The 72,089-nt window shown below is 42.4% G+C and overlaps 1 long non-coding RNA gene across 1 annotated transcript; it reads right to left on the reverse strand.

Moving 5' to 3' along the window:
- Nucleotides 1–8,673: 8,673 nt before the first annotated feature.
- On the reverse strand, nt 8,674–32,805 carry LOC122464236. The gene is made up of 3 exons (XR_006288178.1): nt 32,795–32,805; nt 21,759–21,865; nt 8,674–8,689 (listed from the first exon to the last, which is right to left on the reverse strand). It is a non-coding gene; the product is annotated as an uncharacterized LOC122464236 (long non-coding RNA).
- Between the last annotated feature and the right edge of the window lie 39,284 nt (nt 32,806–72,089).

Genomic DNA, 72,089 nt, shown 5'->3' on the forward strand with positions numbered 1-72,089 from the left:
AATGGCAGCTTAAGTACAAGTGATCATGACTTCATCACATGTATAATGTGCAAGCAGAATAAAGTCCATACCAGTAATATATATACGGTATGCTTCCATTTATCCAAAACCCTATTGTCTAAACCTCCACATTATCCAAATCCTCTCCCTGTCCCCCATGTATCTCATCCTGAGGGACAAGGAAGGGATTAGAATAATGAGGAGGTTCGGCTAACACAGCAGAGACCCCCTGCAAGGGGGAGGAGCCTCCATCCATGGGGAGGGCCATGTTGCTACTGAATGGCTACTGCAGCAGCTCAGGGAGCCCTCTGCTGCCCTGCTGTCACAGGAGGGAGGGAGCAGGACAGTGACAGCGGAGCAGCAGAGGGCTTCCTGCACTGCCGCAGGGCCAGTGACACCCACTCCCTGCGGGACAGAGCAGAATCCTGGCTGAGGGTCTCTGCTCTCTCCCACCAGGACCGCAGCCTGCCCCCAGTGCCTTTGGGACTGGGCATCACTGGCCCTGTAGCAAGGCAGGAAGCCCTCTACAGCCCCACCGTCGTGGAAGTGAGTGAGCAAGGGCGAGGGCAGAGCAGAGACCCCTGGCCAGGACTATGAGGAGGAGGGGGACGAGGAGGAGGAGGAGCCCTCAGCCACAAGGGAGGCCACCCTGCTGCTGAATGTCTGAATGGGTCCTGCCCTCTCAATTATCCAAACTCTCGATTAACTGAATAAAATCCATGTTTCCCATGCTATTGGGATAATCGGGAATATACTGTACTTGGTGGTTTAATAGGGCCAATTGCAGTAAGCTGAAGACAGTTATGAGTCAAATCAGTTGGGGCTGGGTGGGTGAGAGAATTTAATCAGAAAAATGTGAATGATAATTGGGAATCGTTTAAGGACATCTTATTAGATGAGCAAAAAGCTACAATTTAACAACTGAGAAAGAAGGCTGGACAAATTTTAAAAAAATGACCTAGTTTAGAGGGGAAGTGAAGCTATAAAAAATAAAAAAGATATATATCAAACGGAAGAAAGGAGAAGCTGGTAATAATGAATATAAATCATTCATAGGAATTGTAGAAAATTGATATAGGAAGCAAAGGGACACAAGGAAAAATCTATGGGCAGCAGAGTTAAGGACAATAAGAAGTTTCAGAGTAACAGCCGTGTTAGTCTGTATTCGCAAAAAGAAAAGGAGTACTTGTGGCACCTTAGAGACTAACCAATTTATTTGAGCATAAGCTTAGTAATTTCTTAAAATATATTAGGAACAAAAAAATCCTGACAGTGGTTTTAGTCCATGACTATCTGAAAGTGGTAGAATTATCAATAATAATGCAAAAAAGCAGATGTGTTCAATAAACATTTCTGTTCTGTATTTGGGGAACAAAGAGATTATGTCCTCTCAACATCTGATAATAACTCTAATGCCATTCCACTAGTATCTCTGGAAGATGTTAAACAGAAGCTACTACATTTTTAGTAGTATCTGGACATTTTTAAACCAGCATGTCCAGATAATTTTCATTCAAAGAGTTTTAAAAGCACTAGCGGAGGAGCTTGCTGGACCATTAATGTTGATTTGCAATAAGTCTTAGAGTACTGTGGAAGTTCCAGAAGACTGGAAGAAAGGTAATGTTGCGCCAATTTTTAAAAAAGGTACACAGGATGACGCAGGTAATTATAGGCCTGTAAGCTGGACATTGATCCCAGACAAGATATTAGTGTGGTTCATAGAATTAAAGGAGGGCAATGCAATTAATGTAAATCAACATGGGTTTATATAAAATAAATCCTTTCAAACTAAGTTGATATCTTTTTTTTGATAAGTTTACATGTTTGACTGATAAAGGCATAATATACAATAAAAGCTGTGTTATCCGGCACTTTATCAACTGGAAGGCTCTAGGAACCCGCATTTCTGATACCTCCCAATACAAATCTTCAATCTAGTAATGGGGACCGATGCCAAAGCTAACAGGAATCTATGCTGAAGCTATTCAGGACCCAAGTATTTCTGAGAGCAGTTGGACTATGCTCGAGTTAGCCGAATGCGGTTCTTTCTGTTTGTATCTGCCATTGTGATCAGTCAGTTTAGTGCTCGGTGTATTGTCCTGTGTTTATCATAAAATATCAATGCAACGCTAACATTATGGCGTCCAAAATACCAGCAAAAAGCAAAGGAGAGACGCGTAAGAGAGTTGTGTTGACATTAAAACAGAAAATAGATATTTGTACACATCTTGAAAAGCGCAAGAATAGAAATGTTTATTCATTTAATTATATGCTAATATTTGAAAATTGGTAATCCAGTCGTAAGTATAACTCTTTGTTAACTGGAATTTTTGACTAACTGGCACATCCTTTGCTCCCAACATGCTGGATAAGAAAGCTTTTACTGTACTTAGATTTCTCTAAGGCATTTCACTAGGTACCACACCAAAAAACTAGAACAATATAAAATTATCATGGCATACATTAAAACTGGCTAACTTATAGGTCTCAAAACATAATTGTAAATGGGGAATCATTATCAAGCAGGTTTGTTTCCAGTGAGGTCCTGCCGGGATCAGTTCTTGGACCTACATAATTTAACATTTTTATTACTGACCTAGAAGAAAATATAAAATCATCACTGATAAAGCTTGCAGATGACACAAAAATTGGGGGAGTGGTAAATGATGGAGAGGACTGGTCATTGATTGAGAGTGATCCGGATCACTTGGTAAACTGGGTGCAAGCAAACAATATGCATATTAATATGGCTACATGCAGTGGTGAGCTGGAGCCGGTTCCCACCAGTTCACTAGAACCGGTTGTTAAATTTAGAAGCCCTTTTAGAACCAGTTGCTCCGCGAGGGCTTCTAAATTTAACCAACCAAAAGTGGCGCCTTAGGCGCCGACTCCATGGGTGCTCCAGCCCTGGAGCACCCAAGGGGAAAATCTGGTGGGTGCAGACCACCCACCGGCAGCTCCCCGCGCCACCCCCGGCCCCAGCTCACTTCCGCTCCGCCTCCTCCCCTGAACGCACCACCCCCTCTGCTTCTCTGCCCCCCCCCCGCCCCTGCCTTCCCGCGAATCAGCTGTTCGCGCGGGAAGCTGGGGCAGGCTGAGAAGCAGGCCGCGGCTTCCCGCTCAGGCCCAGAGAGGAGGAGGTGAGCTGGGATGGGGGGGGGCGCGAGGAAGGCCATCCACGCCGCAGCAGGTAACCCGGGGGGGGGGGGCGCAGGGGAACCGCTCCCCGCCCCAGCTCACCTCTGCCTCCCTGGGCCTGAGCGGGAAGCCGCCGCCTGCTTCTCTGCCCTCCCCGGCTTCCTGCCGAACAGCTGATTCGCGGGAAGCCGGGGGGCGGAGAAGCAGAGCGGGGTGGCGCATTCAGGGGCGGAGGCGGAGCGGAGGTGAGGTGAGCTGGGGCCGGGCGTGGGGCGGGGAGCTGCCGGTGGATGCTCTGCACCCACCAAATTTTCCCCGTGGGTGCTCCAGCCCCAGAGCACCCAGGGAGTCGGCGCCTGAGGCACCACTTTTGATGTGATCAGTGGGGGAGCGGCCGCTCCCCCTGCTCCCCCCCAGCTACGCTCCCCTGCCCCTAGGAGCCAGAGGGACCTGCCGGATGCTTCCTGGGAGCTGCCCCAGGAAAGTACCTCCAGAACTCCCCACCTTGCCCCCCGGCAGGTGCCTCTGGCTCTTAGGGGTGGGCACCCACTACGGTGGCACACGAGACCCTCCTGCCCGGTTCTGGGGGCAGTCAGGGTACAGGGGAGGGGGGTGGATGGGGCTGAGGGGGGCATCAAGGAATGCAGGGGGGTTGGATGGGGCAGGAGTCCTTGGGGGGGCAGGGGTGGTCAACAACCCCCTCGTGGGGTGAGGAGGGAACCCGTTGTTAAGATTTCAGCAGCTCATCACTGGCTACATGTAAATGTATACATTTAGGAACAAGAGTGTAGGCCATATTTACAGGATGGAGGGCACTCTATCCTGGCAGACAGGGATTCTGAACAAGATTTGGGGGTTCTGCTGGATAATCAGCTGAACATGAGCTCCTGATGTGACTACATGGCCAAAAGAACTAATGCGATTCTGGGATGCATAAACAGGAGAATCTTGACTAGAAGTAGAGAGGTGATTTACCTGTGCACTTGGCACTGGCGTGACTGCTGCTGTAATCCTGTGTCTAGTTCCATTCAAGTTCACAGTTCAAGAAGGATGTTGATAATTTGGTGAGAGTTCAGAGAAGAGCCACAAGAATGATTAAAGAATTAGACTGAAAGAGCTCAGTCTATCTAGCTTAATAATCAGAAGGTTAAAGGGTGATTGGATTACATTCTGTGTATTTACATGGGGAACAAATATTTAATAATGTGTAAGCAGGATCTGAATGAATGCTTCCCTGACAGCTACCTGGGAGGGGAGAAGAGACCCTGGGTGTGTTTATGTAAATACAATTTGCTCCTGCTTTGCTTAGATTTGCTAGTTATTCAGCTGATGGAGCGGTGTTTTGCTCATTGTCATCAATTTAACTGGTGTTGGGTCACAAATTATGTTAGTACTGAATGCAGGGATAGTGAAATATGGTTACTAATGTTTGCAATTATTGTGAGAATGCAGAAAACTAGGATTGTGCTTAACCTGTCCAAAAGGAGAGAATTACTTTCAGTTTAAAAAACCTTGGTAAAACAAGGGCTTGAATGTCCGAGCCCTGTGAAAGTTGGGGTGGGGGCGGAACAGATCTACCCAGTCAAGAGGCTGCACACTCTCAAACAGGGTTCTCTGTAAGACTGGTTCAACCTGTTCCTCCCCACTGTTCAAATAATAGAGCTAAATAGGTTTCATTAGGAGCTGCTTTTGTTGTGTTAAATGGCTCACTGAGAGCTGAAACCAGTTGTGGTGAGAATGTGTTTCTGCCCAGAGCTGAAATCACTTGTGGCAGGACTGTGTTTCTCCCCAGCCCGCACAGAGACTAAACACTAAAATCACTAAGAGACTGCCTGGCGGAAGCAGCAAGCAGGTGGCCGGTGAGAGTGGCTGGCAACGAGTGGCCAGCAGGGCAGCAGCAGAGAGGTGTGATGAGTGGCCAGGAGAGAGGTCGCAGAGAGGCTTGATGAGAGAATAAGATGCCTCTTACCTCCTGCTTTACCCCCCACCCACAGACCAAGAGCAGCAGCTGTGAGTGGGGTGGAGAGAACGGTTGGGCATGTGAAGGGGACTTTTGGGTTGCTGGACTTAAGAACCTGAGAGGAAAAGAACACCGCCCAACCTACTTGGGGTGGTCCTTTTACTCATGCTTTATGATTATGAACCCTGTTTGTGGTGTTTTCCCAAATTAATGCCAAGCTACTTCCGTCCTTTTATTAAAAGTTTATTTTCTACACTCAGACTCTGTGCTTGTGGGTGGGGAAGCATTGCCTCTCAGAGTCACCCAGGGGAGATGTGTAAATTTCCCAGATCACTGGATGGGGGCTCAAGCTGGTTCTGTGTTGGATAGATGGAAAGGAACCCCTAGATATTAAGCCCGGCCCTGGCTACTGCTAGCTCCACCTGGTAGAAAGGTTACAAATGGACTCTTTAATCTAGCAGAGTAAGGTATAATGGGAAGGTGAAGCTAGATAAATTCAGACTGGAAATACACAGAATTTTTCGTCAGTGAGGGTAATTAACCATTGGAATGATTTAGCGAGGATCATGGTGGATTCTCCATCACTGAATTTTTAAATCAAGATTGGCTGTTTTTCTAAAAGCTACGTTCTAGGAATTATTTTGGAGAAGTTCTATGGCCTGTTTATACAGGAGGTCACATTAGATGATCACAATAGTTCCTTCAGGCCTTAAAATCTATGTTTGAATACACGCTTTTGCCCCAGTGCATGATATCTTCCATAGCCCAATTCAACTGTATCCATAGAAATAAGGCTTCTTTGTGGGGGTAGAAGGACCTTAATTTGTCTTGAGAGAAATGAAAATTTTCCCTTTCCTATCATCATTACCTATGATGTGCATCAGTTGTCTGCATGATTGACACATCCAAACTGGTAGCATAATTGGGGGACACAGTTAAGATCCTATTTACACTATAAAAGGAAACATGTTGAAACTAGACAGGGGACAACAATAATATATCCTGGTCCACTGACACAATTATGTTACAATTATACAGCATATGGGTCTACAGTTCTCCTGATGCTCTTGACAAATTTCCTATTTCTAATGATGAAAACAAAAAGAAGTCTGTGTTGCTTTTCTTCTTACAGAAGAAATATTATGAAATCCTCACCCCACTGAAATCAATGGCAAAACTCCCATTGACTTCAGTGGGGTCAGGATTTCACCCATTATAGCCAAAGTGAAAAGCAGGCCAGATCCTCAGCTTGAGTAAATTGCCATGGCTCCATCAAAGACCATTGGCTTTGTTGGAGTCATTCCAGTTTACATCAGCTGGGGATCTGGCCTACAGTGTTTGTAAGAAAATTGGAAACTGTGTCAGGTGTGACACATCTGAAAGCGACTCAAGCACCATGTACAAGTAATACCTTCACTGCAGTATGCCTTTACAATTAGAAGAAAGAGATTCAGACAGTGGACAACTCTAACTGCATCAAAATGAAGAAAATGGCATGCCAGGCTTAGATCTGCTCTGGCCCCATGTAAGATATGGCCAGGATGACTCGTTCCTGTCTAGCTAACAAAGCAAGTCTATGTTGGTCTAAAAAAAATCAGCCTATTTTTCTCTGCTATAAGCTTAACATCCATACTAGCCAAACCAAGCAAACATTTCACTTTGAAAGAAACCATACAGCAGACAGCACAGTAGCACCACATTCACACAGTCTATGAAGAGGTTTTCACAAGTGCAGCTGAAACTAAGGCCCATGATTACCTGTCATACCCTTTGGTACACAATGAAGGGTTTCTATGGCTCCTGGCCACCTTAAACATATTTTACAAACTGCATAATGCACCAGTTGTGCAACTCTGCCTGCCTGCAATTTAATGAAAGAAGCCTTGAAATAAAGTAAGAGAAAACATATTGCCAGACTAAGTGATAGGTGGACGAGTGGTTAGGTAGGAGTGTGGCTAATCACCACAGACTCGATTCTATACCCTGGTCCATAACTTTGGTTCTTCAACATATTTCTTTCATGACATTGATTGTGATACCTTGTAGCAGTTACCCATGCAGTTTTGTAGCAGTTACTCATGCAAGCAGTCCTGCTGAAATGAGACTGCTACACATGAGGAAGGGTTGCAGTGATCTTAGTATGACTATCAAAATTTTGTCAATGGATGTCAAAAAAGTGTCTAGTCTCTATCTACACATATCTCTACATACATCTCTATTACATCTCCAAAAACTATATAGTTTTGATGGAGAAAATAACTTTACACTGATGACAAAATGCAGAAAATTATGGTAGGATTTGATGTCACATGTATGCACTAATCTGGTTGTGATATAATGTCAATGAATATACATGGATCTTCTGATTCTGTGCTGGTCTGTTCTTGGATCAAATTAAGACAGAAAACAAAAGATTAGAAGAGATATAAATATGCATACTTTTCAGGCATACGCCAGCCTGTAACTATTGGGGTAAAGATGAAACTTTCCCTGGGACCAGATTATACCATAACTGACTATATCAGGGTTTCTTGCACCTTCCATTGAAACAGCTGGCATTGGCCTCTGTCAGAGAGACAGGATACTGAACAGGATGGACTATGGGTCTGATCCAGTATGACAGTATGAACTGCACATGATGGACCACAGCTCTGACCCCGTATGGCATTCCCTAGGAAGCTAAAGGCATAAAAGGAATAAATGTTTGTTTGCATTCCTTTGTCCTCTTGTCAATAAAATTGGTTGTTGTGTTAATTTAAATATGTTGCTCAATATATTGTTTCATTTACTTGTTTTTGTATTTTTCTTGAAAAATTAATACTTTTCTAAAAAATGCTCATCAGCCACAGGACTGTCAGTGGAACTACTTATGTAACTAAGTTAAACAAGAACTTCCCTTTTAGATCCACTCTGGATTCCCCCTGGATACATTCACTGGTGGTGTTTGGCCCCTAGCAAGGAAATGTCCCATAAGATCCTGGTTAAAGAACTCTACTGCCTATGGAAAAACGGAGTCACCACCGACACAAATATAAGTGCTTTGTCTAATGTATGCTCTATTAGAAATTAGGATTGGATACATACTAGTCATGTTAAAAGTACTTGGACGTGAGTTATCATGCTCTACTCTTAACATCTTCAAAATTCTTTGTAAGTATTAAGTCATACTCACCACACCCTCCTACCACCACCCCTAGCACTGCAGCAATGTGCTGCTAACAGGTTACCACGGGACAGAATTTTTCCTTTCCCTATTAACACTTCCCAAGCCGACAAGGGAGGTGATTAGATATTATACTACCATGCAGTGTGTCAATATCCTGCAAAGTGTATGTGCATTCAAGAAGGGTTGAGGGATTATGAAATCTATTTGTTCTCCCCCTCAAACAAACCACTTTCTCACAACCACAAGGAACAGCCTTACATTACATGCACATGCTGAAAATGTCTATACGTTGTTTCCAAAGGCAATACGTGTTATAGATAGAGTTGGTTGGACATTTTCCGATGGAACACCAATTCATCGAAACTGAAACGTTCCATGCGATGATAAAAATCAGCGAAGATTCTAAAGGAAGCATGTCTAGTTCTCTGCCATCTCACCTGCCTTCCTGATTCCTCGGCAGCCTGCCTGGTGGGCCCACCTTCCAGAGTTCGCAGGCACCTGGCTCTTCAACAGCCAGCTAAGTGGACTGCTAAGGAGCCAAGAGCCTGGAAGCTCCCAATCGCAGGCTCTCCAGCTGCTTGCCAGGAGGCCTGTTGTGAAGAAGGGAAGCATGGGGAGGTAAGCCTCGAATTTTATTTTTTAAATCCACTTAGGTTTTTCCAAAGTTTTTGAAAAATTTGTGTTCTCTGAGAAGTTTTCCACTTTTGATATTTTGTTCCCATTTGGAATGAAAATATTTTCAGAAATGCAAAATTTCCTGCTCTAGTTCTGGAAACATATCTCAGCACCTCTGAAAACACAGATCACTTATTAAGGTAGACTAAATATAGACTCAGGTGCCTAACTTTAGGCAGTAGTTTCAAAATGTTGGCATGGATGACTTGCCCGAGGTCATAGAATGAGTCAGCTGTAGAGTCAGGATTAAAATTCAGAAATATATAGATCCCAGCCCTGTAATTTAGCATCTAGACCAGGGGTCGGCAACCTTCGGCATGCGGTCCATCAGGGTAATTTGCTGGCGGGTCGTGAGACATTTTGTTTACATTGACTGTCCGCAAGCACAGCCCCTTGCAGCTCCCAGGGGCCACAGTTCACCTTTCCCAGCCAATGGGAGCTGTGGGAAGCAGCACAGGACACAGGGACGTGCTGGCCGCCACTTCCCGCAGATCCCATTGGCCGGGAATGGCAAACCGCGGACACTGGGAGCTGCAGGGGGCTGTGCCTGCGGAAGGTCAATGTAAACAAAATGTCTCACAGCCCGCCTGGGAATTACGCTGATGGGCTGTGTACCGAAGGTTGCTGACCCCTGATCTAGACCATGCAGCCTTTCTTACATATGCTATCTGCATATGTTGTCTAATTTTTCACAAAGGTTTCTACTGATGACATGTTCTGATTAGGGCTGTCAATTAATCACAGTTAACTCACGCAATTAACTCAAAAAAATTAATCGCGATTAATCACAATATTAATTGCACAGTTAAACAATAGAATACCAATTAAAATTTATTAAAATTTTTGAATGTTTTTCTACATTTTCATATATATTGTATTCTGTGTTGTAACTGAAATCAAAGTGTATATTATTTTAGATTATAAATATTTGCACTGTAAAAATGATAAACAAAAGTATTTTTCAATTCACCTCATACAAGTACTGTAGTGCAATCTCTTTCTCATGTAAGTGCAATTTAAACAAATTTAGATTTTTTTGTTACATAACTGCACTCAAAAACAAAACAATGTAAAACTTTAGAGCCTGCAAATCCACTCAGTCCTACTTTTTGTTCAGCCAAACGCTAAGACAAACAAGTTTGTTTACATTTACAGGAGGTAGAGCTGCCCTCTTCTTATTTACAATGTCACCAGAAAGTGAGAACAGGCATTTGCATGGCATTTTGTAGCCAGCATTGCAAGGTATTTATGTGCCAGATATGCTAAACATCTGTATGCCCCTTCAGGCTTCAGTCACCATTCCAGAGGACATGCTTCCATGCTGATGACGCTCGTTAAAAAAAATGTGTTAATTAAATTAGTGACTGAACTCCTTGCGGGAGAATTGTATGTCCCCCTGCTCTGTTTTACCTACATTCTGCCATATATTTCATGTTATAACAGTCTCGGATGATGACTCGGCACATGTTCATTTTAAGAACACGTTCACTGCAGATTTCACAAAACGCAAGAAGGTACCAGTGTGAGATTTCTAAAGATAGCTACAGCACTTGACCCAAGGTTTAAGAATCTGAAGGGCCTTCCAAAATCTGAGAGGGATGAGGTGTGGAGCATACTTTCAGAAGTCTTAAAAGAGCAACACTCTGATGAGGAAACTACAGAACCCGAACCACCAAAAAAGAAAATCAACTTTCTGCTGGTGGCATCTGACTAAGATAATGAAAATGAACATGCGTTGGTCCTCACTGCTTTGGATTGTTATCGAGCAAAACCTGTCATCAGCATGGATGCATGTCCCCTGGAATGGTGGTTGAAGCATGAAGCGACATATGACTCTTTAGTGCATCTGGCACGTAAATATCTTGTGATGCCGGCTACTATAGTGACATGAGAACACCTGTCCTCACTTTCAGGTGACATTGGAGACAAGAAGCAGACACCACTATCTCCTGCACATGCAAACCAACTTGTTTGTCTGAGCAATTGGCTGAACAAGAAGTAGGACTGAGTGGACTTACAGTCTCTAAAATTTTATATTGTTTTATTTCTGAATGCAGGTTTTTTTCTACATAATTCTACATTTGTAAGTTCACCTTTCATGATAAAGAGATTGCACTATAGTACTTGTATTAGGTGAATTGAAAAATATTAGTTCTTTTGTTTTTTTACAGTGCAAATATTTGTAATCAAAAATAAATATAAAGTGAGCACTGTACACTTTGTATTCTGTGTTGTATTTGAAATCAATATATTTTAAAATGTAGAAAACATCCAAAAATATTTAAATAAATGGTATTCTATTATTGTTTAACAGTGTGATTAATTGCGCAATTAATCACGATTAATTTTTTTAATCGCTTGACAGCCCTAGTTCTGATATAATATTTTTGATGTATCCGCTCACCAACCTATTTCTGTTTGACTTTACTTAGTCTTTTTGTGCAGTGTTAATTGCTTCACTTGAAAATCAATTAATTTTTTTTGAGAATTGATATCAAAGCTCACAGAAGGAGAGTGTCATTCCTAAAAGCTTTGGTCTTAGCCACTGGCAAAGACTTTTGAAAGCATGCTGTTCTTTGCATCTCTGGGTTTGACAATAATCATACAGCAGGCCCCTACAATCAAAGTTTAAAGAACATACAAATGTATAACTTACCTCCCTAGGACCTTACCCCAATTTTTTATTACTGTCAAATATGTTAGCATTGTAAATCCAGTGCATAACAATCACACATATGCCATATTTTGCATGCTGTCTGAGCACTGTTATGCAAAATTGTCTTAAGCAAGGAAGTATTTTACAAATTTTAAGAAATAAGCATGGAACATCTGTACTCACAAGAATCACTGAATCTGTACAATTATTAGAGAAAAACAATCCTCTAATCTGTCAATTAAAGCAGATGCTACCAACTTCAGAAATCTCTGCTTTTGTACAGTAAGATGTCAGACTTCAGGTCTGGGAGGTGGGAAATCCTAATTTCCAATGCCAGTTTTGAAAATGACTCCCTCCCTTGGGCAAATTACTTTACTTGTCTGTTTTAGTCTCCCTGGGCCAGATTCTGACGGCACATCGATTTTACCCTGGTGTCATTTCCATTCACTTCAGTGGAGTTACTCCAGATTTATATGAGCATAAATGGAAGTATAATCAAGTTCCCCATCTTTAAAATGGGGACAATAATATCTACTCATTGTTCCTCCTTGGGCTATTATGGAGATTAATTAGTGTTAGTTAATGCTTGTAAAATGTTTTTAAGAGGAATAGCGCTAAGTATGACTACTTACATGCTGGAAGAATAAGGATAGCTGCCAAAAACCTTTTATAATTTAGGTCCATGAATAGGAACTTGAGAAGGTAGAGGTCTAATTCCTTGGCAATGAAGATTTACAAGACACTTCAGTGAGATTTTGCAACCTTGAAGAAATAATAATAATTCAATGTATACAGCATGCATCTCCTTTCTTCCTCACCCCTGGGTTAATAATAAATACTTTATAAAAACATGATTAAAAACACAAGAAGTGCCACAATATAAGAAAAAACAGGTCTGTTTCTCATTTATTCTAATTCCATTTTACACCATTCCAGCAGTGTAAAGAGGCCTTAAAAGTTAGAGTAAATTACATTTACATCCATTTTAAAGCCCCTATGCAAAGCCAGAATGGTATAAAGGGACCTTAGTGTAAATGAGAATTAGGTCTACTAGCTATATAAAACCACAATTCATCTGTATTCAGTTGGAAGTTTCTACTGAGTCAAAGAGAAGTTTCCTATTGAAAGCTCAAGGATTAAGAGACTGGAATAAAATAATCCCACTAAATTTCTCACATGGCAATGCAGATCAGTACCACTAGGTCAATGTTCTGACGAGAAGCTGCTGCTACTAAAGATATTCCGAATAGCTGATATATAGCCCATATGCAATACTGGTTGAATGTATAACATCTCTTAACTTCGATTACTTAAAGAATTATTCATTTTTAATGTCGTTTTTTTTCGTTAAGGTAACAGTATTCATCAGCTGCTTCTTAAATTAATTTGCAGATTTTAAATTTAATCAAATTCTTCCTAATTTTGTCTGGCATAGATTCTTTGGCCCAGTTTCTTTTAATGGGATTCAATGGACTTACTCCAAGTTTACATCAGTGAAACTGACAATAGAATCTGCCTGTGTGTATTCTGCAATACAGAGTATTTTCTTTGGGAAAAAATACATTTTTTTTAAGTTAAAGAAAGTTTAGCAATTTAAATACAATAATCAATAAAATAAGAAAGTATCTGAATGTATACAAAGATTAATATGAATGATTAAGAAAAACATATTTGTATTTTATATATTTGAATGTTTTGATGTCCTGTGCTCTTCTTGCTGTTAGGTAAGCGTGCTGTCATGTTGATTTAACTTTGTTAGGCTTTATATAATGTGACTAACATTTCACCGGACATGTTTCCTTGCTCAAAGAAGCCTTCTTTTTTATAACATTAAAATTTGGTTGCCATGTCAATCAAGGTAAGAACTGACCCATTTCATATTAATGTTATGGAATGTTTTGGTAAGGAAACAGTAATCCTGCAGGGCCATTGAAATATGTTTCAAGCAAGTCCTTTTAAATTTTACAAACCTGCACCTACATCAGTCAGCTGAGTTTGATACATAAATGTTCTTCATGGACATGACATCGCTGATATTAAATGAACAGGTGCTGAGTAGAGCTGGTCAGAAAAGAGGATTTCCTGCCCTCTCCCTCCCCCCAAAAAGTTTCAACTCTGACAAAAAATCAAAACCAGAAAATTTTGGGCCAGAAATTTTCACACGGGCAATACTCCCAGGCTGGAGTTCGTTTCCCATGACATACTTTCTAAAGTTATAAAAGGAATACAGTGAATCCTATTAAAAAGTCATCAGTTACCAATAGTTACTATACCATAGTATTTGAGACACTGCAGTATCTATTGTTAGGGAAATATGACTGTATCTCAGTTACCACAGTTTGAGACCCTTGTTAATGATTACTTTTTATTGTTGACCACTGTGCCTATATACCTGTAGGAAGTCTAGAGCTTGTTTTTAATTATGTACTTCAGAAGGGATGGAAGTGGCTGGAAACCTAAAGATGAAAGCTATTAAATTAAATGACTGACAACATGCTGCATGCTAGCTTTAATGCCTAATATTTCATCATCATAAGATAGCATGAATAGAGGATCTCCAACCTCTCATGTGGAAGGAAAAGTCAGTGACCTCTGTGTCAGAGTTTCCTCCTTGCCCAGACCTCACAGAGGATGGTTTATTGTGTTAAGATCTCTGTGCCGGCAGGGGCAGCAATTGGATGGTCGGGAGGAGAGTGCATGGGGCAGGAACAGGGCTGTACCCCCAGGACTGCAGACTCTCCTGCACAACGAGGATCCCTCGTTGTGCAAGCTGCTCCAGGCAACTGTAACCAGGGCAGGCACTGGTAACAATGAAGCTGTGCTGTCAAGGAGTAGGGCCAGAACTGCTGTTGGCACGGAGTAGTGTGGAAGACAGTGCCTCCTCATGGATGGGGATTTATGGGATTTGGTAGCAACCTGCTCCTCTTCTAGAGTCCCAAGCCAAAGGTTTTACCATGTGAGAGGGCAATCCAACTCTCAGCTAATATTAAAGGTCCAACAAACAAAACTGTTGACAGGACAATTGTTTCCTTACATAACAGTGAACGAGAGGGGGTGATCTACCAGTAAGAAAACTTTGACTGAATGTAGTCTTAAATACATACCGATTTATTATTAAGAATAGCTCTTAATAATTCTGTCCTCAGTTATACTCATGCAGTCCCTTTTGATTTAGTGGCTAATGTTACTTCTTCTTCTATTACTATTACTATGTACACTGTTTATAATAGGATCTCATTTTATTAAATAGTAGTTGAATATTTATTAATATGCTCTTAATGCTCCATTTGTATTTAAATGAATATATTAATCATACACATTTTAATTAATAGATATACTTCGTGTGTGTGTGTGTGTGAAAAAGAGACAAATATAACCTAGAGTCCCTTTCTTTTAAATGTCAGCAACACAATGATACAGCAGTACAGCACTTAATTTTGTTATTAACTTTTAGACTGAACTCTATCACAGCCCATAAATAAAACAAGAGTTATTCCCTACTCATAGGAGAACTGAGGTTAAATAATATCACGTGAAAAGTATAAGGACAAAAACTAAGAAAGAAAAAAGAAAAAGAAAACAAATTAAAATAACACTATGCACTGCTTTGTATGACATGTTAATCATGTATTATTTATCCTAAGTGCTTTTTGAGTTCTCATCTAAGTTCACTATAGCATAACAGATAGACTGTAGTCACCTTTTGCTGGATATGAATATTTAATATGCAATATTTAGCTTGCAAATAGGAGTCTGATGCATAGTCTTTTGAATAGCCTGCATTGCAATGGGTTCTGCCCCTGAGTGAAATGCACTCCACCTCCGTAAACCCACTCTGTGGAGTGTTGAGGGATAGGGAAGTGGAATCCATGCCTCCAAGGCATAGAGTTTAAATACCATCTACAGACCCTGTCTGGCTGTAGCCAAGGGGACCACAGAATCGTGGATACGCAGTCCTTACCTTGTCCCACTCCTAGTTTCCCCCCTTCATGGATTTCTGCTCTTGGTTATGTGAAGCCAACAAGGAGACCCTTTACTCCATGTATAAGGTTGTCCTGGTACACCTGTGTGTGTCTGATTCATCATAATGCCCCTATGCAGAACTTAAATGGTACATTGGGCTATACATTGGGTGTTCACATCATGATGAATTTCACTGCAGATTATATAAAAATAGATACAGATTGCGCTGTGTAATATTCTGGGGATACCACTTGAGATTTCTGGCCAGGAATTTGGAGCAACTAATGAAGAGAACTTGAAGTCAATGTAGCTATGCATATTCACACCAACTCAGGATTGTGCCCTGGGGGTTTAGGGAATGCTGTGTGAATATTCATACAGTGCAGACACGATCAATACATCTTATGTTTATGCACCTGTCTGTCAATGCTTAGTCCCTTAATTTAAGAAACTCCAAATGATCAATCATTCAACATACTCTAACTTATAACTCTCGTAAAGACAAAATTTCCATATTTTTGATAAACTATATTTTATTAATTTACTCATTTCCTGTTAGAGGTGCCTTTTGTTTCCAGGCCTTTGTTATCATATTCTGAGAAGCAAGGAGAAGATAACTGCAGAAGTCTTTATAACTGTTTACCACGGTAAACTGGTGATAATGTCCCCCCCCAAAATTGCCTATTTTCAGTGGAAAGTCCAGACTTGTTTTTAACGTCCCAAACTGTGGACCAAATGCTAAAAATATCTGGTCAAAAACCATCCCAGACAAATAAAAGTTCTTTATGCACCACAGGTTTCCCAACTGCCAGTTGAGATATTATTTAGGTGACAGTTTGTGGTGTGCGTGCGAGGAGCTGGGAGCAAGAGGCGCAAGAAGCTGAGAGTGAGAAGGCATACTACTGAAAGACTGAGAAGCACAAGCATTATCAGACATCAAGAGGAAGGTCCTGTGGTGAGAATAAAGATGGTGTTGGGAGGAGGCCATGGGGAAGAAGCCCAGGGAGTTGTAGCTGTCACGCAGCTGTTACAGGAGCCACTGTAGACAGCTGCAATCCACGGGGCCATGGGCTGGAACCCGGAGTAGAGGGCGGGACCGGGTTCCCCCCACCTCCCAACTCCCTACTTGATACCAGAGGAGTTCAACTGGACTGTGGGTTCCACCAGAGGGGAAGGTCTCTGGCCTGTTCCCCGATCCACTAGGTGGATCAGCAGAGACTGCAGGGATTGTTCTTCTTCCTTTCCCCATGCTGGCCAGTGATGAGGACAACTGAGTGAATGGCAGATTTGAGCCAAGAAAGTGGACAAACTGAGGGCTGCCGTGAACCTCTCAGGTGCAAAAATCCACCAATAAGCGCAGGACCCACCAAGGCAGAGGAGGAACTCTGTCACACTATATTAAACTGTCACACAGTCAAAGGAGCTGCACAGATTTATGTACTGGCTGAGGATCTCATCTCAAACTGGGAATCTATCCTAATATTTTAGTGACACAAATACATTTCATATTAATTAGTGATTGGTCACAGTTGTGCTCACTAAACATCTGGTTAACATTCTTAATAATCATGGATCTGAAAACATTCATTATTGCCTCCAAACATAACAGTTACATAATTCCCCATCACTTGAGCTACTACCATAATGGACCAAATCCAGCTTAATTTAGTCATGTGAGTATTCCCGTTCGAGTCATTTTATCACCAGCAAATTTAGAACAATCTGTTAGAATATTTTGTCTAGTTTTACAACTCAGCATAGAATTCCCAGTTCAGCCCAGTAAAATGATTTAGGGTATGAATGTCACATTGACCAAAGAACTTGAAGTACATGCCTAATAGCACAGTTTGAAATTAGGATGGAAAGCATCACCCAGCTCTGTAGATTTTAACAGAGGTTGCCAGAATATGCAAGGTCTTTCCTTCCTCCTCATAAACGTATTAATGATTTTATTCCATTATTTTAAAAAACTAATTTAAAGAAGTTAATAGGCAATGGCAAAAAATAAGATTATATTCTAGGCTAAGAATTCTAATGACATCCATTCTGAACAACCAACTAATAAAATGAATTGTTCATTTGTTTAAATCTTGTTCACATACAACAGTGCACACTGTGTGAGGGGTCATCTGTGGTGTCCTACGAGGGGAGCCTATACACTGTTCACTATTCATTGGTAGTAAAGACTGCACTATAGCCTCGCCTAAGGAAATGCCGGACCCCTGCAAAATGGAGAAGGTCACTGATATAGCCCCTACAGATACAGCCTTTAGGCCACCCCCTCCTCCAAGTATTCTCTCTGATCCCACTTGGGTGCTGGGGGTGCACTGACCACCACTTTGCAGGGTCTTTGGAGTGGGAGATGGCAGGGGTGGGAGAAGGAGAGCGACCTCCTGTGGCACTTAAGTGCTACTGCTGGCGGATCCCATCTCACCTGCTGACCCTAATATTGCTGCTTGGGAGATGGTCTCGGAGAGCAGTCATAGAGCCAAAGTTAAGCACAAGGCTGGGGCTCAGCTGCTTCCCCCTGAACTGGAAGAGGCAGAGCCGTCCCTTGGGTAGGGCGAATCGGGGTGACCGCTCCAGGCCCCGTGCTTTGGAGGGCTCTGCTCTTCGACATCACAGTGTCAGATGGGGTGAGGACAGCAGCTGTCTGCCTTGAGCAGTGAGCAGAGCAGGCAGAGGCAGCCAGCAAGCAGCAGGCAGTGTAGTGTGTCTGGTCCTGCCTTCCCCCAGTGGCTCATACCATTTGGCATAGCTATGGGGGGCTCGGCAGGCCCGGGTCACAGGTTTCTGGCTGCCGCACAGACAGCTGGGCTCCCCCCGTGGTACCTGCGCACAGAGGGCTCTCCACATTGGCTGATGTACAGGTGGAGGGGAGTCATCCCTGTGACATTGCATTCTATATGATTTTATTAAAATATGCTAATGAGTGTGAATATAATGTAAGTGGAATATGCTTCATGCAAAAGGTCTCTTGTAAGGTATCATTACAAAGTTTATAATCTACTGAGTGTGGTCATCCTATTTGTATAAATGTATCATTCTTGTATCTGAAACTAGAAATATAAAATATAACTCTGAGGGCCTATTGTAATTATGCAAAGTGTGGGCCATTAATGGTGGCTTGGAATCTTGATGGCTCCCATTGGCCAGGACAACTGGTTGTAAATGGATCTGTTTACTTGTAAATCTTCCTGTATACCTGTGTGCTGGCAAGTGGGTAATGAAGTCTTACAGTGACATGTGATCATGTCACCTGAACTGGAATCCATCCTTAACCTGGGGCTTTTCCATTTAGAAGGAGGGGTGGGAATCCAGAGAGGGACCAAGGATTCCCGCCTTGTGCAAAAGATATATAAGGGGGTGGAACAGAACAAAGGGAGTGGCAGTCATGAGAAATCTCCTAGCTACCACCTGAGCTGCAACAAGGACTGTACTGGGGAAAGGATTAGGCCCAGACTAGAAAGGAGTCTAGTCTGTGTAAGAAGCTTATTGGAACATCTCTGAGGGTGAGGTTTCATCTGTAATCAGTTTTTTACTGTATTAGGCTTAGACTTGCATGTTTTTGTTTTATTTTGCTTGGTAATTTACTTTGTTCTGTCTGTTATTATTTGGAACCACTTAAATCCTACTTTTTATACTTAATAAAATCACTTTTTGTTTATTAATTAACCCTGAGCAAGTATTAATACCTGTGGGAGCAAACAGCTGTGCATATCTCTCTATCAGTGTTATAGAGGGTGGACAATTTATGAGTTTACCCTGTATAAGCTTTATACAGAGTAAAACGGATTTATTTGGGGTTTAGATCCATTGGGAGTTGGGTATCTGACTGCTGGAGACAGGAGCACTTCTTAAGATGTTTTCAGTTAAGTCTGCAGCTTTTGGGGGACATGGTTCAGACCTGGGTCTGTGTTTTCAGCAGGCTAGCATGTCTGGCTCAACAAGGCAGGGTACTGAAGTCCCAAGCTGGCAGGGAAAACAGGCTCAGAGGTAGTCTCAGCACACCAGGTGGCAGTCCTAAGGGGGTCTCTGTGACCCAACCCGTCACAATCCCTCCCTGGGAGTCAAAGCTGGAATGACGCAGGTGCCCAACTGAAGATGACTAGGAGTCTGTGGGCTCTGTTGAGCCCACAAAACTTCTCTATCCCCACTCTAACTCAGGACAAGCTATGCTTATTCCTGGAGGCCATGCATAGCTCTGGGACAAAGGTGCAGTTCACTCTCCAACGGTGCGGGGGATTACTATCTCGTTCTCAACTCCATGGGGGCCTTTCTGGGGGAGGCCAAAAAGTCAGCATTCTAGACAGTACCAGAGTGCCCATATCTCCCATAGCACTCTACTCAGCTATAAGGTGGAGAATGGGGTGCTGCATGATCCTGCTGGTGTTGGAAATACCACTGTCTGTGATGATCCTCAGCCCTCTCCCCAATGAAGGGTCTCATCTTTCCCTCATTAACCATGCAAGGTTGTAGGGTGAGTCTCTGGAGGTGCCAGATCCTCACCTACCTTTCAGCATGTAGGTATTCTGTGATTTTTCTGCAGGAGACTCTCACTGATCTGGCCACCAAAGCCAGCTGATGGCTGGAATAGGGGTGACAGTATGTTTCAGCCACCTCACAGCATCATCACGTGGCCTACAGCCCAAGGCTAGGCCACATGCTGCACTTCTGGGTCCATGTACAGAGGCTGCTTTTAAACCATGTCAACATTTATACCCCAGTATCGAGCCTGGAGCTGGTGTGCTTCTATCAGAGAGGGTCTGCCTCCTCCATCCACTGGCTCTTCATGAGTGCTTGGTTCTTGGAAGGGACTTTAACAGTGAAATATCAGGAAACACCCGTGAAATATCAGGAAACAGATGTGTTGGGCCACTGCTCACATTCTCAGGGGGACTTTTGATTGATACTCCCTAGTGGATGTTAGGCATGACAAGCAGCCCAGATGATGCCACTTCCTTCACCTTCATCTGGGTGAAGGCAGCACAGTCGCACCAACCCCATTTGTACAGAATTTACATCTCATGCTCTAACATCTTGTCGCCCCACTCCTCCCCTTCCTGGACCATCATTGAGTTCTGTGAAGGTCACTGTGACTTTGCACCCCATAGTGCTTTATGGAAATATGCATATGAATGTATATATGACATAACTGGAATATGTTTTAGGCTGCATATGCCATGTAACATATCTCTACAATGGCTATGATTTACTGAATATAATAATCCTATTTGTATGCATGTATCATTTTTGTATTCAAAGTTATGAATATTGGCTGTGTACTTGTTTGATTTTAAGTAGCCTTAGTAAGGCATTTGGTCAGCTTCTTAAGAAAGGAATTTGCAAGTTAGGTGCCCAATCAAGAAACACTTAATGGACAATGAACCTTGGAAGAGTCCAATCCACATAAAAAGTCTACCCGGAACGTTCAAGGTAGCATGTGAACAATGGCTGCCACCTGTAAAGTTCTGAGTCATGCATGGACATGGGACTTGCCCATTTGACTCCAAAACTCCATCTTGTAGCTGCGTTTCTACACAGCGGGAGGGAGGGGTGTCCACCCACAAGAGAGGAACTACATAAAATCCTGGGAGACCCTCCATTTGGTCTTCAGCTGGCTCAAGAGATAGACTCTCTACCCCCAAAGGCAACCTGAAAGAAACTGGAACAAAGGACAGTAACCAAAGGGGTGTGAGTGATCACTGGACCCAGACTAGAAGGAGGCCAGTCTGTAAAAGAAACTTATTGGAACATCTCTGAGGGTGAGGTTTCATCTGTAATCACCTTACTGTATTAGGCTTAGACTTGCGTGTTTTATTTTATTTTGCTTGGTAATTCACTTTGTTCTGTCTATTATTACTTGGAACCACTTAAATCCTACTTTTTATATTTAATAAAATCACTTTTTACTTACTGATTAACCCAGAGTATGTATTAATACAGGGGAGGTGGGGGCAAACAGCTATGCATATCTCTCTATCAGTGTTATAGAGGGTGGACAATTTATGAGTTTAACCTGTATAAGCTTTATACAGAGTAAAACAGATTTATTTGGGGTTTGGATCCCGTTGGGAACTGGGTAGCTGGGTGTTGGAGACAGGAGCACTTCTTAAGCTGTTTTCAGTTAAGTCTGCAGCTTTTGGGGGACGTGGTTCAGACCTGGGTCTGTGTTTGTAGCAGGCTAGCATTTCTGGCACAACCAGGCAAGGTACTGAAGTCCCAAGCTGCCATGGAAAATGGGCTTAGAGGTAGTCTCAGCACATCAGGTGGCAATTCCCAAGGGGGTTTATGTGATCCAACCCGTCTCAGTCACTCTCCCAACCCCGGCAGTTGGGATGGGCCTATTGGCATTTTAATAACAGCCTGTTGGAGAACGTGGGCCTCATAGAGTCCTTCAAGGAGTTTTGGCCTGGTGAGAGCAGAGTCACACCTTTTCCTCAGTGCAGTGATGGTGAGACGTGGGTGTGTCGGGTTGTCCCCCTTAAGGTGCCACCTGATGTACTGAGATACCACTGAGCCCACCTGTTTTGCCAGCCTGGACCCCCTTTAACCCGTCTTGCTGAGCCAGGCTCTTAAGCCTTCTCTAGCACAGGGCCACACCCAGCTGCAGAAAGACACAGACTCTTGGATGAGCTCTGGGAAGACTCAGTTTAAGTGACTTGCCCCAGCACTCAGGTGCCCAACCTCCCTAGGAGTGTACACCCAAAGGTATATTGTCTTGTGCTGTCTAGAAAGATATGCACAGCGCAAGCTCATAAAAATTTGCCCTCTTCCTCAATGTGAAGAGAGATGTGCTACAACTTCTTGCCCCCAGTTAGAAATTGTACAAATTGGGTTTAATAATAAACAAAACAGATGTATTAACTATAAAAGGCAGATTTTAAATGATAGCAAACAGAACAAAGCAGATTACTAAGCAAATAAAACAAAACACACAAACTAAGCTCAACTCACTAAAGAAACAGGTTACAAAATGTAATTTCTCACCCTAAATGTTGAATCGGGCAGGATGCAGATTTTCTGTAAATCAGAGTTCCAATTATTTCTTCTTACAGACTGGACCCTTGTCTCAATCTGGACTCACCCCGCCTTTTCTTTCAGGCTAGTTCCTTTGTCCCTTCAAGAAGAAGGACTGCTGAAAGAACCTGGGTAGGCATTGGAGGAGAGTCCAGATCAACTCCTTCTCCAGCTTTAAAAGGATTTACCTAAGGAGGGAATCCTTTGTTTGATCCCCATTCCCCTACAATGGAAAAGTACCAGCAGTGTCCAAGGGGCATTTTGCATCAGGTGACATTATCACCTGATCTTGTAGTGTCACATCTACATTCCGGCGCCTCTCAGGAAGGAGAGAGATTAGTATCTTCAGAGTTCTATTGTCCTTCTTAAATGGGTCAGTCAGGAGGGTTGCCTACTGTGTGGTGGGTGTTCCCCCCAAGTACACACACAGTTGTAATTGTTACATAATCAATATTCCTAACTTTAGATACAGAAACGATACATGCATACAAATTGGATAATCACATCCAGTAAATCATAACCTTTCCAATGATATCTTACATGAGACATCTTTCATAAAGTATATCTTATTTATGCCATATTCACATCATAACCATATTTCTAAGAAGAATATGGGGTTTAACGTCACAGTAGGGAAGGTGCATGTAAAGCTCTTTTGCCATGACTATACCCAGGGAACCAGCCAGAGGAGGGATGCAGCAATGGAACAGTTGCAGTGGGAGGTCATGGAGCTGGAGGAGCATCTGAATGGCCACCCTGAGAATCTGCCCTCTGCAGAGAGCATTGGGAGAACTGAGATGAGCTCCAGGACCTTGATGACTACTGGCTAGAGGTGCTTTTGTCCAGTCGCATATCCAGTTCCTTTGGGAGATGGATCACAGCTCGCACTTCTGTGCTCTGCAGAACAGGATGGGCATCAAAAAACATATCACCTGCTTCCTGGTGAAGGATGGCACTCCTCTTACAGATCCAGGGCAGATGTGAGTAAGAGTGAGGGCTATCTATACTGAGCTTCTCTCCAGACCCAACCTAATCATTTTGCCTCCTCTGCATTTCAATCAGATGGTTTCCTCCTCCACATTCCAGGGTGCCAGCAGAAAAGTCATTAAGAGCACAGGAGAGACGGGCTTCTTTGTCTCAGTTCCAGTGCCCACCCCCAGCATAGGCCAGAGAAACTGGGAGCAGTCATTACAGAAAAAGTCCTTTCGAGCCTCAGATTGGAGCATGCTCTGTTGCTTTGTGTCGATAGCACATGCACCATCTGGTCAGCACTAGGAGCATGAGAGGCCCAAGCAATTGAGGAAGGAATCTTTGCAGATTTTAGCTGTTATTCTCTACCAAAGTCTCTTCTGAGCATGTGCCAACTGATTTTTCCAGGCTTATAACTTGGTCAAATTTGGGTAGATTTTCATGGGGATGGTAAAAGGCACATTCCTGACAAAAAGGCGACCCTCCTGCCAAATTTTAAGTCACTACTCCAAAGCAGGGAGGCACTAGGGCATTTTAAAAGAAGTCTCAAGATTTTTTTCACATGGGCAAAACAATGTGTTTTTCCCCATATCTCATTCTCAGAAATGACTGAACTGGTTAGGCTGAATTTTTCCAAAAATGTCGAACTTAGGCAGACACCCAATATGGAAAAGTTTGGCCTAAACTGTTAATGTTTGCAAAGTTATAAGCAACTAAAAACAGGGGTTTATAATAGGACATGTTGGACATCCTTAATAAGTGGTGCTACCATCCCTTCCCATAATTGGAAAGGAAATATTTCGTTAATTTTAAAAATCTTCCTTTTTTTGCACAAAGGTACTGATTCTTATTGAGATTTAATGTGCTTAAAATCAATTATGTGCTCTGCTAAATCAGGTCTTAAATTATTAATGGATTCAAACCAGAAGTGACCATTAGATCATCTAGTCTGACCTCTTGTATAAACACAGGCCATAAAATTTCATCCAGTTACCCCTCTGCTGAGTCTAATAGCTTGTGTTTAACTAAAGCATGTCTCCCAGGAAGGCATGCAGTCTTGATCTGAAGATTTCAAAAGATAGAGAATGCACCACTTCCCTTAGTATGATGCTGTATATTTGTAGTGACCATTCTAAATTTTCAAAAGTGGATAGGCACTGTTATGCACGTTGCCAACAAAATTATTGTGCTTGATCATAAATGTAGCAAAAGCAACCACTTTAACCAAAAAGAAGGAAATAACCCTTTTGCAAACACACACTATCGTTAAACAAAAACTGCGTGAGGTAACAAACTCTTATCAACAATAAAAATGTCGCTACTAACATGGAAGTATTTATTCACTTCTCTGCTGAAGCATTGCTGATGTTGGAGCCTTGCAGATTGGTTTCCCATTGGAAAAGAAATCAGTGATGAGCCTTGCATTTTTTAGTATATCTTGTTTTACATATACTATATAAACCAATCCTTGAACAGAGGGAATTGCCAGTGGCACATACAGCATACCATCTTTCAGAAATTTCAGCCCAAATACCAACGCCCAGTTCCCAGGAAGCAACTCTATCCCAAGAACTGACTCAATTTAGAGAGATAAAAGCAAATAACAAACTTTCACTGTTTGCAACAGCTCCTTCCAAAAGTCTCTATGTAAAAAAAACTCAACAATACAGCATTTCTTCACTGACTATATACTGCTTACACACAAAGAAAAAGAACTTGTAAGACAATATGTAACAGTGCCATCTGAGGACGCCCTCCACAACAATACATAAGTAACAGGCGGACAACTCTTAAGAGACACAATCCCATATTTCAATAGGAATTTCTGTCTTCTATTTTAGGCACTGTGGTGGGGAATTGCAAACTGATTTAATCTCAGAGAGATTAATAGTATAAAATTTTACAAGTTTTGAGAGGAGTTGGAAAAATTTCTCTAGCAATCAAATAGTAACTTAATACTACACTGCCAGCTCCAGTCCCTTTCTCACCAGCTAGTCTGTGAACGTGCTCCATTCTTTGTCTGTGCACAACATTTCTATGCTGAGGTTTGAATAAAGGAACATTTGCTGATCTTGATTTAAGCCTTTGTCAGTCTTTCATGATTCTGTTAGCAGATAATCTTTACCTTGGAATCTCAGCAGCATTATCACCAGGTCTCTTAGTGGCCCAGATTTAGCCCTTTGGACTATCTGGGGTTTTCCTAGTTCAAAATCTTCTTCTTCCTTGTCACATTTTAAAATCTCATTGATCCGTTTTTGAACGAAGAGACTCACACTATCCAATTCTCTACTTTCTTTTTCCAATAATTCTAACACAAGTACAATGAGTCCTGTTTTCTAATTTCTCTGTTTTGTCCAACACAAAAAAAAAACAAAAACAAACAACAACCTTTCTCATTGCATAGATCTCTTTATCAGCTTCCCTTTCAGCTATGTTGCTTATTCTTTTCTCTGCTGCATGCACACGTTCGTTTAATTTATCCAATTTAGCATCCATTGCATCTACTTTTCCTTTAAAGTTCTCCCATGCTGTGAAGAATGACTGTCTGGGTCCATTTTATTTATCTGAATATCGCAGCAATATCTGCAGTAGCTTCTTTTTTTTCTCCAGGGAGCAGTGAGACAGATGCCATGTTTTCCACAAAGGCCTGTGAAGTCTCTTGAGCAGCCATTGCTGGGCTTTCTCTAGCTGATGTAACAGTCCCAGATTATTGTTGTTGTTGATTGAAGCTGGTGTGATCTCCTGCTCGTCTTTTTCAGATGTTGCCGCCAAAAGAAATGTTAGAACCCACAAAGAAAATACTACAAATCTGAATTTTTGACTGGGCTGCGCTGGGTTGGGTGTGGTGTTTAGATGCTGCTTGTAATTATTAGAACTGGGAGCACTGGCTGTTGGGAGTCTGAAAGGACAGGAAACAGGAAGGGGGGAGTAGAGGAGGCGGAGTGAGAGCTACCGAGAGTGCAGCAGCAGCTTGGTAAAGAGGTTTCCACTTTAAAAATAAAGTCCTGTTGAAGTTTGTTAGTACCTGGCCTGGCTGCTACAACACTGGGTCTAAGGCAATGTATGTCTAGTACATGCTTAGTGTGTCTCATGGCATGCCCTGGAGCCTACAAAGCAGTATATAGGTTTTATAAACTGGTTAAACATCTAAGCAAGAATGAGGTGTTTCAAATGGGAAAAGCCATTCACTGAAAGCTTAGTCTAAACATCATATTAAAGTGTTGGTCACGCTGGAACTGACACTAGAGCATGGAGTCTTTCTCCCCTAGATTACTGTTTCAGACTCAGTTTGCATTTGCCTTTTGATGTCAAATGTCTTTGCCATTTGATGGCTGTCTGTGTGGAAGAAGATTGTGGTCTCCAGACTTGTCTACACAAACACTTAGGCCATGGCAAACTGGGGTGTAAATGTAACTCGCACCAGTATGCTGTGCAAAAAGTGTCTCTGTGGACCTTGCTGCCATGCACTAAAAGTTCCACAGTGTGCTTTGATCTACCCTACTTTGAAATACAAGCAGATTCAGATGCACTAGGGGACTTTTAGTGCACAGCAGCAGGATCCACTCAGAGACTTTTTGCATAGCAGGCTAGGGCAAGGTAGATTTATACTACAACTTGCCACAAACTAAGTGTTTGTGTAGACAAGCCCGCAGTCTAATTCCTATTGGGTAGGTGTCCACATCAAACTTGGCACCCTCCTTGGCAATCTCAGCAGAAAGACGAAGGACTAACTAAGCACTGAAAGTTAAACAGAGCTGGTTCTAATAGTTCATGATTGCGATACAGCATTGGAGAGTGTGGCAAAATTTGTACCATCATAACCAGTGCTCTATCTTCTTTCATTGCTCACAATTTTGATTTTGAGGGATGTCAGTTCAGTACCTTGAAATCACGAAACTCACTTAAGGAAACAGATATAATTTTCTTTCCTCACTAGAGTTTGAACATATGCTGTCTCTTTCTTGGACTCTCTAGTGGCATTAACTTGGGATTGTGGCCATTATAAATACATTATGGTTAGGATTTAAAAAAATGATTGGTGATGCTACGTGCATTCACTGTGGGGTGCTCATCTTGAGAGTCTTGAAAAGGGCCTAGACTTCATAAGGTACTGAGCATCCATCCTCTGAAAATCAAGCCCCTTTTAGATGTCTCAGACTGTGCATCAAAAAATTGAGTCATCCAAAGTCACTAGTCACTGCTGAAAATCTTAGCCAAGGAATTCAAGACTAAGTTTAAAACATGAATAACTGTTTGGGAGAATATCCTGTGCATACATCTGTGTGTATGTTATTACGGGTTTCATATGTTTTTCCATCTTTTTCTGGACTGTAATTAATCGGAAATTCTTCTCTTGTCGCACACAATAATATGCAGTAACTATGTTATTAAATCTAAAAAACAGATTTAGTTGCACAAATCGTTAATTATTAGTCAAGTAGCATATCCAGTGAATTTCAACAAATGTTTAATGGACACACAAGTATTTTATTAATTAGATTATACATTTCATTAAAATATTCTTGTAAAAATAGAATTTAAAATAACATACAATCACTTAATCAAATCTAAATTACATCCTTATTTAAGTAACCCTATTTAAATGTGAGTTTAATTCCCTGTAGTTCACCTCAGGTTTTTTTTATTTTTACCCTTGGCTAATAAACAATGAAGCATACCTGTCATACCAGTAAAACTCAATGCAAGCTGCCCTGGATCATGACTCACATTTCATCAAGATTCTTCCCTGTGTAGTAATAGTATTCATATAGTTTTATATTTGTTTGTTTTGTTGCTATGGTTATTTTTCCTCTTACCTTAGAAAGTTTGATAGAATATCCTCAAGTTCTAATCTTCACAAGAACATTGAGGTTTCTCCAGAAAGTCACTTGAAGCTCTTCCTCGCCAAATGGGGTCCAATAAATAGATGTGATTTATCTGCATCTGCCTGCATGAGGTAAAAACAATTTTTCAGGCATGAGGGGAAAAATACAGGAAATGTATTTAAATTACCAAAAAAGAATGCCTAAGAAATCCCTGAATTCAAAAGTAAAACCTTCCTCTTTACCCACTGTATGCCCCAAGGCAAGCCAAACCTTTGTAGGGAAAACCTGGGAAATCAAATAGGCCCTGCAGTATATCTGGGCTCTGGGAAATTAAAGGAGGTCAAGGACCCCTCACACCTGTCTCCCTGGTGAAACGCATTCACACCGGTTCCACTCCACCACCACTTAATGAACGGACTATAGGCTTGAGGGCCTCTGCTGATCATAACACATTTATTGGCACACACAAAGTGATTCAATTTCTTAGGTAACAAAGACCCATAACAGTTAGGGGTTTAAAGGTCAAAAAACAATCTCTTAACCAGCTTCTGGAAATGAACTGGAAGTCAGTGCAGATCATGGAGAACTAGTGTAATGTTCTTCTTATGAGCACCATTAAGCGATCAGGCCAGTACATTGTGCACTAGCACAAATTTCTAAAATCCATCTAGAGTAGTTTCATGCAGAGTACATAGCAGTAACCCATTCCTGAAGTGACAAAGGGGTCATGTCCACATCCAAAAGAATAAGTTACAAATTTCTTGCCAAGTTCAGATAAGACACTCACGGACACGGCTGCTAATTGGACATCTAGAAGCATCTGGGGATCCAGTAAGTCTCTTAGCAAGCAAACCTAACCAACAAATGGTGGGCAAGCCCCCTCAATCAAGGGAACAGATATAACTTCTGCTACTTCTGCCTATCAGCGTTGCCTCACATCATAAATGAATGAAAATCTCAGCAAGCTAATCTAATCCAAACCCCAGTCGTAGTCAGACACTGGGTAAATCAATCAGCAACAGCATCCAGGTCTTATGAAATGTAGACAAAGCTGGGTCCATCCCCATATCACAGCCTCAAACCATTTCACTGTCTTCTCTAGTCATCTCATATGTTTGTTGAACATCTAAACAGCAGCTGCAGGATGTTAAGAGCCACTAGGTGTTCTGTCCTGTGTTTCAGGTACTAAATTACTCAAACCCATGGAGACTTATTTTTGCTCTGATTTCAGAGATGTTGACTAAGTAAATCTCATGTCGACTAGAATGAAACTAAATTGAAAGCTAATTTGCTGCTGCCTGATGTCAGGAGCAATATAACTTGTCCACTGAAGCCACACAAAGAATGTTATTTATAAATAAAACACTTTGATAAAAAGCCATCCTCCTTATGTAATTAGGAAACAGAAAGGTTGATGTGAAAGCTTGAGTTTGAATGGTGAAAGATAACAAATCCTGTTTACAACCTTCATGACAAAAAGCTTACTATAACACAAAAGGAATGGAGAGTACAATTTTGGAATTATTCTGAAAGTATGCTGTTTTAAAGCAGCAATAAATAATGAATTGTTTCTATATGCTGAGAGGAAAAAATGACAACATATTTTGGAAACTTCAAACAATGTGCAATCCTTTGTCGTAGATGGAAGATGCATAGTTAATAATATCACGAAGGATGCTACTATTACCAGTTTATAAAAACGAATTTCAGAGACAGGGAATCCCAAACTAGTGCCCTTAGAGAACAGAACTGTATCTTGAAGACTGAAGTCTCTAAGCAGGTGATCCACTGTTATGCTGTTGATTCCACAATTTTTGCAATCTTAGAAAACAAAAGCATGACTGTTAAATAGTCCTCTGTGGAACTCCTTTAGGCCCTGATCCAGCAAAGCACTTAGGCACATGCCTAACTTTAAGCACAGGACTAGCTCCATTGAAATCCTAAGCTCTTGGTTGTACTTTTACATACGTTTGCATATCATTAATTAATTAATTAAAGACGATTGTGCCTGGCTGTCCCTACTGAAACTGCAGTCCCATTGTGCTAAGTGTGGCACAAACACAGATAGTTCCTGCCCCAAAGGGCTTACATTCTAAGGCCCTGATTCAGGAGGGTATATGCCTAAATTGTAAGTATGTGGATAGTCCCATTGACTTTTCTGAATTAAGATTTAAATAGACAAAAAATACAAAGGATGGGAGAAATTAGGTATTTTTATCCCCATTTTACAGATGTACAGAGACTTTAAGGCCCAGATCCTCAAAGGTATTTAACTTAAGCAATACTCCTGTAACTTTAGCGCCCTCGTGGCCATGGTGGAGTCTGCTCTGCAGGCAGCTCTGGCCAAGAGAAGGCGCATGCAGGAATGCAACAGGAAAAATCCCTTCTATCCCAGGGGCACCTGCTCCAAACCCCCCAGAGTGAACACACACACCCCCACAGGAAAAGTACAATGGATATAACAAAGGGAGATATTTATTTACAGAGGGATGAGAGGAGAAAAACAAGGGGAAGTATAGGGGGAGCAGTAGAACAGGGTTGCATCAAAACCAATGCCCCACAGACCCAGCGGTAGCAAAGTCTGAAAGGACAGACACTGAGCAGTGTCTGAGTTCAGGAGTCCTGAGCAAAGTTCCAGTACAGTGGTGAGTCTTGGGTGCTCCTGGTCGTCTTCAGTGCCAGTGAACTTTCCCCAACAAACCCCTCCGGTGCCCTTTTCTGCTGCTCTATGCAAAGCCCCACAGACGACCACCTCCCCACTTAACTAGCTAGCACCTCCCTCCTTATTCCCAGTGCAGACCCACAAGCCCCAGTACTCACAGTCCCAGGCAGCTCTGGGCAGCAGTGATACTGGGTCCAGCTCTGGCCTGTCCTTCTCGGGCAATTCCTCCCTGGCACAGTGCTTTTCCTGGCTCCTGTCCTGGGGTGTCCCCTATCGGCCGCCCTGTCCTTTCCAGGCTTCAGGCAGGTTCTCTGCTGCTTTACTTTGTCCAGGGCTTCCAGCCTGCGGCCCTTCTCTCCTGGGAACTCCAGAGCCACACCCCCAAGTTTCCCTCCTTTCTCTCCCCCTCCCCGTCCCCCTAGGAAAAAGATTTAAAGGAGCCATGCTCTCTAACCCCAAAGGGGTTACACTCCCATTGACTTCTTTTGTAAATCAGGCCCAGGGAAGATGTCTTCTCTGCCTTTGTAAGTGATTAAAACAACTTCAACAAGAAAGTGACCCTTTTCCACAGTCATTTCTATACAAGTAAGAAATAGCATAATAATAAACATAAGTATTATGTTCCAATCACTTTTGAATATCACTTTTACTAATAATTTTTAGTTCATTTGTTCACTAGCATTTCCATTACGCTTGGCCCTCACACTAAGAGGTCTTTTTTAATATAATTTTTTCATTCTTTCCCCATAAATGTTCCTCACAGTTGCGATAAACCATGAATTGTGATTTCAGCGACCATGATGTTTGTAAAGTGAAAACTGTCACTCTGCTTAGAGTTTCCATAGATCTTTGATGGTGCCCAAACTAAAACCAAATTAAGATGCCCCATAGGGGAGTCAAAGATGAAAGTCTGTGCCTCTGAGTGTCCCATTCCATATGGCCACCCAGATGTCAAATTCCTTTCAAGTTTCTCTAAGACTGGCCCTTAATGAAACCATCCCCAAATTTACCTCTTGTTGCACTCTTCATAAAAATGGGGAAGAAATTCCCTATATAACAAACACTGCTCTCATGACTTTTACTTCAGCCAAAAAACAGAGGGTTTTTTTGCTGGATATAAAGTAAAAGTGGAAATAAAGCATCACAGTGGGATGCTTAGAAGGTCAAAGTTCACATGGAGCATACCATGTTACTTGGTCTCTCATTGGATTATATCCACATAATCAGCACTATTCACTGTTTATAGGGGGAGACCTTGGAAGACAAGGACGGACCATGGGCTTTGGAGCAAAATATATATATTTGACTTCTTCTGAACAGAATCAATCAAGTAACCTATTTGCTTCTTTCAGTTTTTCCTAGAGTGTTTATATTCTTAATTGGAATTTTGAGTTTTGTATGTCTTATAGTAGCAGATTAACTATTAAAATTATTAATATTGTTTAAGGACCCCAGTCATGGACCATTGTGAGAGGAATTGTACAACCAACCAACCAACCCAATGATAGTGCATGCCTTCACAAGTTTACAACCTGGGATTTAGACAACATAGAACAGGTGACTAAAAGGAATTCAATCCGCACAAAATGGAATGTATCAAAGGAAGAACCTGGGTACGTGTTCCAAAAATCACTGCATCCCCTACAATAAACAAAACTGGCAGTGCTTCAAAATAAATAGGAAAGATGCAGCAATGGCAGCTCTGGCAGCATTTCCTTCCACGATGCACATAAATTGCACCTGCCATTGGTATTCCCACTACATCTGTTTCTTCCCTTGCCCCCGACAGTGTGTACAATCCCAATGTTACTTATGGACTAAGCAGAAAGACAAAGCCAAAATAAATAGGAGCAACAGTGCTGGAAATTGGTTCTTGGTGCTTATAGCCACAATATTGATGGCAGTATAAGGAGATCTTTCTGGGGAGGTCAGAATGATATTAGAAACCTGGTTATCCCATTATACCAATTAATTTGATTGATTTCACTGGAATTTCTCATGATTTCAACTTGGGTAAGCAAGGGGAGAAATAAGTCCTAGAATGATAAGAGAACTTCAATAGGGATTAAAACTTTGCCTGTGAAAACTAAAGCTTTAGTAAGGATTTGCATTCCATGCAACATTGTATTTGATTAAATAAAAATCAGGAACAGCCACGCCAAACAGATACAATTTCTAAGCAGAATTACTTCTTTTCCAGATCCATTCTCCTAAATGCCCTATTGCCTAGCAGAAGGAGAAGGAGGGGGGTGGTGGTGGTCAGGGACTCTCTCCTCAGGGGGACTGAGTCATCTATCTGCCGCCCCGACTGGGAAAACCGAGAAGTCTGCTGCTTGCCAGGAGCTAGGATTCACGATGTGACGGAGAGACTGCCGAGACTCATCAAGCCCTCAGATCGCTACCCCTTCCTGCTTCTCCACGTGGGCACCAGTGATACTGCCAAGAATGACCTTGAGCGGATCACTGCGGACTATGTGGCTCTGGGAAGAAGGATACAGAAGTTCGAGGCACAAGTGGTCTTCTCATCCATCCTCCCCGTGGAAGGAAAAGGCCTGGGTAGAGACCATCGAATCGTGGAAGTCAACGAATGGCTACGCAGGTGGTGTCGGAAAGAAGGCTTTGGATTCTTTGACCATGGGATGGTGTTCCAAGAAGGAGGAGTGCTAGGCAGAGACAGGCTCCACCTAACGAAGAGAGGGAAGAGCATCTTCGCAAGCAGACTGGGTAACCTAGTGAGGAGGGCTTTAAACTAGGTTCACCCGGGGAAGGAGACCAAAGCCCTGAGGTAAGTGGGGAAGTGGGATACCGGGAGGAAGCACGAGCAGGAGCATGCGAGAGGGCAGGGCTCCTGCCTCATACTGAGAATGAAGGATGATCAGCGAGTTATCTCAAGTGCCTATACACAAATGCACGAAGCCTGGGAAACAAGCAGGGAGAACTGGAAGTCCTGACACAGTCAAGGAATTATGATGTGATTGGAACAACACAGACTTGGTAGGATAACTCACATGACTGGAGTACTGTCATGGATGGATATAAAATGTTCAGGAAGGACAGGCAGGGCAGAAAAGGTAGAGGAGTTGCACTGTATGTAAGGGAGCAGTATGACTGCTCAGAGCTCCAGTATGAAACTGCAGAAAAACCTGAGTGTCTCTGGATTAAGTTTAGAAGTTTGAGCAACAAGGGTGATGTCGTTGTGGAAGTCTGCTATAGACCAACGGACCACGGGGATGAGGTGGATGAGACTTTCTTCCGGCAACTCACAGAAGTTACTAGATCGCAGGCCCTGGTTCTCATGGGAGACTTCAATCACTCTGATATCTGCTGGGAGAGCAATACGGCAGTGCACAGACAATCCAAGAAGTTTTTGGAAAGTGTAGCGGACAATTTCCTGATGCAAGTGCTGGAGGAACCAAGAAGAGGCAGAGCTTTTCTTGACCTGCTGCTCACAAACCGGGAAGAATTAGTAGGGGAAGCTAAAGTGGATGGGAACCTGGGAGGCAGTGACCATGAGATGGTCGAGTTCAGGATCCTGACACAGGGAAGAAAGGAGAGGAGCAGAATACGGATTTCAGAAAAGCACACTTTGACTCCCTCAGGGAACTGATGGGCAGGATCCCCTGGGAGAATAACATGAGGGGGAAAGGAGTCCAGGAGAGCTGGCTGTATTTTAAAGAATCCTTATTGAAGTTACAGGGACAAACCATCCCGATGTGTAGAAAGAATAGCAAATATGGCAGGCGACCAGCTTGGCTTAACAGTGAAATCCTTGCTGATCTTGAACACAAAAAAGAAGCTTACAAGAAGTGGAAAATTGGACAAATGACCAGGGAAGAGTATAAAAATATTGCTTAGGGATGCAGGAGTGAAATCAGGAAGGCCAAATCACACCTGGAGTTGCAGCTAGCAAGAGATGTTAAGAGTAACAAGAAGGATTTCTTCAGGTATGTTAGCAACAAGAAGAAAGTCAAGGAAAGTGTGGGCCCCTTACTGAATGATGGAGGCAACCTAGTGACAGAGGATGTGGAAAAAGCTAATGTACTCAATGGTTTTTTTGCCTCTGTCTTCACAAACAAGGTCAGCTCCCAGACTACTGCACTGGGCAGCATAGCATGGGGAGGAGGCGACCAGCCCTCCGTGGAGAAAGAAGTGGTTTGGGACTATTTAGAAAAGTGGGACAAGCACAAGTCCATGGGGCCGAATGCACTGCATCCGAGAGTGCTAAAGGAGTTGGCGGATGTGATTGCAGAGCCATTGGCCATTATCTTTCAAAACTCATGGCGATCTGGGGAAGTCCCGGACGACTGGAAAAAGGCTAATGTCGTGCCCATCTTTAAAAAAGGGAAGAAGGAGGATCCTGGGAACTACAGGCCAGTCAGCCTCCCCTCAGTCCCTGGAAAAATCATGGAGCAGGTCCTCAAGGAATCAATTCTGAAGCACTTAGAGTAGAGGAAAGTGATCAGGAACAGTCAGCATGGATTCACCAAGGGAAGGTCATGCCTGACTAATCTAATTGCCTTCTATGATGAGATAACTGGCTCTGTGGATGAGGGGAAAGCGGTGGACACGTTGTTCCTTGAGTTTAGCAAAGCTTTTGACACAGTATCCCACAGTATTCTTGCCAGCAAGTTAAAGAAGTATGGGCTGGATGAATGGACTATAAGGTGGATAGAAAGTTGGCTAGATTGTCGGGCTCAATGGGTAGTGATCAATGGCTCCATGTCTAGTTGGCAGCCGGTATCTAGTGGAGTGCCCCGAGGGTCGGTCCTCGGGCCGGTTTTGTTCAATATCTTCATAAATGATCTGGAGGATGGTGTGGATTGCACCCTCAGCAAGTTTGCAGATGACACTAAACTGGGAGGAGAGGTAGATACGCTGGAGGGTAGGGATAGGATACAGAGGGACCTAGACAAATTGGAGGATTGGGCCAAAAGAAATCTGATGAGGTTCAACAAGGACAAGTGCAGAGTCCTGCACTTAGGATGGAAGAACCCCATGCACCGCTACAGACTAGGGACCGAATGGCTTGGCAGCAGTTCTACAGAGAAGGACCTTGGGGTTACAGTGGACAAGAAGCTGGATATGAGTCAACAGTGTGCCCTTGTTGCCAAGAAGGCCAATGGCATTTTGGGCTGCATAAGTAGGGGCAGCAGATGGAGGGACGTGATCGTTCCCCTCTATTCGACATTGGTGAGGCCTCATCTGGAGTACTGTGCCCAGTTTTGGGCCCCACACTACAAGAAGGATGTGGAAAAATTGGAAAACGTCCAGTGGAGGGCAACTGGAACACATGACTTATGAGGAGAGGCTGAGGGAACTGGGATTGTTTAGTCTGCGGAAGAGAAGAATGAGGGGGGATTTGATAGCTGCTTTCAACTACCTGAAAGGGGTTTTTAAAGAGGATGGATCTAGACTGTTCTCAGTGGTAGCTGATGACAGAACAAGGAGTAATGGTCTCAAGTTGCAGTGCGGGAGGTTTAGGTTGGATATTAGGAAAAACTTTTTCACTAGGAGGGTGGTGAAACACTGGAATGGGTTACCTAGGGAGGTGGTGGAATCTCCTTCCTTAGATATTTTTAAGGTCAGGCTTGACAAAGCCCTGGCTGGGATGATTTATTTGGGGATTGGTCCTGCTTTGAGCAAGGGGTTGGACTAGATGACCTCCTGAGGTTCCTTCCAACCCTGATATTCTATGATTCTATGATCACTTTGTTGAGTTATTGCTTCCAATGGCCAAATTCTGCCCTCAGATAAATTCCAGCAACTCTCATTCACTTCAGTGGACATGTGCATCTGAATGTAAAATTTAGGTCAATATAAAGATGATCATTACAATACTTTGTTTTGTGGTGGTTTAAATGCCAGGTGCCAATTTATTTTGTTACTTGGTTCACAGTTATAAACTGCATATGTGTGTATCACTGCATGTTTGAAGAAGTATCCAATATGTTATTAATTCCAGTTTCAATTCTTATTTTATAGTTGTGTTTAATAGGCTTTCTTCTAGAGCAACTATGATATTTCATTGTTATTCTCTTTTTTTCCACTCCGGGAAAACCCTTTGCTCATATCTCCACTGCCTACTGCTATCTGAGAGATGCCAACTGACTAAAAACTTGTTTGAAAACTGGTTTATTTTGCATACACAGCAGTATTCTTCCCTTTTTGGTGAACTTTCAGAACATTGCCTCAAGCAAACAGGACACAGATTTCTTCTAAAATTCATCTTTTGGCACAAGGTCCTCCCTTAACCAGACTGTATTAGGCTTTCAAGATTATAAATCTTGTCTTGTTCTGCTAACTACACAGAAGCTTATTGTAAATATATTTTAGAGCCTGTGCTTCTTGCACTCCAGAAGTCCTATAATTAGGGCCAACTCATTTTCTGAGATCACTTCTGCTATTCTACCTGAGGAAAGAAAGGTTACATATTTTGCATGTTTCTGGGGAACAAGCTTTTTATCTGGAACTTAAAGTCTTTAGAAAATTGAAGAACAACAGAGAGGAAATATTAACAGCTAACCAATATGAGGGGAAATAATTGAAATGTTAAACATCTGATTTTGTCAGAAAATAGATGTTATAACTATAAACAACTTCAGATTTTTTATCATAATTACTATAAAAATCTCAGCAGAAAAAGCCAGTGGAGTCAATGTTCCTGGGAGCTTCAAAAACAGTTCAATGAAAGTCTGTTCTCAGCATTGATCTGAGCTAGAGGAAAATGTAGTAATTGTATTTGAGATAAGAAATGAACATTAAATCCAAAAATGTTTAAATGTACAAGTTGTTTCTGGGTGAGGAAACTTGTTTATGAATTTTGTTTTTGGTGGGTTTTTTCTTTTAGTAAAATATAAGCCAAAATGAACTCTGCAAAAGCCCTAGCAAAAGTATTATATTGTATCAGCATTCAGCTGTTTAGTAAAAACATAAGCAAACATAAAATGATGGCAGACTGTTTTTACTGAAAATGAATACTAGAATTTATATTTCACAAGATGTTCTTTTCCAAATCCTTCCTTCCTTCACTCTGTTCATAGTGTTCAAACAGAAGCCATATTAACTGTGACCTGTGGCAGCTCAACAAACCACAGATATGAGAAGTGGATTTCCTTTTCTGTGGCCTGATTCTGCTCTCATTAAAGTCAATATCCTCCATGATATTGTATCACCTCCATGTGGCATTATTTAATTAAGTTGGGCCAGATCTGAGCACATCCAGACTTGGTAATTTTCCAGATCTAGACACTGATGCTATGCTATTTTTCAATGGCAAAATAGAAAATGGCCAGGGAAAGGGAAAAGAAGAGAGAGAAAGAAAGGAAGGACAAAAAAACGAAAGAAAAAAAAACAACAACAAAAAATCCAGAAAATGTTTCCAAAACTGGATTTTTTTTTCCATTTTTTTTGTTATTTTGGGGGGAAAGAACATTTTTGAGAAAATGAAAATATTCCAGACAACTTTGTGGTTTTGAAAAAAAAGCAATTTTTCACACACAAAAAAAGTTTCTGAACAAAATATTTCAAGCAGCTGTCATGATTATACACGGCATAAATGGCCCCACAGTCTAAAGAGGAGCAAAACAATTCTGGAAAGTGCTAATCTGTGTTTGCAGAATGTTATAAATCAGTGTTTGATGCTTAGGCCTTGATAGTTTAAGAGAGCTAGCTATGTACTGTAAGGAAACTGTTCTTCATCTGGCTAGAAGCTGGGAAAATGATAGGATCACTGTTTACTTGATCCCTCAAAAGCTAATCAGAACACAGCAAGTGAGAAGTGACATGGAAGGATGTAATAACAATTGGCAGCAGCACTAATACAAAGAACAGGCAAGTGAAGCCAGGATTCAGGAGGTAACATGAAAATGGGAACTGGGATTGGAGAGAGCTTTTGGGGGCTTTTAGCAGAATGTTACTGTAGTGAATGGACTAATTGGCAATGCATGTGAACCTGAGTAAAAAAATTAAGGGCCAGAGTTTCAAAGTTCAGGACTCAATTGGTTGCATACATCTGCATGCAAATAACATCTGGTGGCTGTTTGCAAATCAGGTATGAGTGCACACAAATGACCAGTCAAATGCTATTTTATAATTTAAAGAGCTTGGTTGACTTCAGTCTGAGGGAGTGGGCCCATTCAAAGATAGCAGGTGTTTTTGAAGGAGATTTGGTGGAAAATTGTTTTATACACTGTTTTCTCATGCAATTTAGTTTCAAATTTATTTCACAGAATTCAGAAAAGAGGGATGAAAATGATCTATCATGACATAGGTACAGAGACAGATTCTCGAGTACATTACTGTCAGTTTACCTCACTCCACTGATATAAACTTGCTTGAAGTCTTGCCTAAGTAACCTAACCGTATGAACTGGCCTGTCTGTTTGCCTGTGGAGAGCACCAGTAGCATGAGCTACACTACCAGCCATTGCAACAGGTACCATAGCAAAGAAAAGGGGCTTGGTCAGAGAAATGTGGTGTGGTGTGGGCATTCCTCAAGTTACAGGTGCTCTTCTTTTATTATCTATCCATAAGGTGAGTGACAAAACAGTGTCATTAGACTAGAACAAAGGTCACTCTGTATGATAGCAGAGCTGAAGTTGCATAGCAAGAGTCAAAGACAGTGGAGAGTCTCACGGATCAACCCCATTCTGATATGCTCCCTTCAGATTCCCCCTTCTCTCCAGAGCCCTTCTCCTCTCCTTTCCCAGGACCTCAGAAGGGAAGGAATAGATCAGTGGTGAAGTTTCTTTCTGACAACTATATAGGTTCATCAATATGGAGATCTTCTAAGCTATGCTTCTCCTCACCACCATGATTCTCCCAGCATAAACCCTAGGTGTCTCTCTTCTTGCCTCTATCCGGTTACCTCCACTGCCCCTAGACTGTACCCAACCCCGGCATTTCTTCATTTTCCCTATGCCCCTACCCTATCCTACTTTTCATTCTTAATAATGGTTAATCATAGAACTGGAAGGGACCTCGAGAGGTCATCTAGTGTAGTCCCCTGCACTCATGGCAGGACTAAGTATTACAACACTCTTGCTAATACATCCCAGAATGATGTTTCGTTTTTTTGCAAAGTGTTACATTGTTGACTTATATTTACTTGTGGTCCACTATGACCCCCTGATCCCTTTCCACAATGCTCCTTCCTAGGTAGTCATTTCCCATTTTGCATGTGTGCAACTGATTGTTCCTTCCTAAAAGGAGTGCTTTGCATTTGTCCTTATTGAATTTTATCCTATTTACTTCAGACCATTTCTCCAGATCATTTTGAATCATAATTCTATCCCCCAAAGCACTTGTAACCCCTCCCAGCTTGCTATCATCTGTAAACTTTATAAGTATACTCACTATGCCATTATCTAAATCACTGATAAAGATATTGAACAGAACCGGACCCAGAACTGATCCCTGTGGGACCCCACTCGTTATGCCCTTCCAGCATGACTGTGAACCACCGATAACTACTCTCTGGGAACAGTTTTCCAACCAGATATGCACCCACCTTATAGTAGCTCCATCTAGGTGGCATTTCACTAGTTTGTTTATGAGAAAGTCATGCAAGACAGTATGGAAAGTTTTAAAAGTCAAGATATACCACGTCTACTGTTTCCCTCCTATCCACAAGGCTTGTTACCCTGTCAAAGAAAGCTATCAGGTTGGTTTGACAAGACTTGTTCTTGACAAATCCATGCTGACTGTTACTTATCACCTTATTATCTTCTAGATGTTTGCACATTGATTGCTTAATTATTTGCTCCATTATCTTTCCAGGTACAGAAGTTAAGCTGACTGGTCTGTAATTCCCCAGGTTGTCCTTATTTTCCTTTTTACAGATTGGCACTATATTTGCCCTTTTCCAGTCTTCTGGAATCTCTCCCATCTTCCATGACTTTTCAAAGATAATGTTGATCTGGGGAGGAGAAAGGGGAGGAAGCGGAGGTATGTTGGAGGGACAGCAGGCCAAGAGCTGTGGGTGTGTTAAGGAGAGTGGAGGTATGTATGGGTCACCAGGGGTAGCAGAGCTCTCAGGTCTATAAGGGCATTTCCCTTAACCCCCTTGACTGCCTGGTGAAGAAGTGCACAATTTCACTTGGGTCCAGAGTTGGTACATAGCTTGTCTAAAAGCAGCGAGGGGAACCCTGAGCTGGAATAGCTGGGGTGTGGCTCTGGTTTATGACAGAGGTGGCTCCACCAGTTGGAGGGACCAATTTACAGCACCACAGGAATTGACTCAAGAATCACAGTAAAGTGTGTATCATGATGTCTGTTTCATGTAGTACAGCCTCAGCTCCTGTGTTTGGATCATATAGCCCATTATGTACAAAAACAAACAATGCACATCATAGGTATTTGGATTATGTCTTGATAAAATATATTGACCTAATATATGATATTTGTATATTATACAAATTAGGAAAAACTTTTTTAGGATATTAGGAAAAACTTTTTCACTAGGAGGGTGGTGAAACACTGGAATGAGTTACCTAGGGAGGTGGTAGAATCTCCTTCCTTAGAAGTTTTTAAGATCAGGCTTGACAAAGCCCTGGCTGGGATGATTTGATTGGGGATTGGTCCTGCTTTGAGCAGGGGGTTGGACTAGATGACCTCCTGAGGTCCCTTCCAACCCTGATATTCTATGATTCTATGATTCTATACTAGTCAGGCTAACATGGCTTAGTTTGTTCACTTCATAAGAGAAATTTTTGTCCAATTAGTAGTAATATTGTATTATTTATTTATAAACCAGTAGTGCTTCCTACCAAGACTGGGGCCTCATGGTGCTAGACATTGTACAGCAATATGGTAAGAGATAGTGCTTGCCCCAAAAAGCAACCAGAGAGCAGGGGCAGCAGGTTTGTATAATTTTTGGTGGTGCCCAGAACCCACCCCTGCCTAAACTCTGCCCCCCACCTGCCCAAGGCTCTGGGAGGGAGTTTGGGTGGGGAAGGAGATCTGGGTGCAGGCCCTAGGCTGGGGCAGGGGACTGGGGTGCAGGCTCTGCGAGGGAGTTTGGGGATGGGAGGGGGTGTGGAGGGAGCGGGTGCAGCTTCCGGGAGGGAGTTTGGGGATGGGAGGGGGTGCAAAGGGAGATTGTGCAGAGGTGTGGGGTGAGGGCTGTGGGGTGGGGGAGGGGTTCAGGGTGAGTCGGGGGTGAGGGCTCTGTCTAGGGCTGGGAATGAGGGGTTTGCAGTGTGGGAGGGGCTCAGGGTGAGAGTAGGAGTGTGGGGGAGTGTGGGCTCTGTCTGGGGCTGGGGGGGGTTGGGGTGTTAGAGGGGCTCAGGCCTGGGGCAGAGGGTTGGAGTGCAGGGGGATGAGGGCTCTGGCTGCGACTGGGGATAATGTGTTTGGGATGCTGGAGGGGCTCAGGCAGAGGGTTAGGGAGCAGGGGGACGAGGGTGTCTGGGGCGTGAAAGCTCTGGCTGGGCGTGTGGGCTCTGGGGTGGAGCAGGGCTGGCGATGAGTTTGGGGTGCAGGCAGGCTGCTCCGGGACAGGGGCCAGAGAGGAGGACTCCCCCCAGCCCTTTCCCTGCCAGCAGCAGCGAGCTCTGGGGGAGGAGCCCCCCTTTCCTGCCCCCCACCCCCAGCAGCACACTCACCCCCACCACTGTCACTGCATGTGGTCCTAGGGCCCCTCTCAGGTCCAGGAATCTCCCTCGCCTCCCCCGTGGTGGGTGCTGGGGGGTGCTGCATGCGCCTCCTCCCCTGCTGTTGCCCCTGACTGTAGCCTCACTGGGGAATGGGGCTGCCTCTTTGCCCAGCATGGGGCAGGAGTGGTGACTGTGCGCGGAGGAGGAGGAGGGGACCCTGTGCTGGTGGAGGGTCCCGCCGGAAAAGGGAAGGGTCTGAGGTGGAAGGGCAGGCTCAGTCAGTCTGCCCTGACAGTCGAGTTGGGGGGCACTAGGACCCCGTGGCAGCAAATGCTGCAGGGAGGCAGCATGGAGCTGCTCAGAAGAGGCAGCTAGGGATGGAGGAGGCAGCCAGGGACGCTCTGCTCCAGGGCCTGGGGAGGTGTGTGGGGGCAGCAAGAGGGGGCTGGGGGAGGCACGGGAGGGCCGGCAGGTGGGCCGGGGGGGAGGGACACCTGGCCCCAAATATTGGTGGAGCTGGGCCCCTGGGCTCTGAATATTGCTGGTGCCAAGGCACCACGTGGAGATATAACTCCTGGCCCCTGCCAGGGAGGCAACGTTTAAGTGATATTACACCTACCACAACATGAGAAAACATTTGTTATTTAAAAAAAGATGCTCATCAACTAATTGTTCAAAGGCTGAAGAGATTCCCAGATAAGCTAGAGATTCCCAGTGCTTACAAAATCTTGTTCCTCTTCATTTTACAAAACTTTTGAACTAGGATGCCTCAGAACTGACACAGTCAGTTGGTTTGATTAATACTTCCTCTTTTGGGACAGCAGGTAAGTCACAACAGACACGCTGTACTGTAGTGAAGCACAAAGCTGTGTGAAAAAATTTCACACTGCCTTCCAAAAAGGTAAAATTTACAATATATTTTTGCCAGTTTCATGAAGAGGTGAAAATTGTGTCTTATTGCCCATGCAGTTTCACACAATGTACTATCAGGTACAAAGTCTTTTTTTTTTTTTTGCTAGCAAAGATTATTTTTTGTTCTTGCAAATCCCCTGTGGCTTACTACTACTATTACTTCTAGATTCAAATTCTTCTATATGACTTTTAAAAAAAATCACTTCAAACTGCACTTTGTTTTACATTAGGAACTTGTCTCCAGCCTTCCAGCTACTTTACTGTTCTGTCTTCCTGCCCCCATTCTGTTAATGGTGGTGGCCCAGTGAGCCCTATATCTACACCTGGTCCCACAACACAACTACTAATCTTGTTCAAGGCCTCGGCAAACAACCACATTAAACCTCACTGTAAAAGCAATGGAAAGGTTAAGAATAAGTGTAGGACTTGGGTGAGTTTACTAGAAAGCACAATATTGACTCAAAGGAAGTGTTTTTAGGAAATACTAAGTAGAGAACTGTATTTAGAAGCTAATGGTCCTCAATGACTAACAGCAATTGACCACAGCGCCCCTGCAGTGGCCAATAGAGTGGCAGGGTGAAAAGCATTTTTTAAAATGTGTTTTGCTGCTCTTTAAATCCACATAGTTGTTCTCCATATGCGAAAAGTAATGAATGACCTTTTTCAGGCCTAGGAATCAGCTCTACAATGAGGTTGAATGAAGTTGATTGGTGTTTAAATTCAGCTCTAAGTGACAGGAATTCTGTTCTGTTCTATTCAGGTTCTGACACTGTCCCCATCACTAAACTATCTGAGTGCTATGCATGGACACCTTAAACAATGTGACTAGCATGTGTCATGTGTGGCTCTTCATTATTAGTTGTATTACCGTAGTGCCTACAAACCACAGTCATGCACCAGGATCCCGTTGTGCTAGGTGCTGTACAAACACAGAACAAAAAGATGGTCCCTGCCAGCAAAGGTTTATCATTTAAGTATAAAACAAGAGAACAGAGGGATACAGATAGATGTGGACAGTATAAGACAATATTGATCAGCCCGATAGGCAGCGGTATCTGTGCACCAGCAGCCTAAGCATTGTCAAGTGTTTTTTGGGTTGCATGATTCTTTCTTTCTACTTTCCTCTCCAGCGGAGGAGATGGTGTGTGATTTTGTTTTGTTTCAGTTTATGTAGGAATAATAAACAAGTCTTATTAAAAATACACATTTGTTTGTTCTCTTTTCTGTTCTCTCCCTGACTGGCCCACACTGACCTTAAATACGACAGAAAGAAAACATGCTTGGGGCTGAGTACTCCATAGAATGGAAAAGGCAATAATTGTTATAAGTGCTGTGACAGACCCAGACCAGTGGGGTACAGGAGTCTGGTCCTATTGGGATCTAGGAAGTGGGCGGGCAAGCCCACCCACTGCTAAAGGATCCCCCCCCAGCCTAAGGGGGAGATCCACAGGACCTGGAAGCCAAGTAATTACGGGGGACAACTAATGAAGAACAGGGACGGGAGTGCGGTCAAAGGGTCAAAAGAAGGGAACCGGACGGGGACACCGAGCAGAGAACCCCGGACAGCGCCCACCGCTCCTCAAAGGCATCAAGGGAGTCTGTGGACGCCGCCCAGAGGAACTCTGCCCGGAGGCGTGAACGGACGGAGGATCGGAAATAGGCCCCGCAGTCGCAGGAGACTCCATCGGCCAACCTCCTCACCCTGGTGTTATAGATGGCCACTTTAGCCAGGGCCAGGAGGAGGTTGACCAGGAGGTCCCGCGACTTAGTGGGGCCACGGACAGGGAGTGCATAGATAAGAAGGTGAGGGGAAAAGTGCAGCCAAAACTTTAACAAAATATTGGTGAGGAGCCGGAATAGGGGCTGCAACCTGGCGCACTCCAGGTAGACGTGCGCCAGGGTTTCCCTCACGCCGCAAAAGGGGCTACAGGAGTCTGGTCCTATTGGGATCCAGGAAGTGGGCGGGCAAAGCTCGCCCACCGCTAAAGGATCCCCCCCCAGCCTAAGGGGGAGATCCACAGGACCTGGAGGCCAAAAAATTACGGGGGACAACTAATGAAAAACAGGGACGGGAGTGCAGTCAAAGGGTCAAAAGAAGGGAACCGGACGGGGACACCGAGCAGAGAACCCCAGACAGCGCCCACCGCTCCTCAAAGGCGTCAAGGGAGTCGGTGGACGCCGCCCAGAGGAACTCTGCCTGGAGGCGTGAACAGACGGAGGATCGGAAATAGGCCCCGCAGTCGCAGGAGACTCCATCGGCCAACCTCCTCACCCTGGTTTTATAGATGGCCACTTTAGCCAGGGCCAGGAGGAGGTTGACCAGGAGGTCCCGCGACTTAGTGGGGCCACGGACAGGGAGTGCGTAGATAAGAAGGTGAGGAGAAAAGTGCAACCAAAACTTTAATAAAATATCGGTGAGGAGCCGGAATAGGGGCTGCAACCTGGCGCACTCCAGGTAGACGTGCGCCAGGGTTTCCCTCACGCCGCAAAAGGGGCTACAGGAGTCTGGTAGAAGGCAAATATATTGGCCACTGGATGAGCAGTTTTCTGTTCCCTGAGTGACCAGAGCAGGGGCTGCCCTAGAGCAATCAGGAACCTGCCAGAACCAATTAAGACAGGCAAGCTAATCAAGACACCTGGAGCCAATTAAGAACTTTCTAGATTCAATTATGGCAGGCAGGCTAATCAGGCCACCTGGTTTAAAAAGGACCTCCCATCAGTTAATAGGGGGGCGTGCCCAGAGCAGGGAGTGAGAAGTCGTGCTGCTGGAGGAGTGAAGAGTTCAAGCGTATAAGGCTTCAGGAGGAAGATGCTGCAGTGAGGATAAAGAAGGTGTTGGGAGGAGGCCAAGGGGAAGTAGCCCAGGGAGTTGTAGCTGTCGTGCAGCTGATTCAGGAAACATTGTGGACAGCTGCTATCCACAGGGCCCTGGGCCGGAACCCGATGTAGAGGGTGGGCCTGGGTTCCCCCCCAACTCCTGATCAGACACAGGAGGAGCTGACTGGGTCTGTGAGAAAAACCAGATGGGAAGGTCTAAACTGGAAAGAGATCTGCCCTGTCCCCGACCCACTAGATGGGAGACAGAGACTGGGGGGATTGTTCTCCATTTCCCCCATGCTGGCCAGTGATGAGGTTAGCTGAGTGGACGGCAGGTTTGAGCCACTAGCAAGAGTGGCCAAACTGAGGGCTGCCGTGAATCTCTGATGCAAGCAAATCTGCCAATAGGCGCAGGACGCACCGAGGCAGAGGAGGAACTTTGTCACAGTACACACAGGTGAAGTGCATGGAAAAAGGGAGCACATCTATATTCTTCCTAGATGAACACAAAGTGACTTGTAATTTGAAAAGAAATGCAACAAAAAGTGGACATGTCAAACAAAAATGGAGGCATGGTCAGAAGAAAGATCTCCAGTTCAATTCCTCCCTGAAAGTCACCTCTGCTGTAATGCAGTCAAAAACTGGCCAGTATGGTCTCTGTCTTTTTGTTGTGTGTTTGTACAATCCCTAGTACAATGGGACTGAGACCTCTAGAGTCTACCACAATACAAATAATCAACAAAAAAGAATCTTACCTATGCAAATTAAAAGACCAGACATGGAAGATGTAGTGCAAAGCTGCCCTGGAAAGTTCCAGCCCATACGTTTTGCCATCCATTCCAGTGTCACTATGGTGAAAGGTGGATACTCAGAGAACCAGTTAGAAACTTCCGATGAAAATAATCCTAGTCAGGGAGAAAAATGGTGCATAGACTGGAGGATCTCCAAATAATCCAGAGATAGCCAGCAGAAAGCCGTGAATCCATGTGTGCCCAAAATGCAGATCAGGTGTTACAATAGCCCCAAATCCATCTAACATAGAAACAGTGAGGAGGAACAATCCCCAAAAGTCATCACTGGGTTCCTGTCAGTATAGATACAGACATTTTTGGTGACATGAGCTATGTATCACCTTGTACATGATTCAGTGAGAGTAGACAGATGGCTTTTGCTAATCGATGACAATTAAGCTATGGATCCCACACCAGACAGGCTTAGAATGAAGTGGTTGCCAGTATAACCCATTTGTAGTTCTGCCACTACCTTCATGTCATTGTTTTACTCTGTGTTTACAATAGTTCACTCTGTCTCTGGCTTCCTATGGGCAATGGTGAATTCTTATGGACACACTACCCATTTCTTTCCTGAGTGCAGGCTCATTGCTTTTTACCAAATAATCGTGTGTACACAGTATGCCCTGTTTGGGCCACAAGATCTTCCCCCTTCTGTACTTTTTAGCGTAGAACAGGCCAATTGGGCCCACTATTTTCCCAATTTACATTACACTGTCCTCTCTCTTTCAGGGGAAAAAGGGGACAGTGATGCTTTGGTACTCAGATCAGCCTTCCTGTTCTCTTCTGTTCCTTTCAATCTATTTGATTCAGTCAAGCCTTGCAGTTGCTTCACATGTTCAAAAAAAAAAAAAAAAGCATTCAGAATGAGATTATGGCCTAGTCAGATCTCTTTTTCCCTGTAACTTTTTGGTCTCAGCAGCTCCACTGTCTCCCAAATTTGAAGCAGTCTGAATTTCCCAGAGACTTGTTGGCACAATTCTGAGGATATATATATAATCCTCAGAATTGTGCCAACAATATATATATATATACACACACACACACATACATACACACACACTCCATTGCATGTGAAAAGGAGAATTTCAGTCTTGTGATGGAGAAAGGGCAAAATGGCCAAATGGAAGATTGGGTTGCAAGGGGTTTCTTGTCAGAATTGTGTACTTTCAGGCCCCTGTAGCTCTAGCCCTTGCTTTTGTAGAGGAGGATGAGGCTGATGCAAACAGACTGTATTGGGAGTTTTATAAATATGGACAATACAAGATTTGTACATTACGATTGCATGTTATTTTTAAAGGCTTAATTCTCTTGAAAAGATGTTAAATCTCTCAGGCAAGTTTTCATGCATAGTAAAATTATGTACTCTGTGCTGAATACTTTAAGAATGCACAGGGGAATGGGGCCTGGATTTACAGTATGTGGGACAAATTTACACCAGCACAACCCATTGTAGTTGTCTTTGAGGTTGTAGAGGGAACTTGCCTGCCATGCATGTGGAACAACATTACCTTATGTGGGTGTCTGACACCGGGATCTACTCAGAGAAAATGTAAATAAAATGATGTACACATCATTTTATGTAAAATGGAGAAACAAAGAAAATTGATTGGAATTTCTTTTAGCTAAGTGTTTGCCTTATAGGGTTCTAAACTTGATGCACGTAACATGTTAAAGGTTTTGTAGTTAGGATTTTGATTATTGGAGCCCCCTGAAGTCAGTGGGGTTACATGAGTGTCACTAAAAAGGGAGTTTGGCACACGACGGATTATACCCTTACTTGCAAAAAAAATCAAACACCTGAAATGTGTCTATGGTGGGCAGACTGAGTATTTCTGCCACCTGACTTACCTCTGAAATTCTGGGTACTACCGATTTAATCTTGCCGTCATTAAACATACTACCTCTGAAGACCAGGCCAGATCCTCAGCTGGTGTAAATCAGCATAGCTCCATGGACTTCAAAGATACCATCTTTTCCTCCTAGGAAATAATTGTGTTAACTGTATGTTATCTGCTGGAAAATTTGACCATTGTACTTCCAAAAGGTGTTTCTTCTGAGCATGAATAAATATTTCATGGCTTCTCACTGTTCAAAGTACTTCAGGTAAGCATAAGTATTACTTAGGAAATATTAGCTATACCTAGTTGCATCCATCTTCATCATTTATTCCCCTGAAGAGACATGGGCCATATCCATCAAAGTCAATAAAGCTACACCAATATACTATAGATGAGGCACTGGCCCAGCGTCTACAACTTGTTCACTATAGTATCCATTTTATAAATGTTTGGAGGAGGAAGCCCAAAATTGTGGACTGATAAAGGTATGTCCTTTTATTGGTATCAGTTGTAACAAATCATTATTTCCTGGTGGCAATTAATCATCATGTCATTCTATACTGAATGAATTCCAATCAGTTACAAGTGATTACACATCACTCTGCATCAATCAGGAAGGGTAATTCTTGATGTGATAAAAAGCTGAGGTGATGTCAATTACAGTTTGTTGATATTCTTTGATTGCATATTCTTTATAAATTCAGCACCTGAATTAAACTGTTTAGAGTAACCTGGTTGTTCTACATTTCACAAATGAATGTGGAAGAAAAATTGTAAAGAGTGAATCAGAAGTGGTAAAACCTGACCTAGACATTGCATAATCATCCTTTAGCAATAACACATGTTCCGATATGCAACAGAAATTACATCATCTAGAGAGGTACAAAGGGAACAAACCTGTGGAGAATGTGGGAAATATTTGTATCATTTTTTATGAATGATAAAATGGCTATTAGCTGGATGGGCAGGGATGGTGTCCCTAGCTTCTGTTTGCCAGAAGCTGGGAATGGGTGACAGGGGATGGATCACTTGATGATTACCTGTTCTGTTCATTCCCTCTGAAACACATGGCTTTGGCAACTGTCAGAATACTGGGCTAGATGGATCTTTGGTCTGACCAAGTATGCCCATTCTTATGTTCTTATAAATATCAGGTACACTTTAGTTTACTTGCTCAATTTTTCCCTACTATCTACCTGGACTCAAAGGGTTAAGTCAGACTTGAGCTGTAGCCTGGCCATATGCAGGGGATGTAGACAGTGATTTTTGAAAAGCCATATTCCAAAGACAATACGTGTGTGAATTCCTTTGAAGTTTCACTGCCAATTTGAAGTCTGGCTGGCAATGCCAGGAGAGGGGCAAAGCCCCCCTAGGAAGAGGAATAAATCAGTTCTGCCCACACCAAGGGCAGATGAAAGGACTTGGAGAGGAGAAACCTTGGAGGGAAATCGGAAACTAAGACATTTGAGTTGGATAAAAGGTGGCACACAGGCAAAAGGAGGACTCAGAGACGCAGTCACTGTAGGCAATCTCTCTCTTCTACCCAGTGCAAGACAGATGGCTGCCTGGGCTAAGCAGGGCCTGCTTAGCTAAGCAAGGAGAAGTTAAAGGTTAGGAAAGATTTAAGAATATAGATCTTTATTGTTTTTGACCTTTGCTCTGTATGCTGTATCCTTTTGGATGAATAAATAATGTTTTGTTGGAAGAAGCTGCTTTTGAGTCTCTTTATTCAGCTCCCCGGCTACAGGCTCCAGGAAGAAAAGGGCTTAGAGGTGCCACACTCACCTTGGCCTGTCAGGTAAACACTGCTGATAAACAGTGGGGCTGCTACACAGAGATCCAGTCTAAGAGTTGTAGGACTGAATAGTTCCATCTAGGGAAGAGCGAAGATAGCAAAACTTGTCTCCAAAGGGATGCACTCAGAAGGCACTAAAAGGGGGTCTAAAGTCAGCTTGCCCTGTAACCGTGAGGTAACCAAATGATGGAAACAACACATATGGATAGCATTGTGAGATCTACATAAGTGGTTATGCTATAGAAAGGAAGCTTTGAACCAGAGCTAAGTCCAGATTGATTCCTTTTAGAATCAGAACTGTATGTATAAATGGGCTGCCGCAAAATTATGCCCCCTTATTCTATAGGGGTCCATCTGCCATTTTCTTTCTCCAGTTAGGTATAGCCATAGTGCAGAGAGAACCCAGATGTAAGTAAATTTAAAACCAAGAAAAAAAGAGAAAGAAAAGACATGCAGAAGGGACTAAGAGATGACATATTCTGGGATCAAGTGTGCACCTTAAGTTAAAAGTAACAACTCTGAAAAGAGAAAGTGCATTGTAGGAAGAGAATGGGGATGGGGAAAAAACAAAAAAAAGTCTTTAATCTGTGGAGTTTGTAGGGACAAGGGACATCTGAAGTTACTCACACATGGGACTTTGTCAGTATAGTATGGAATAGTTGGTGCATCTCTGATTTTGAGGCAGTAGGACATGAATGCAGGGTTTACACAATAATTTAAATGCAAAATAACTTGTCTAATAAGATGATGTGACACTTTTAAAGGTTTAATGATAATTAAACCAAGACCTTTATTACTCATGTTGGCTGACTATGGTATCCCGTGGTAACTATTTGCAAAATAGTAAGAGACAACTCTGGTATTCCTGCCAAGATTCTTATTCTTCTTTCCTTCTCTCTGTTCCCTAGGGATCCCATGGAACTTTCAGTATCATGAGCACAACTCCCACTGAAGTTCATGAGAATTGCATGTGCACAGTGGAAAGGACGATCAGGTTCCTAATAGCTAAGAGTTTGATTATACTCTTTGATATGCAAAAACAGGAAATCAAAAAAGAGTGAAAGCTGCACCAAATTACTGTCACAGGAGGGCAAATAGCTCTGAATGGGGAGTATTCTCATACTTCTAACTCTATACTCCCTGATGCACCAGGTAGCAGCATAGTTCCTAAAAGGGGTCTACAATATACTAAATGGAGAGATGATTGGGAATTCCATACATTCCTCCTATGAGCACTAGTGAACAAGTTAAAGCTGATCAGGGATGCTTTAAAGTATGTGTTGTGGAATCCATACTACTTGAACCTGTGCATGTGATATCAAAGCTCCATATTGTGGATACAGCTTCCCTCTGCCATTGGACACCTACCTGTGTTTCACAGATTGCCATAAAGCAGTGTTTCCAACCATAGCACACAGACCTCCATGCCACACCTGCAGGTGAGTGACTTGACTGCAATGCTGTGATGCCCCATGCTGCACCAACCCATTCAACAATGCTACTTTTTTAACATTATCTTTATTATTTTTCTAAATTTACCAGTAAACCTGAAACAATAAATCAAATACTAAACAAAAAAAACAACAACATGTGGGTAGGTCAACTTCTTACTGGCACAAACACCACATTGTTGCTTGAATCACTAATACTTGCAAGCTGGCCAGGGCATTATTACAGAGTGGACTTGTACTCAACAATCTGCGAACAGGACCAGCGCTATTCCTGCACTGATCCACATTGCCAAAGCATAAGAGGCCAATGGCCAGTAGGAAGATCGTCTACTCAAGTGTGAAGGCCCATGCTGACATCAGCTCTGCTCTTTGTTGCCCAGGGAACTGCCATACAGAACTGACTTGATAGCACTTCAGAAACCACCCTTGCTCCCTATTTGGCTATGGAGCATTGCTGTAGAACATGATGTCGGGGGTTTCTGGGTGTCCCAGGCTGGCAGTATGGCCTAATGGTGTAATGCCTGCTGGAGAGAGTTCAAAGGGGCTGCTTCTCCTAGCAGTGTTATTGGAGCAAAGTCACCTAGCAGTGAGAGTCCAAATGAGTAGGGGAGGGGAACTCAGGCCTGCCCTAGTCTACCGGGTTCTGACCCAGGGCCCTTTGAAACCAGGTATCCTGGCACAGGGCTCAGGTACCAATACCCCAAGTACATTCCTTGTGTCACTTCCTACCCTTGTCCCCATTGCTCTGGCATTGTCTCTGGGGTCAGACGTGGAGTGTCTTTCACGTCCTCTCTCCTTCATCTCTGGCAGCTCCTCTGCTGGCAACAGCAAGCAATCTCTCTCAGCTCCAGCTGTTGACTGGCTTCCCGTGGTGCAGCTAGGAAGCTCAACCACAACAGCTTCCTGGCAGGAGGCTGTCGCACACAACCACCCTCCTCCTCAGTCAGCCCAGACTGAGCTGAGCTGCTCCCTGTTGAATGATCCTTCCACTGGGAGTACACTCAGCAAGGGTGAGGGGGCATGGCCTCTTGGGCCAAGAACTGTTCTTTAACCCCTGCTTTGCCAGTGCAGGGTTGGTATACCCTGTCACACATGCCTTCTGTGGACTCTGAAAAAGGCCTGAGGAACATGTAACAGGAAGAAGATAAATGTAATTGGTGCTTCTTTTCTGGAGCACATATTTTTTTCATATTTTCATCCCTTGCATCTTTATTTGGCATGAAAGGGAACAGTTGGGCCCTAAGTTGGAGTGAAAGATAGGTTCATAAAATCGATGAGAAATATCCAGCAATCTGCTTGGTTCCTCTCTATAGTATTAAGAGACTAAAACAGCAGGGTTTGGAACAGTGTTCCTAATTTGCCAGTAGCTGCATTGTGGCCAATTTGGATTTTCTCCTTCTATGACGGAGTTCCTGCAGCCACATTTCAGTCTTAAAACCACTTCATTTTAGTTTTTTAAATGTTTGAGTTTTGTTCATGCTAAAAGAAGCGTTTTAAAACAAAAGGAAATGTTTACAAGCTTTAAACATGACCACAATGACTGGTACCCCGATGGCTCTGCCCAGAAGAATTGGCAATTTAAGTGAGTCTGACACATCAGTTATTGGACATTATCAAAAGACAGGATACTAGACTGAATGGCCCCAAGATCCGATTTATAATGGAAAACTCTGTACAATACATTCTAACCAATAATGAGTGATGTGCATAAAGAGAAAAATCAGACCAGACTTAAAACCAGAGCAAAGCCAGCCCATTCACCTCTATTTTTGTGTTTCAAGGATAATAAACTGACTTGATGACTACAATGGTTAGGACTGTGCGAAATGACCAGTTGGCTTTGGAAATGCACACCTACAAAACCTGAGACTTTTTAACAAGCATTCGATATAAGTGGCAGTCCCCACAGGCAAAGGCAGTTTTCCTTTTATGTTAAAACTATCAAAATCAAAATGCTACCATCAACTTGCAAAATTTGTCATGAATACATGATTTTGCACTGGTTTGCTATCGATAAAAAAGAAGATACCATACAGCCCCGTTCAGTCTCTCGTATAAGAAAAGGGCATAACTACTATGCTTTATGAAACTAAACATGTCTACATTATGAGACTGTGCAGCATATATATGTTTATACACAGAGACACACTGCTGGTTTTAGCAGAGGCAATTCCATTGAGGGCAGTGGTGTTGCACACAATCACAATAGCAGTTAACTTAGCCATTGTTTCATGACTTGAAATACTTTAGTAAGTCAGGGCCCTCCCACTCCACCACCTCTGGCCCAGGGCCCTATGATGGATACCAAAGGTCTGACACCCAGGAGCACCGTAAGGCTGCCTTCCCTGAGCCATGTCCTACCACCCCACTGTTGTCGAAAGTTCACAGCCTATGGTAAGAAGGTGTGAAGGGGGTCAATTCACTGCTGGGTTCATGCTTGGTGTGGCAGCTCTCTTTCTCTCTCTCAGGGTGGCAACTATCTCTTCCTGAGACTTGGCCCTCCAGCCAGGTCAGTGCCAAGTCTCTCCCTTGTCAGGGTAGTCCATAAACAACTAAGGGGAATTAACACAAACAGAGTTCATATGCGAGAGAGAGAAGAAAATGCCTTTCTCTCAGGGGCAGCTAAAGCAGGGTACGTGGCCTCTCAGGGTAATCCACTGGTGGGTGATGAGACATTTTGTTTCCATTGACCGTCCTCAGACATGGCCCCCTGCAGCTCCCAATGGCCATGTTTCACCATTCCCGGCCACTGGTATCTGCAGGAGACCATGGGTTGCAGGGATGTGCTGGGCACCACTTCCCACAGCTCCCATTGGCCGGGAACGGCAAACTGCAGCCACTGGGAGCTGCAGGGGTCCATGCCTGCGGATGGTCAACATAAACAAAATGTCTCGCGGCCCGCCAGCAGATTACACTGATGGGCCGCATGCCAAAGATTGCTGACCCCTGAGCTAAAGCTTCAGGGAGGGACCTTCGGACAGTTATTGGGAGAGATCCTGCTTTGCTTCAGCCTTTTCCCCAGGAGCTATGAATTACAGGTCTGCTCTCTTCCTTGATCTGCCGTCAAGTGAGCTGCTCTGCTCCTTTTTAACTCCTCCAGTAAGTGCATCTCTTGCAGGTGTGGTGTGGTGGGGCTGGCTGAGCTCCTTAAGCTCTAGTTGCCCAGTGTGGGGTTTGTATACCCATCACAGTCCCTATATGCATTACCTTGCACTTTGCACTATTAAATTTCATGCCACTTCTATTACTCCAGTTTTTAAGGTTCTCCAGATTTTCTTGTATGATATTCCGGTCCTCCTCCATATTGACAATACCTCCACAAATTTTATTAGCACACTCCCACTTTGTGTGCCAAGGTCATTAATGAAAATGTTAAATAAGATTGGTCCCAAAAATGATCCCTGAGGAACTCCACTAGTAACCTCCCTCCAGCCTGACAGTTCACCTTTCAGTACGACTTACTGTAGTCTCCCCTTTAACCAGTTCCTTATCCACCTTTCAATTCTCATTTTAAATTTGCATCTTCTCCAATTTCATTAAAATTTTCCCATGTGGAACTGTATCAAATGCCTTACTGAAATCCAGGTATATTAGATCTACTGCATTTCCTTTGGCTAACAAATCAGTTATCTTGTCACAGAAAGAGATCAGGTTGGTCTGGCACAACCTACCTTTTGTAAAACCATGTTGTATTTTATCCCAGTTACAGTTTACCTCTATTGTCCTTAACTACTTTCTCTTTCAAAATTTGTTCAAAGATCTTGCATACAATTGAGGTCAAACTAATAGGTCTGTCATTTTCCGGGTCACTTCCCCCCCTCCTTTCTTAAATATAGGAACTATATTAGCAATTCCCCAGTCATAGGATATAACACCCAAGTATACATAGAATCATAGAATCATAGAATATCAGGATTGGAAGGGACCCCAGAAGGTCATCTAGTCCAACCCCCTGCTCGAAGCAGGACCAATTCCCAGTCAAATCATCCCAGCCAGGGCTTTGTCAAGCCTGACCTTAAAAACCTCTAAGGAAGGAGATTCTACCACCTCCCTAGGTAACGCATTCCAGTGTTTCACCACCCTCTTAGTGAAAAAGTTTTTCCTAATATCCAATCTAAACCTCCCCCATTGCAACTTGAGACCATTACTCCTCGTTCTGTCATCTGCTACCATTGAGAACAGTCTAGAGCCATCCTCTTTGGAACCCCCTTTCAGGTAGTTGAAAGCAGCTATCAAATCCCCCCTCATTCTTCTCTTCTGCAGACTAAACAATCCCAGCTCCCTCAGCCTCTCCTCATAAGTCATGTGCTCTAGACCCCTAATCATTTTTGTTGCCCTTCACTGGACTCTTTCCAATTTATCCACATCCTTCTTGTAATGTGGGGCCCAAAACTGGACACAGTACTCCAGATGAGGCCTCACCAGTGTCGAATAGAGGGGAACGATCACGTCCCTCGATCTGCTCGCTATGCCCCTACTTATACATCCCAAAATGCCATTGGCCTTCTTGGCAACAAGGGCACACTGCTGACTCATATCCAGCTTCTCGTCTACTGTCACCCCTAGGTCCTTTTCCGCAGAACTGCTGCCTAGCCATTCGGTCCCTAGTCTGTAGCGGTGCATTGGATTCTTCCATCCTAAGTGCAGGACCCTGCACTTATCCTTATTGAACCTCATCAGATTTCTTTTGGCCCAATCCTCCAATTTGTCTAGGTCCTTCTGTATCCTATCCCTCCCCTCCAGCATATCTACCACTCCTCCCAGTTTAGTATCATCCGCAAATTTGCTGAGAGTGCAATCCACACCATCCTCCAGATCATTTATGAAGATATTGAACAAAACCGGCCCCAGGACCGACCCCTGGGGCACTCCACTTGACACCGGCTGCCAACTAGACATGGAGCCATTGATCACTACCCGTTGAGCCCGACAATCTAGCCAGCTTTCTACCCACCTTATAGTGCATTCATCCAGCCCATACTTCCTTAACTTGCTGACAAGAATGCTGTGGGAGACCGTGTCAAAAGCTTTGCTAAAGTCAAGAAACAATACATCCACTGCTTTCCCTTCATCCACAGAACCAGTAATCTCATCATAAAAGGCGATTAGATTAGTCAGGCATGACCTTCCCTTGGTGAATCCATGCTGACTGTTCCTGATCACTTTCCTCTCCTCTAAGTGCTTCAGGATTGATTCTTTGAGGACCTGCTCCATGATTTTTCCAGGGACTGAGGTGAGGCTGACTGGCCTGTAGTTCCCAGGATCCTCCTTCTTCCCTTTTTTAAAGATTCATTACAAATCCTTGCTATTGGGCTTGCAATTTAATGTGCCACTTTCTCTAACATTCTTGGAAGGAGATTATCCAGGCCCCCCAATTTAGTCCCATAAAGCTGTTCAAGTTGGACTTCCACCTTGGATGTGGTAATTTCTACTTCCATATCCTCGTTTCTATTAGCCATCCTGCCACTACCCCTAACCTCCTCATTAAAAACTGAGCAATGTATTTCTATAGCTGTTGGGCAATGTCTAGATTATCTTTACTCTCCACGCCATCCTCAAGTACTTAGCAGTCCCACTTCTTTCCTTGTTTTCTTTTTATTTATATGACTATAGAATCTTTTACTCTTTGTTTTATTTTCCTGTGCAAGATCCAATCTGCTTGGCTTTTGGCGGTTCTCACTTTTCCCTTATGCTTTCTGACATCCAATAAGTAGCTTTCCTTGCTGATCTATCCCATCTTCCATGGTTTTGCTTTCTATTAATCACCTGTTTGAGATGCTTGCTCATCCAGTTTGGTCTGCAACCCTTCCATATAATTTTTTCCCCTTGTTTCAGATGCAGGCATCAGATAGTTTCTGCAACTTTGACTTAAATAACTACAAGCCTCCTCCACATTCAGATCCCTGAGTTCTTCAGTCCAGTCCACTTCCCTAACTAACTCCCTTAATTTTTTAAAGTTTGCTCTTTTGAAATCCAGGACCCTATTTGCAGATCTATTTTTTGTTTACCCTTCCATTTAGTTTAAACTGAATTAGCTCATGATCACTTGAACCAAGGTTGTCCTCAACAATCAATTCTTCTGTGAGATCCTTACTACTCACCATTATTAAATGGCATCATCTCTGGTTGGTTTGGTGATTATTTGGTGAAGAAATCTACCAGCTATCACATCCAGGAAAATTTGGGCCCTACCATTATTCGTAGCACTTGTCCTCCAATCTATATCTGGGAAGTTACAGGCTTCCATAATTACACAATTCCCAGTAGTATTTATTTCATTAAAAATATTAAAGAGGTCTCTATTCATATCCAAATCTGATCCTGGGTGTCTGTAGCATATGCCAAGCACTATCCCAGTGAAGCCTCTGTTAGCTTTCTTCCCCAAAGTGATTTTGACCCAAACAGATTCTGTTTTATACATTCCCTCACTTCTAATTCCTTTACAGTCTATCTCATAATTAAATATATGATGCTACTCCACCACATTTACTTCAGTCTTTCCTGAACAGCATGTATTCTTCAATAGCCATACTCCAGTCACGACTACTATTCCACCACGTTTCATGCAGCGGCAGTCAAAAAAGCAAACGGGATGTTAAGAATCATTTAAAAAGGGATAGAGAATAAGAAGGAGAATATCTTATTGCCCTTATAGAAATCTATGGTACGCCCACATCTTGAATACTGCATACAGATGTGGTCCTCTCATCTCAAAAAAGATATACTGGCATTAGAAAAGGTTCAGAAAAGGGCAACTAAAATGATTAGGGGTTTGGAACGGGTCCCATATGAGGAGAAATTAAAGAGGCTAGGACTTTTCAGCTTGGAAAAAAGGAGACTAAGGGGGATATGATAGAGGTATATAAAATCATGAGTGGTGTGGAGAAAGTGAATAAGGAAAAGGTATTTACTTGTTCCCATAATATAAGAACTAGGGGCCACCAAATGAAATTAATGGGCAGCAGGTTTAACACAAATAAAAGGAAGTTCTTCTTCACTCAGTGCACAGTCAACCTGTGGAACTCCTTGCCTGAGGAGGTTGTGAAGGCTAGGACTATAGTCGGGTTTAAAAGAGAACTAGATAAATTCATGGAGGTTAAGTCCATTAATGGCTATTAGCCAGAATGGGTAAGGAATGGTGTCCCTAGCCTCTGTTTGTCAGAGGGTGAAGATGGATGGCAGGAGAGAGATCACTTGATCGTTACCTGTTAGGTTCACTCCCTCTGGGGCACCTGGCATTGGGCACTGTCGGTAGACAGGATACTGGGCTGGATGGACCTTTAGTCGACCCAGTGTGGCCATTCTTATGTTCTTATTACCCTATGTTTCTGGTTTTACTTCCTTCACCAGTAGTTCTAGTTCCTCTATTTTGTTACCGAGGCTCCCTGTATTGATGTACAGACATCTTACCTGTTTTTGAGTGGCTTTGTCCAAATTTCTCACTTGATTAAGTTCAGTCATTCCACTGCCAGCATCACCTACCTGACTGTTAGTGTCATTAGTATTGGCACTATCTATCTTTCCTCTGTTGCTCCTTTCTCCATGAACTTCAACAGAAGCAGGAACTAATTCACTGGTATTTGAGCAGCAAAACAATGTTTAAAATACCAGTGACTATTTTTCCTTTTATAATGTGCACTTTTTGGTACAATAGAAAGTAAGTCACTTGTACACACAGATCAGACAAAGTCTTGTGTAATATATGGAACTAGCCTAATGGGACTTCATCCCCCTGCTGACCCACAGAAACGTAGCAGACAGTATATTTATCTGGCCAAAGAGAACATTGATTTTAAGTGTTTGGTACATAACATTACTTACCATTCAAATCAGAAAACGTTCCTTACTTTATATGGATTCATCTGTCTAAATTTACCATGAGAATGTACAAATATTGATCCAAGGCTAAAACAGCAATAGTTTGAAATTGCTGAGACAGCTGGTTTTGATGGAGCAACACTGAAATGACAAAACTGGCTAATAGTCCTCCTGCCATCATTTCATCGTGGGGAAAGTGAGCTAAATTTAGCAAATAAGCTGAAGACAAGGGTTCTCCACACTTGTCAAAATATGATGGCAATTAAACTGGCATCTATCCTGCACCTCGTTTTTTTAAAGGAATATATTTTTCAAGGCTTTGACAGTCAAAAACTATTTAGATTATTTATGACATTTCCGACTTTATCGCATTGCATTTCACACCCTATAATTTGTCACTATTTCTTTATTAAGCTTGTTTTATATTCATAGCTGTCCCACAACACTATATTTTCCTCTTTGTCAGCTCAGAACTTCATTATGAAGGATGTGGTTTTATCGTTTCCTAGTGATGCAAATGTCTGCTGTGAATAAGTGTCATTATGCAGAAACAGGAACTTAGTTTTCCTCCATTAAGCAGCCAGGCTAATGACTCAACAAGTTTATAGTCCACCACAAAATTTGATAGCTGAATGTGAGTTAAAACAAATGATAGTCACACATGTATATGAAAACTGAAGATGCTCTTTTGGGATGAATGTTGCACTTCCCCCATTTAAAGTCCAGGTTTCAATTTTAAGCTGGAAACAGAGTCTCCAATATAATCTAACAGCTGCTCTTGCTCTGGCCAATGCAAGTACTGCATCACACTATCAGCCCAAGGAAAAAGACCTCAGCTTTACGGGCATCTCAGCCAAAGCCCACTGAAGCCAATGCAAAGATTCACATTTCTTTCAATGGGCTTTAAATCAGGCCCTATTTTCACCATCTCAGGTTATGTCAGAAAAAAAGCTCTTCATTACAAACATTGCACCCAATAGAAATGTATAAAAATGATACATTGGACTTCGCCTGCAATGAAACCTCTCCCCCTGGGCATAATACCCCCTCAGCCATTTGAGGGATAACCATGTACACAAAATATATGCCGAAACATTGCCAACCTCTTCCTACTCTTTTCTTCATACGGCCAGTCTTCAGCAGTCATAGATCAGGGATGGAAAGGACCTATTAGGCTGTCTAATTTCATCCCTGTGCCAGTTAAAATTGGTCCCTAAAGTATATTTCCAATTGCTTTGCCCAGTATTGTTTTGCGTAGTTCAAGGCTTGAGACTCCAACCATTTCCCCTATTTCTCACTGTCAGGATGCTTTAATCCTGTTTAGCAAAATACAATTTCTTTTATTTTAATTTCTTTATTACCTTTATTCCTCAGCAGGCGTAAACTGTTCTAACTCTACTAATTTCAATGGAGCTATGACAATTTATACCAGCTGAGAATCTGCCCCCTGGTTTTCCCCTTTATACTACGCTAAACAATTCCCTTCCTCTTTGGCGTTATTACAGTATTAGTCATAGTGTCCCCACTTAGTCAAGCTATTGTATAATTTAATGATTCTTTCAAATTCATCTCTGTGATACTGCATAGCTTGTCACGTCAATCACTTGAGCTCATAATTCATTTATTAACCCATGCATTATGTGGAGATTAAGATCAGATCTATGCACAGGACAAAACATCTCCATACAGGTGATAAAATTACTGTAGGGATGATAAAGGATGATTTTATCTACAGCTGTGAAAAAAAAGATCTAGCTTTCAGTAAAACTTGGGAAACTTTTATTCTTTTTTTTGTGTTTATAAAAAAGTTTTTAAAAATGCTTAGTTCCAGTATTAAAATGTTGAGGAAGTAAAAAGGAGGAAAACTCATCTTCTCATATGAATGGTTACAAAGCAAAAGCTAGTAATTTAGTGTAGCTCTATACTACCATCAGAAATCCCTGGTCACAATCTGATATGATCTCACATTTACTGGGTTACCTTTGTACAGATAATGTATGTATAACTCTCATAACTGCTCCTGAGTGGACATTTGGAAAGCAGCATGGAAAAATCACTAGCACACATAGTGCTCCTATCCAAAACATCCCATTCTCATAGCTAACTTCTTTCTCTCTTTCTTTGCAATTAAATCTCACTATGGGCGTTACACTTCCATGGGGCTTTCCAAGTCATTGACCCTGAGCAAAATTAAGGAGGCCTCTGGGGCCTCTCCAAGGTTTAAGATGATCATCTGGTTCTGATCCCAGTGAGCCTGAGAAGGCTTCTCAGCATCCTTCAGGAGCTTTAGGAAGCTTGTTCTTCCTCTGCAACCCTTAAGGAACTTGTCAGCCTCCCTTGCAAGTCTTTGGCAGAAAAAAACTCATTGTTCATTAACCAAACTTCTTGTTGGTCAGATTACATTTTAAGGTCTATCTTAACAAATAAAAAGGGACACAGACTTCATTATTTTAAATGAAGCCTTAGGTCTCCAATAGTCATTTGAGCTGATAAATTAAGCTCACTGGAATTGATGATCCATAGCAATGCAATAAAAAATAAATAAGAAATTAGACTACAATCAACTAAAATTTGGTGCTGTGTGCCAGTTTTCAACAAGGGGAGTCCAGTAATTTAAAGGTTGTTACTTTTTCTCTTCCCTCCTTCCCCTTATTCTTCTCTACAGATGGCAAAAATGTAAGAAAACTTCTGAATTTTGGGTGAGCTTTTCTACTTAAGGTACCATAATTCAGGAACGCCTTGTCCAATTCACTTAACTTTTGGCAAAACAATTCTACATCGGCCCCAGGCCTAATCTATCACTTGTGAAAGCTATATAATTTTATTTTGTGGATTTTGGAAATTGGCAAAAATCAAGTTTACCTATCACAGCTGTCAACACTCCATAGTAGAACTAAAGGGGTACAGATGAGGATTATGAGAAAGCACTATTTACTGTTGGGTAAGGTAAGGCTTGAGGTAATGCTGACTGTAGTAAGGATGGTGAACATGGTGCTTCACTGCTAATGATACATTAAAGTTAGGTGTACACAGCAAAGTTGGCAGTTCAGGCTGATGGGCCAGCAACCACAATGTGTCCTGCATGTGTTATGAGACACTGAGTAGCTGACAGTGTGATAGACTGGGTCACAGAAACCCCCTTGGGAACTGCCACCTGATGTGCTGAGACTACCTCTAAGCCCATTTTCCATGGCAGCTTGGGACTTCAGTACCTTGCCTGGTTGTGCCAGACACGCTAGCCTGCTGAAAACACAGACCCAGCTCTGAACCACGTCCCCCACAAGCTGCAGGCTTAACTGAAAACAGCTTAAGAAGTGCTCCTGTCTCCAACACCCAGATACCCAGTTCCCAATGGGATCCAAACCCCAAATAAATCTGTTTTACTCTGTATAAAGCTTATACAGGTTAAACTCATAAATTGTTCGCCCTCTATAACACTGATAGAGAGATATGCACAGCTGTTTGCTCCCCCAGGAATTAATTACTTGCTCTGGATTAATTAATAAGTAAAAAGTGATTTTATTAAATATAAAAAGTAGGATTTAAGTGGTTCCAAGTAATAACAGACAGAACAAAGTAAATTACCAAGCAAAATAAAACAAAACCACACAAGTCTAAGCCTAATACAGTAAGAAACTAAATGCAGTTCATTTCACCCTCAGAGATGTTCCAATAAGCTTCTTTGACAGACTAGACGCCTTCCTAGTCTTTGTCCAGCAATCATTCACACCCCCATAGTTACTGGCCTTTGTTCCAATTTCTTTCAGGCATCTCTTTGGGGTGGAGAGGCTATCTCTTGAGCCAGCTGAAGACAAAGTGTAGGGGTTTCCCAGGGTCTTATATAGTCTTTCTCTTGGGGGTGGAAACCCCTTGTGTTCTGTGCAGAATCACAGCTACAAGATGGAGTTTTGGAGTCACATGGGCAAGTCACATGTCCATGCATGACTTAGTTCTTTACAGGTTGATGCCATTGTTTACATGTTAGTTTGAATGTTCCCAGGAAAACTCAGATGTGGATTGGCGTCTCTCAAGGTCCATTGTTAGCTAAGTACTCCCAATTACTTGAATAAACCCTTCACATGATGTTGACCAAATCTGCTTTATGTGCTTCCTACAGCAAACACTTTAAATACAAGCATAGAGCCAACACTCATAACTTCAGATATAAAAATGATACATGCATACGAATAGGATGAATACATTCAGTAGAACATAACCTTTGCAAAGATATATTACATGGCATATCTAGCATAAAACATATTCCAGTTATGTCATATTTACACTCATAAGCGTATTTCTATAAAGCATTATGGGGTGCAACGTCACAGACAGTTTCATGGGAACCATCAGAAGCAAATTTTAGTACATGGCTGGCCCTCACTTTTCCTAAGATCAGCTCTACCACATATTCAGGTAAAGCTGTACGCCAGGATGGCAACAATGTCTCGAGAGATAATGAAAATGCTATTTCTATATCTAGAAATATGAAAATTGCAATTGATTGGATTTAAGCCACTGTTCCCTGGCTAAGCCTCTTGGGCATGCTCCACTTTAACCCTACTGAACAGTTCTCAGTTCAATGATGGCATAGAGACAAGATCACATTTCTCTTAGCACCATACAGATTTCTCCACACCATCTGGAAGCTTCTCTTTAGCTCTCTCCACTGTCTTCAGCAGCACCCAACAGCTTGCAGTATTGGAACTCAAATTACTTAATATTACACAGAGTTAAACAATGTGTGATTAGCAATTATCTGTTTCACCGAGGAGTGGCTTTAGATACAATTTCAAATTATTGCTACAGTGTCCTCTTGTGAGCAATTCATCACTTGATTGTGATCCACGCTGCTGGTTCTTTTTGTTACAAAATAAATATATCGCCCAACTAGTATGTGTAATGTTAGGTTTTATAGACAAAGAAAAAAACATGTACTTGTTCACAAGTTGGCTTTCAGTTAGTTCTACATATTAGCAGTCACAAAAATGAGGTTTGTGGCCTCAGGCACTGAATTCAATCACTTCATCTCTCCAAGTAGCAGCCCTGTTTTAGCTTCCCCACAGGCATACACTCACATAGCAATCATTTTGAATTTTAAATCCAAAAGTGAATGTTTAGCTATGTTCTTCTCTCAATAAACAACAGCATCAAAAATTTAGGAAAAAATCAGAGTTATTGAAAATCACAAAGACCAGATGTTGGTGGCTGGAGAGCTCAGGGGACTGGGATAAAAAGTCTAACACCTGTTCAAATCCATCCCAGATCAGACTGGCCAAATTTGTTACCATCTGCTGATGGATGTTACAGGTCCTTTGCGAAATGAGTTAGTTCTCTCCGTCTAGTATACAGAAGTCCAAATCACAAAACATGCTACCATAATTAGACCTACTTCTTAGCTTCAGCAGAGATACTGGATTTACTTGACATGGAGACCAAACTACCTTCTTTTCCCTAGAGGGGATCCCTCCAGGTCAGGTTTGAGATATATATATATATATATATATATATATTAGTGCAATTCTTGCACTGTTGATCCCATGTGGTACCTGTTTTGTGGAGAGAGAATTTCAGTCTTCCTTTCATAAGAGATTAAGTAACTATTCATGAGAATGTAATTCACTTTGAAAAAAGAGTCAGATATACTAGTTCATATCACATAGTGTTTTCATCTGGGCATGATATTAAATTGATGTTAAAGGAAATAGTTATGTTTCTCTCAAACAGGAAGGCAGGGACAATCAGAGGCAATGCAAAAAAACTGAAGCCCACTTTTGGACTGACTTAGCATAGCATTATTCCAGTTTTATGATAGTTTAACTTCTTTGTTTTCTAGTTTATTCTAGTTTAAAGGAAGTATATTGGTGAGGTGGGAATGGGTGTAAGATATGTCCTTGCTGTGTAAATGTAGTGTAATAAAATAATAAATAAAATAATAATAATAATAATAATAATTTTACACTTTTGTAGCACCTTCCAATCATTACTTAATTTAGCCTCACAAATTCATCTGTGCTACATAAGTATTATTTCCCTTTTATAGACAGAGAAATCAAGGCACAAAACAAATAAGTGAATGTACCTCGTTCACAAAGGAAGTCTGTGAAACATCATCTATGAGTAAATTGTTATCAGTCCAGACCCTAGTGGCCAAGTGTCCATCACATTAAAAATGTCCACCAACACAATTAGATGACCATGTTGGTAATCTTTGCAAAGAGGCTAACAACTTATTTAGCATGTACATTGATCTGCTAGTGAAGATCTTCTGACACTGATCAAGTCAAAAGATTTATAATTCAAAGTTTAATAATTCAAAGGGAGCTAATTCACCACTACATTACTCCAGTTTTACATTGCTGTAATGTCATTTGGTTCATATGAGACCACAAAAGAATCATACTGTAATCTACAAAAAGAAAAGGAGTACTTGTGGCATCTTAGAGACTAACAAATTTATTTGAGCATAAGCTTTTGTGAGCTACAGCTCACTTCATCAGATGCATGCAGTGGAAAATACAGTAGGGGGATTTTATATACACAGAGAACATGAAACAATGGGTGTTACCATACACACTGTAATGAGAGTGATCAGGTAAGGTGAGCTATTACCAGCAGGAGAGAAAAAAAAACCTTTTGTAGTGATAATCAAGGTGGGCCACTTCCAGCAGTTGACAAGAACGTGTGAGGAACAGTGGGGGGGGGGGGAATAAACATGGGGAAATAGTTTTACTTTGTGTAATGACACATCCATTCCCAGTCTTTATTCAAGCCTAATTTAAAGGTGTCCAGTTTGCAAATTAATTCCAATTCAGCAGTCTCTCATTGGAGTCTGTTTATGAAGTTTTTTTGTTGAAGAATTGCCACTTTTCGGTCTGTAATCGAGAGATTGAAGTGTTCTCCGACTGGTTTTTGAATGTTATAATTCTTGACGTCTGATTTGTGTCCATTATTCTTTTACGTAGAGACTGTCCAGTTTGGCCAATGTACATGGCAGAGTGGCATTGCTGGCACATGATGGCATATATCACATTGGTAGATGTGCAGGTGAACAAGTCTCTGATAGTGTGGCTGATGTGATTAGGCCCTATGATGGTGTCCCCTGAATAGATATGTGGACACAGTTGGCAACGGGCTTTGTTGCAAGGATAGGTTCCGGGGTTAGTGTTTTTGTTGTATTTCCTGGCTATTCTTCCATACAATTTAGACACCAAGGGGCCTGATTTATGAGGTACTGATTGTCTACAGTCCACACTGACTTTAAATGTAGGTATTCAGCATTCTGTATTTCAAAGATGGCTTCAGGCAAATACCCAGCTTGCACATGGAAAATATTTAACAAATAACACATCTAACTCCTTATTTATGCATAAAAAGCAAGCTGCATGGACAAGTGTGGTATTTGTGTACATACAAGTTCATGCTCACATCTTTGGAAATCAGTCACCGGGAGACTACTTTTCTCTTTCAATACACCCTCAGACAGATTGCTGTTCTTAAGGTTGCCATCTACTATATGGATAGCCAGAAAAACATTTTATCATTGACAAAACTAAAAAAATGTGGTTATGTTCATGATCTTTATGCTTTAATTACATTGCATGATAGTATTTGCTACCTAAACCTTATGCAAGCTGTTACCAGTTTAATGACTGTTTCCTTCTGTTCATAAATTTCAAGGTCAGCCCAAGGTCAAGCTGCATTTTCCTGGAGAGGCAGGTTATAAACTTCACTAAAGTATCTCCTCATGTGATAACTCTGGTCATATTGCTGACTCTTCTGAAGAAATAAAGGGTTTTCCTAGCATACAGTACAGTGATCACTGTTAAAAGGATATGACTGTTTTTATCTATGTTAAGCAGTGGAATCAGATCCTGACTCACTTAAGAACATAAGAATGGTCATACCAATGGTCCATATAGCCCAGTATCCCATCTTCTGACAGTGGCCAGTGTTAGATGCTTCAGACGGAATGAACAGAACAGGGCAATTTCAAGTGATCCATCCGCTGTTGCTAAGTCCCAGCTTCTGGCAGCCAGAGGTTTTGGACACCCAGAGAATGGGTAGCATCCCTGACCATCTTGGCTAATAGCCATGGATGAACCTATTCTCCATGAACTTATCTTATTCTTTTTTGAACTGAGTTATACTTTTTGCCTTCACAACATCCCTGGCAACAAGTTCCACAGGTTGATTGTGTAGTATGAATAAGTACTTCCTTTTGTTAGTTTTAAACTTGCTGTCTATTAATTTTGTCTGATGACCCCTGGTTTGTGTGTTATGTGAAGGGGTAAAGAACACTTCTCTATTCACTTTCTCCATACCATTCATGATTTTAGAGGTCTCTATGGTATTCCGCCCCTCCCCCCCCCCCACACACTCATACCTAAGTGGTCTCTTTTCTAAATTGAATAGTCCCAGTTTTTTTAATCTCTCCTCATCTGAAAGCTGTTCTATACCCATTTTTATTGTCCTTCTCTGCACTTTTTTCCAATTCTAATATACCTTTTTTGAGATAGGGTGACCAGAACTGCATGAAGTATTCAAGGTGTGGGCATACCATGGATTTATAGAGTGGCAATATGATATTTTCTGTTTTATTACCTATTCCTTTTTTAATGGTTCCTAACATTCTGTTAGAGTTTTTGACTGTCATTCTGCATTGACAGGTTTCAGAGTAGCAGCCGTGTTAGTCTGTATCCTCAAAAAGAAAAGGACCACTTGTGGCACTTTAGAGACTAACAAATTTATTTGAGCATAAGCTTTCGTGAGCTACACAAAAGCTTATGCTCAAATAAATTTGTTAGTCTCTAAGGTGCCACAAGTACTCCTTTTCATTCTGCATTGAGCAGATGTTTTCAGAGAACTATCTACCATGACTCCAAGATTTCTTTCTTGAGGGTTACAGCTAATTTAGACCCCATCATTTTGTTTTGGTATATTTTTTTCCAATGTGCATTGATTTGCATTTATCAGTATCAATCTGCCATTTTGTTGCCCAGTCACCGAGTTTAGTGAGATCCCTTTGTAATTCTTTGAAATTAGCTTTGGACTTAACTATCTTGAGTAATTTTGTATCATCTATGTGCCTATGCAAGTGTTAATGTGACACAAAAGCACAGAACCTTTCATATTTTTGTTTCTCTTGCTATGTTTTGTTTTCAGAGAAATATCAGTTGTTCCTGTCAATAAATATTAGCAGCCAATTAAATCCCATTAATGTAGCACATGTGCATGTGTGTTGTACTTCAAGTGGCACATGGCTGAGTTTCTGTTCACTACCCGTGTTTAGTGGTATAGAAAATAGCTATAAACATACACTCTTGGCCAAAATTATCCAGAGAAGAATTTTTTACAGTGAAAATGTTGGTTGAGCTATACAGTAGAACCTCAGAGTTACGAACACCAGAGTTACAAACTGACCAGTCAGCCACACACCTCATTTGGAACCAGAAGTATGCAATCAAGCAGCAGCAGAGCCAAAAAGAAAAAAAAACAACAACCCACAAATACAGTACAGTACTGTGTTAAATGTAAAGTACTAAAAAATAAAGGGAAAGCAGCATTTTTCTTCTGCATAGTAGTTTCAAAGCTGTATTAAGTCAATATTCAGTTGTAAATTTGTAAACTGAAAGAACAACCATAGTATTTTGTTCAGAGTTATGGACATTTCAGAGTTACAACCAATCTCCATTCCTGAGGTGTTCATAAATTTGAGGTTCTACTATAATAGTAGTTTTAAAGTGTGTGTGTGTACGCGCTTCTCTGATCCAAGACCACTTATACTCAGTAAACTCAGTTTTCACAGGCCATTAGCAGACTGGTATTTAATTAGGAGAAAATAAAAAGTTGCCATGGGCCAAATGCTCCCCTTCCCTTCCACAGGACAGTGGGGAGCCAAGAGAGAGAGTAGGTCGAAGAGCCATCAAAGAGAGAGGAGGCTGAGCCAGTTCAGCCAACTCATTCCATTCCCAAGCCCACAGAAGCCCTTCCACACTGCCACTATTGGGTTGGAACTCCACTGTTACTCAGAAGACATGGTGAGACAAAGGAAGAGCTGCTTTACAATTAATGCAACTCTGGTAAAGGGGAGCTAAACTCTGTGACAAATTGCTACAGATCCAATGCTGATCCAACCAGTACTAATTCCCTCACCTTGTCATTGTCTCCTTTGAATGGGGTAAGAATGCATAGCTGCAGGGGTCATCAATGGCAGCATAGTTTCTGAGATAGTCATTCTGCCCAAGGTAAGGAAAACTCAGAGAGCAGCATGGACAGGCAGACCCTCTTTGTGGATGCCCCGCCCAATACACAGGGGTTTGTGGGACAGTCTGATTTGCCTACAGATTTTCAGTCTGCACAGGGTTTAAGGATCGCACTCCTCCCCTCCTCTTCTCTACCTCTTGCAAGGCTGCAAACCCTGAGGGAAGCATGAGCCAGGAATTCAATGAAGTGCTCCTTGTGGAATGGTGGGACTTCTTTTTTCCCTTCAGGCTTTCCAGTGAAGTGAAGTATTCAGGGCCAAGATACTTAGTTTAGAAAATGGTTACCTCAAGTGTTCAATGCATATTCTTCATACGTTCTTAAGGCATTTTGGGCTTCTGATTTAATGTTCTTTACCCACCAGAAATGTTGACTGAGCTGACCATAGTACCAAGAAAGAGCCAATAGAGTTTACTGAGTCAATAGCACACATATTGAGAACTATCTAAGTAGCGTTCACACAGCAAACAATCCCACATTATGAGCTGGAGCCTGGTCAATTGCCCGTGTGTTGTGGAGAGTTCCAATAGGCCTTGACACAGTAGGCTGTACACACTAGAGCAACAGCAACTGTGCTTGTGTCATTATGCACACTTACTAGTAAGGAGTCGAGTGTCAGAGATCTGAAGTCCTGAGCGCAACAGACTAGTTGGACTGAGCTGTTATGTCATAGCCACCTCTTTTCTTAATCCATGTGAAAAAGCAATTTCAATAAATAATAGTTTGCGAAACAAAAGGAAAAACAGTGTTCAGATTAACTAACAGCATTTATGCCATCATCATCCCTGATAATGGCTCCCCAGGTGGGAAGTATATGTGTTGTAGCAGTAGAAAGCAGCCACAACCCACCTTGCTCTGGAGGAGGGAAAGGCACATTTGAAGTCTAAAATGGTAATGGTGACAGGGCTGGTCAGAAAAGGGACCAAAGCACTCAGGAGATGAGCTAGATCAGAGCTTCCTCCAACAGAAACTCCAGACTGGCAGCACATCCAGATAAAATCCACTCTCACAGAACCATACAGCAGGTGCTTATTTAAATAACTGTACAAGTGTTCTAACCCTGATGTGCACTGCAGGATCTCTTTGAATTTTTTCACCATTGTATGGAATATACCCTTGTGATTAAATAAGACACAAGAGCTCTGTGTCTAAGAGTATCTAAGAAATGGTTGAGTCAGTTTAGGAGTGGGTCCTTTAGGATGTTTCAATGACAAGGACTTGCACTGCCTGGAGCAGAAAGTCTCTTGGTAATAGCAGCCTAAATTGTAGCTTCTCTCACCATAACAAAGTGAAGTTTACAAGATCATATTAGACATTTGTTTAAAAGAAATAGCATTTTAACCTCAAATGGATTGTCAAATTGTGTTCTCTGAAACACTATAAACATAACCCAAGGGGGGAAAATAATGATGATTTTAAATTTATGGGCTTTAAAATACATTATTTGAATTATTGACGAGATCTGCAATCAGAGTAACCTGACCTGGAAATCATTAAGCACAGGAGGAGTCAAAGTGCAACCTCTGGCCCAGTTGTAGCCCATGGCTACTTGCTATTGCGTTAGCAGCCTCCTCATCTCCAAAAGTTAATCACCAGAAAAAAGTAGGTTTCCCTTCAATGTTCTTGAAGACACGGACATATGTACCTCTCAACTTTGATAATAAAGAACCAAATAGTCTTCAACAAAACTTATAAAGACTTGAAGTTGCCATTTTGAAAAAAAGCACCAAATGCTATACTTATGTATATATGACAGGCCCATTCCATTCATTTTAA

Source organism: Chelonia mydas, chromosome 2, assembly GCF_015237465.2.
Source record: "Chelonia mydas isolate rCheMyd1 chromosome 2, rCheMyd1.pri.v2, whole genome shotgun sequence".
Lineage (NCBI taxonomy): Eukaryota > Metazoa > Chordata > Testudines > Cheloniidae > Chelonia > Chelonia mydas.